This window comes from Mauremys reevesii, linkage group 23, assembly GCF_016161935.1.
Source record: "Mauremys reevesii isolate NIE-2019 linkage group 23, ASM1616193v1, whole genome shotgun sequence".
In the NCBI taxonomy this organism is placed as follows: Eukaryota; Metazoa; Chordata; order Testudines; family Geoemydidae; genus Mauremys; species Mauremys reevesii.
This window is the reverse complement of record NC_052645.1, coordinates 3,968,662-4,039,040: the sequence shown is the minus strand read 5'-3', so window position 1 is coordinate 4,039,040 and position 70,379 is coordinate 3,968,662. Positions and strand designations below refer to the sequence as shown.

General features: G+C 50.5%; 12 non-coding genes across 12 annotated transcripts; 4 read left to right on the top strand and 8 right to left on the bottom strand.

Annotated features, from left to right (window-relative positions):
• Positions 1-2,061: 2,061 nt before the first annotated feature.
• TRNAE-UUC lies at positions 2,062-2,133 on the top strand. Its single transcript has one exon. It is a non-coding gene; the product is annotated as a tRNA-Glu (tRNA).
• Positions 2,134-5,334: 3,201 nt separating this feature from the next.
• TRNAK-UUU lies at positions 5,335-5,408 on the bottom strand. The gene has a single exon. It is a non-coding gene; the product is annotated as a tRNA-Lys (tRNA).
• Positions 5,409-26,162: 20,754 nt separating this feature from the next.
• TRNAD-GUC lies at positions 26,163-26,234 on the bottom strand. Its single transcript has one exon. It is a non-coding gene; the product is annotated as a tRNA-Asp (tRNA).
• Positions 26,235-33,236: 7,002 nt separating this feature from the next.
• TRNAD-GUC lies at positions 33,237-33,308 on the bottom strand. The gene has a single exon. It is a non-coding gene; the product is annotated as a tRNA-Asp (tRNA).
• Positions 33,309-35,926: 2,618 nt separating this feature from the next.
• Positions 35,927-35,999, bottom strand: TRNAK-CUU. Its single transcript has one exon. It is a non-coding gene; the product is annotated as a tRNA-Lys (tRNA).
• Positions 36,000-37,205: 1,206 nt separating this feature from the next.
• TRNAQ-CUG lies at positions 37,206-37,277 on the bottom strand. The gene has a single exon. It is a non-coding gene; the product is annotated as a tRNA-Gln (tRNA).
• Positions 37,278-41,091: 3,814 nt separating this feature from the next.
• On the top strand, positions 41,092-41,173 carry TRNAS-AGA. The gene has a single exon. It is a non-coding gene; the product is annotated as a tRNA-Ser (tRNA).
• Positions 41,174-43,891: 2,718 nt separating this feature from the next.
• Positions 43,892-43,963, bottom strand: TRNAQ-UUG. Its single transcript has one exon. It is a non-coding gene; the product is annotated as a tRNA-Gln (tRNA).
• Positions 43,964-45,553: 1,590 nt separating this feature from the next.
• Positions 45,554-45,626, bottom strand: TRNAF-GAA. The gene has a single exon. It is a non-coding gene; the product is annotated as a tRNA-Phe (tRNA).
• An 845-nt stretch (positions 45,627-46,471) lies between these two features.
• TRNAR-CCU lies at positions 46,472-46,544 on the top strand. The gene has a single exon. It is a non-coding gene; the product is annotated as a tRNA-Arg (tRNA).
• A 13,726-nt stretch (positions 46,545-60,270) lies between these two features.
• On the top strand, positions 60,271-60,487 carry LOC120389515. Its single transcript, XR_005590987.1, has one exon. It is a non-coding gene; the product is annotated as a small nucleolar RNA U3 (small nucleolar RNA).
• A 7,098-nt stretch (positions 60,488-67,585) lies between these two features.
• Positions 67,586-67,667, bottom strand: TRNAS-GCU. Its single transcript has one exon. It is a non-coding gene; the product is annotated as a tRNA-Ser (tRNA).
• Positions 67,668-70,379: the final 2,712 nt, after the last annotated feature.

Genomic DNA, 70,379 nt, shown 5'->3' with positions numbered 1-70,379 from the left:
GAAGGTGGCAACAAGGAAACACGCAGCCCTCGGCTCCCTGAGAAGGGTCACAATATGTCTCTATGTTGATTCACCTGTCAAATTCACACAGGGAAAGCTCCCTATAGCATAAAACTCTGCCATATGAAATCATGGAACATGTGCTCTTCACTCTGTGAAAGCATGTAAAGAATCCAAGCGCTGGAGGACAGGGTTTGGGTCCAGAGTGACCTAGACAAATTGGAGGATTGGGCCAAAAGAAATCTGAGGAGGTTCAACAAGGAGAAGTGCAGAGTCCTGCACTTAGGAAGGAAGAATCCCCTGCACTGCTACAGCCTGGGGACCGACTGGCTAAGCAGCAGTTCTTCAGAAAAGGACCTGGGGATTACAGTGGATGAGAAACTGGATATGAGTCAACAGTCCCCTTGTTGCCAAGAAGGCTAACAGCAGATTGGGCTGCGTTAGTAGAAGCATTGCCAGCAGCTTGAGGGAAGTGTGTTCATTTCAAACCTGCAGCTTGTTCATTTCATTTGGTGACCCCTCCTAGTTCTTGTGTTATGAGAAGGAGTAAATAATACTCCCTTCCTTGGTCCTTTAGAAGATATTATGTGACCCCCTCCTCCTTGTTGTATCCATGTTGGTCCCAAGACATGAGACACAACACCGCAAACAACAAGGTTCAAAGTCAATGCACATGGGAGAAGCATCTTGTGTTTCATTCCTTATGTCCTAGTCCCATCGTGTGGCTATTTCCTTTTCTTCCTTTCTGTCAAAAGCTTTGGTGTTTTGCACAGAAACATTATTTCCCCAGGAGAGACCCAGGAGTGAGGGCTGCATTCCTGTGCCAAACAGTCACTAGAAGGGGGCAGACAAAGGCCTTTAGGACGAGGCGTCCGTCACTGTCAAAAAATCATCTCCCTCCTGTGGTTCCGTGGGCAGCAGGAGCAGCCGCAGCTCGGTGGCCCCCGGCAGCAGCACTCCTGGGGTGGCTGGAGCAGCAGCAGGCCCCCTGGGGCTCCCCCCGGGGCAGCAGCTGGAGTGGCAGCAAGTTCACAGGGTTTCTCCCCTGGTAGCTGGTGCTCATTATCCATCAAATAAATCAAAACACTTCCACCTGCAAGTGGATTTAGCCCAGGACCCTCAGAGTCAGCAGCTCATATGCCCCTCATTGAGCTCTCTGCTCAGGTGTCCTAGCGCCAGAAGCCTTATGTTTAGATCCTAAAATAGCATTTTTGCACCGGGGGGTCTGAAATTTTGGACCAGACATTGTAGCTCCACCGTTATTTTATTGAATTGCTTCAAAACAGCAAGTCAAGAAAGTCTCCTAAGGGCCAGGCTCTCTGCCATGGAAACAGCTGCCCCTGCTCTCCAGGAGTCTGTGCGTTCCACCCAACAAAGCACAAACCTCTGAACTGAAGGGGGGTCAGACAGTGACGCTAACACAAATCTTCCGACTGTTAACCCAAGTCCCTTCCTTTCTTTAACCCAGGACGTGCCAGTCAACTGTGAGCCATGGTGTTATCTTCATCTTAAAATACCTCTCAGGACATTGAACAGAGGAAGTGAAACCTCCTCCCCCAAATGGCTCCCTGTTGAGGCATGGTACCGTACCTGCCCCTGGAGACTGTCTGGTTTTATATCCTTAGAGCTTTTTCTCTTCAAACCCCTTATTCTAATCTCTGGGCCACCTCCACATTTCAGAGTTTAGAATTTACTCTCATCACCCTGGTATGGCACTTTCCATGTGAATTAGACCAAGTGAGTGGGGGAAGCTCCCTGGCTAATGAAAACCGATGCTTTGGGTGAGGCCTGAACTCATAACCCCAGCAGTGTGCCTCCCTCACTAGCCAGGTGTGCCCCTGTAGGTGCTTCATAGACAAGCTTGGGAAGTAGGGTAGTTACCTGTGTCTGTGATTAACCACTTTGGTGACCTAATTGAGATGCTGATGGTTCAAACCCAGGTGAAGATGGAGGTAGTTTTTTTTTTTAGTGAGGAGACTCCAGTACATTTTAACAGGCAGTAAAATGCCTCAATTCTGATCTAGCCTCATTGGGCAAGTGTAAGTGGTACTATTGCCAGATGCATTGGTGGTACAGTGGTGAGCATAGCTGCCTTTCAAGCAGTTGAGCTGGGTTCAATTCCCAGCCAATGCAGGGATGTGATATTTTCTCTGCTGGGAATTGGTTTAATTTCAGTCACACTGTATCAGTTTAGCAATGGAATGAGAGAATCAATGTCCTGCAGGTCATTCAACACCCAGTGGAGGAAGAAAGGGGCAGGACTATACAATGAGCAGGTGGAGTCATCCTGGTATTACAATGTTTGGTTTATTTTTTATTTTTTCCCCCTTTACTTCCCTCTCCCTTTTAGACTCAGAGCCTTTAGGGTCAGAAGGGACCAGTGTGATCACCTAGTCCGACCTGCTGCACCTTGCAGGCCAAAAGACCCACCCACCCACTCCTGTAATAGACCCGGGAGGAGAGGCAGCTCTGTGCACTGCCCCTTCCCCAGGCAGCACATGGAGGCCCTCTGCTCCCCTCCCCCAGTGGGTGTGCAGAGATGTGCCAGCAGCACTGAGGTGGCTCCCTGCCCACTCTGCCTCCATCCCTCTGTGCCGCTCCCAGAAATGGCCGGCATGTCCCAGCATCCCCTGGGGTGGAGGGAGTGTCTCCATTCACTGCCCCTGCCCCGAGTACCAACTCCGCAGCTCCCATTGGCCAGGAACTGCAGCCAATTGGAGCTCTGGGGGCAGCGCCCATTGGCAGGCAGCAGCACAGAGACCCCCTGGCCCCGCCCACCTAGGAGCTGCTGCCAGAGGGTTGTGTGTACCAGTCACTTTGGGAGCTGCAGTCCCCGGGGTAAGCGCCACCCCTCCTGCACTCCAACCCCCTCCCCCAGCACAGAGCCCGCACCCCGCACCCAAATTTCCTCCCAGAGCTTTGCTTGTCTTCCTTTCACCCAGAACTGTTTTTCTTCTGGGCTGCAAGTAGCCATCCCTGGGAAGCCAAGAGGCAGGCACAGGATTCTACCTCCCAGTAGCCAATCACACCTCCTCAGGCTTTGCAGAATGACTGGTGGGACTCTACTAACCCCACTTAGCCACACTGAGGCACTTAGCTTCTGCCCTGCCTTCCTCAGCTCGACTTTCCTCTTTTGCCCCGTTCCTACCTCACTCCCTCCTTTGGCAAGTCATGCAGAAGAGCCGGCCGCCATAGGCCAATCTCCAAGGGCAGAGGAGACCAAGCCACAAGGCTTCAAAAGGTGCCTGGCCCAGATCCTCTAGCTTTCCCCTGCTGATGCCAAGGCTTTTTCTCAGCTCATTTCACCACCCTCTGTCATGCAGGGGTTGGGGTTATGGCAGGTGTTACCCAAAATTGGGCCAGCTAGTCAGCGTAGGGAGCACTTATGACCCACCAGAGTTTGACAGAAAGCAGCACGTTTATTATATTGATAGCTAAGCTCAAAAGAATCGGGGGCGGGGTGTCACACTCACACTCCCAGGACGCACACGGCACTGGAGATGTCTGGATTCTGCAAAGTAAGTGTCCAACAGCGCCGTGATGGATGGTGTGATGAAGGTAAGTCTTCCTGAGGCACAATGAAATGCAACACTGTGAACCACTGGCCAGGCGGTCCGGGCAAAGGGCATTCACTGGAGGTACAAGCTTGTGAGTGCTCTCCTGAGCACAGGGAGCTTTCCCCTTTTAAGGGCCTGCACCTCATGGCCTGCGACTAGAGATGACTTGGCTGTATCTGGTTGGTCACACTCCACCTTGGGCAGTGTCCATGCTCTGGATGTGTGAGTGCTGCCTAATTAGCGTCCCAGACACCTTGTCTACCTGGGAGCTCTTCTGCTCTTCAACCAGCCCATTCATCCCACAAGCATTCCAGGAGGGAGCGGGAGGGGAAAAGCCACTTCACAGGCATTCAGAGAGGGAGAGGAGACAAAAATGGGAGCAGGGGAAGTATAACAGACCTTCTGAGCATAGAAATCACTGCTGCTCCTACAACAGCAGGGACAGGCCAGGAGGAGCTGGGAAAATTACACCAGCATGTTTCTGAACCAAGGACCTTTTTCATGTTAGGCAAATGTGATAACCACTACGCTACAGAAACTCTGTTGCAGGGTTTTCTCCCTCCCTTCATAAGACCATAAGAATGGCCATATTGGGTCAGACCAAAGGTCCATCCAACCTCACATCCTATCTGCCAACAGTGGCCAATGCCAGGTGCCCCAGAGGGATTAAACCTAACAGGTAATGATCAAGTGATCTCTCTCCTGCCATCCATCTCCACCCTCTGACAAACAGAGGCTAGGGACACCATTCCTTACCCATCCTGGCTAATAGCCATTCATGGACTTAACCTCCATTAATTTATCTGCAAAAAGAACAAGGAGTACTTGTGGCACCTTAGAAACTAACAAATTTATTTGAGCATAAGCTTTCCTGGGCTAAAACCAACTTCATTGGATGCATGCAGTGAAAAATACAGCAGGAAGTGTGTATGTATATATATATATATATATATATATATATACACACAAACACAGAAAGTGAAAAATTGGGTGTTGCCATACACACTATAATGAGAGTGATCAGATAAGGTGAGCTATTATCAGCAGGAGGAAAAAAACCTTTTGTAGTGGCTTTCATGGCCTTTGAGAAAGCAGGACAAAGCCTTGGAAGACCCAGCAGGGTTTATGGCACAGGAATTGTTCTCAGATTCCCCAGAGACTTCAACTCAGGTTGCAGGATTCAAAGTCCTGAGTGCTGGCCCTTACACCATGGGACCAGCAGAGCACCTGTTGATTACTGTAGACTTCCAGCAGGGAGGACTCTGTGGGCAGGGGCGGCTCTAGGCATTTTGCCACCCCAAGCACGGCAGGCAGGTTGCCTTTGGCGGCTTGCCTGCGGGACGTCCGCCAAAGTCGCAGGACCAGCGGACCCTTCTCAGGCATGCCGCCGAAGGCAGCCTGCCTGCTGCCCTCGCGGCGACCAGCAGAGCATCCCCCATGGCTTGCTGTCCCAAGCACGCGCTTGGTGTGCTGGGGCCTGGAGCCGCCCCTGTCTGTGGGGACAATTTTTTCTGGCAGGGAGGACTCAGTGGGAACATGCCTCTCTGGCCAGCCCTGCATTTGCTGAAAAAGTCAGCACCCAGCACTTTGCTGCAGGCCCAGAGACCTTTCTTCCTCCAGACTGTGAGGCCAGTGGACAGGTGAGGCAGTAGCACCTTCAGTCCCAGGCAGTAAAGGGCCCTTCCTAGAAAAGGCCATATCCTGAAAAGGAAAAACCTAAAGTCAAGGAGAGTCCTTCTGAAACTCTTTGGGGATGTCACAGGGGAAAGTGTTTCTTTGCCTGACCAGGGACTTGAACCCTGGGACTCTCAGATTAAAAGTCTGATGCTCTGCCAACTGAGCTAGCCAGGCTCACATATAAAGGTAGCCTATTTTGTGCAGCAGAGAAACTAGTCATGAAAATGAGGGCAGGAAACAATACAGAAAACCTGCTACTCTCGCTCTCTTAGTAGTCCTAGCCGCACCTGCTCCTCCACCTGGAGCCCTGAAGCCGTATTCTTTTTTTCGTTAAATATCAAATCCAGGAGAAAACACAGTTATACAAAGCAAAACGAAATCACAAACAGAAATGTCATTGGAAATACAAAAATAAAAAAGGAAAATGCAATTCCCATCACGTTATCATGTCTGGGCCATTCCTGTATCGAGAGCACCCGCGAAGGTCCCTGTGTGCTTAAGAAACCTGGAGGAACTCATAACGCAGCCTGAACATGAAACTCAACTGCTCCCAGGTACTGCAGTAAAACCCTTTCCCTGCTGTGACGTTGCACTCCATAGGGTTTTATGAAAATATGCTAATGAGTGTGAATATAAAGTGACTGGACTATGCTTCATGCAAAAGGTCTCTTGTACAGTATCATTACAAAGCTTATAATCTACTGTGTGTGTTCATCCTATTTGTATGAACTGATCATTCTTGGATCTGAAACTAGACATATGAACTATAACTCTGAGGTCCTGTTGTAATGATGCAAAGTGTGGGCCATTAATAGTGGTTTGCACTCTTGATGGCTCCCATTAACCAGGACAATTGACTGTAGATGGCTCTGTCCTGCACCATCTGTGAGTCAGGCCAGGAAGAATGAAGGCTTGGGGGTCTCACGGGACATGTGACCATGTCACCTGGTACAGGAATCCATCTTAAACCTGGGGCTTTTCCTCAGGAGAGAGACAAAAAATTCCTGCCTTGTACCAAAGCTGTATAAGGGGGTGGAACAGAACAAAGGTGGCTGCAGTCATGAGACATCCCCAGCTACCACCTGAGCTTGAACAAGGACTACACCAGGAGAAAAGATTGGGCCCAGACTAGAAATAAGTCTAGTCTTTGCCTCTCAGTCTGTGCAGATGGGACCTTTCCCCCCAGTGCTGGAGGATTCGCCCTTCTCAGTTACCCTTGTCCCAAGCAGCACAGTGGGTGGGAATCTTAAATGTACAGAGGAGACTTAGGAGCAGAACCCCCCCCCCCAGACCTTCCATGCAATTGGCACTTGCCCCTCACTGAGCAGGATTGAAATTCCTGCAGGGAGACTGGTGGGCCACATCCCCTCTGGGCATGAGCAAAGCAGAAGGGTGAAAAGAACCTGGAGATGCAACCCAGGACCTCATACATGCAAAGCATGTGCTCTACCACTGAGCTACATCCCCAGATGGGCTATGTGTGCTATAGGTTACACTCAGAGCCCTCCTGTTTCCAGAGCACCTAGTGGCCTAAAAGCAGCATGGGGGGCACATTCCCTGCTCTGAGGCCAAATCTGCTGTCCTGGAGGTTGCTGGTTCTTAGGGGTCACTTTGCAGCAGCAGGGCCAGATTCTATGTGTGGGGCAGAGCGAGTGGGTGCCGTGGACTCTGGGTGCAGAGATACACTCAGCCCTCTCCCCTGCATTGGGTGGGGGGTGCTGCCACCCCCGCTGGAAGGTCATGTTTCGGGGGGGGGGGCACTGTGAGTCGCTCAACACCTGACCCTGGTGGCAGCAGTGATGTGGGAAGCTCCAGGTGTTTCTAGGATCTGCTCTTTCCACCTGCCTGTGAAGTCCAGCTTTCCCCAGCACATTCACTGCGGTGCAATTGGGTCACTGTTTCCATGGCTGAACAGCAAAGAATCCCTCCCAGTTTCCCTTCTATCTGCAGCAGGATTAGCCTGTGTCAGTGATTAATGAGGTGGATCTAGTTGTAGATTGTTATTCATTCCCCACCTTGACAATTCACACAGTCCCTTTCCCATGCAGATTCCCAGCACCTCAGTGATCCTGGTAGCAGGGGTTGGGGCCTGACACTTTCACGGTTCTTCCCCCTCCACCTGGAGTGAACTCAGCTTTTCCCCCATCCCAGACCATCCATGAAATAACAACAGGGGCATAAAGAAAGAGGAGAGGGAACATCTCACAGCCAGGGCTGGATGTGCCCAGGGCCCCCTGCTTGTCCATTGTTTCCCTGGAATTTGGCCCCCTGCTTTGCACAAGGGACAGAGAAAGATCTTGCTGTTCCTGTGTCTGTGCAAAAAAAATTGTGCTTCCCTAGGAAAGAGGGGTGGGAAATGGCCCCATGATGGGACAATATCCTCAGGATTGAGACCTAAGGACTCAGGCTGAGAACTGATTTAACCCCAATCACCTGGGATTTAACAAATTCTCTTCCATGGAGACACTGGGAACTTGTGACATTGATCCAGACTCTGGGGGTTCGGGCTGCTTTAACTCTTGGCAAAAACATGAACTCGATTCCAAGAAGGGAGAGAGGAGAAGCCTGAAGCTGACTTTAGTCCCAGGCTGGGGTTTCCTGAATGGTGGGAAACATCCTTGGCTGCTACCCAGGGACAGCAGCTACTGGTGACATACCAGGGCTGGGATGAGAGGGGACTGTTACATGAACTTTATCATACAGGGCTCATCCTGTTTCTCAGAGCCCACAGGTGAGAATCTAGAGAAGGGTGAGTCATTTCTCAGCTGCATTCTCAGGAGTAGCCAGTAGCCGTCCTTGACCAGACACCCAGGAGAGCAACCGCAGCAGTTCTGCAGGGAGCTCTGGCTGTCAGGGGATCCAGCTAGGAGAGGGAGTGCTGGGGGCTCTGCAGTTTTTGCAGTGGGGCTGTCTCAGGAGTCACAGGTGGCTTTGTTGGTGGGGTGGGGAAGTAGGGACTACAGGATATGAGGCTGGATAAAATGAAACTGCACAAAAAACCCTCCCGCTTCGCTCCAGCTAAAGACCCTACTTTGGCCACTCCCCTTTCATAAAAATCTCCATATCTGCCCTGGCTCTCAGAAACCCCCTTTCTCCCATGGGTATTTTCACAGTTTCTTCCTTTTTTCATGGTCTCGTACAAATATTTTTGCCATGGAAATGATCAAGTACATTTAACATGAGAAAAACAATCAAAAGACACATCTATATCTCCTGCCCCAAGCATGGTGTGTCTCAATTTATCTCCTGAAAAGTCTAGGCAGGCAGTCACCCTTACACTATTTAGGGGAGGGATAGCTCAGTGATTTGCTCATTAACTTACTAAATACAGGGTTGTGAGTTTAATTATTGAGGGGGGCACTTAGGAATCTGGGGCAAAATCAGTACTCAGTCCTGCTAGTGAAGGCAGGGGGCTGGACTCAATGGTCTGTTCTAGGGGATAGGGTACCTCCATTATCTTTTTTTTCTTACTTCACATCAGACCCAGGACTTGCACCCAGCAGTTCTTGGGGCCGTGGGACAGAACTGAGCTTCACTGGCAGCAGCGAGGGAGGACGGTTGGGACTGAGCTGTCTGGGGAATATTTTAATCCTTATCTAATTTTCAGAGGATTAAATCAATGCAGCTTCCACTTCTCCGTCTCTCCCAAGGAAATGATGTTTCTGTGCAAAGTACCCAAACCTTTTAACAATAAGAAGTGAAATGAAATGGCCACATGATGGCAACAGAACCTACGAAACGTGTTAGTCTCTAAGGTGCCACACATACTTCTGTTCTTTTTGAGGATACAGACTAACATGGCTGCTCCTCTGAAACCGAAGAGATGAGAAGCCATGTTCTTGTTCAATGAGCATTGAAGCTGAAAAGGGAGATGTTTCCTCTTTGATGTCTAGGCCCCCAACTCTAATCCACTAGACACCCCTTTCCTCCCACAGCCAGGACTAGAACCCCACAGTCATGAGTACTAGCCCCCAACCCTGCTCCCTGTGACAAAGGAGAAGCTCTGAGACCCTTGTGCTGGCCCCTCACCTCCCTGCTTGTGCTGCACTTGAAACTCAGTGAAGTTTCCTTGGGCAGTTTTGACACTCCCAGGAAGGGTATCAGAGGGGTAGCCGTGTTAGTCTGGTTCTGTAAAAGCAGCAAAGAATCCTGTGGCACCTTATAGACTAACAGACGTTTTGCAGCATGAGCTTTCGTGGGTGAATACCCACTTCGTCGGATGCAAGAGTGGAAATTTCCAGGGGCAGGTATATATAAGCAAGCAAGAAGCAAGCTAGAGATAACGAGGTTAGATCAATCAGGGAGGATGAGGCCCTGTTCTAGCAGTTGGGGGGTGTAATTTTAGGAGCAGGTTCCAAATAGTGCGATTAACAAGCCAGAAGGGGCAGCAGATGTCAGTGTAGGAGCCATTTAAATAACTCTGCACTTAATTAGGGTATGTCTACACTACAAGACTATTTCGAATCAACTTAAGTCGAATTTGTGGAATCGACCTTATGAAGTCGAATTTGTGTATCCACACTAAATACACTAATTCGACTGTGTGAGTCCACAGTAACGGGGCAAACGTCGACTTTGGAAGCGGTGCACTGTGGGAAGCTATCCCACAGTTCCCGCACTCCCCGCTGCCCATTGGAATTCTGGGATTTCCCCCCAATGCATGCTGGGGGGGGAAACTGTGTCGAGGGTGGTCCTTGGTAACTGTCAGCATTCAGCTGTCACTCCCGCCGGCGGGAAATCAGTTCGCGCACTTTTCCTGTTATAAGTGACAGCGCGGACACCACAGCACTCCACTGCGAGCATGGAGCCCGCTGCGATCATCGCTGCACTTATGGCCGTTGTCAACTCCTTGCACCTTATCGTACACCTCTTCAACAGTCAGATGCTGAGAAATCGGGCGAGGAGGCAACGGCAGCGCGGTGAGGACATGAAGTCTCAGACTGGCACAGACCTGTCAGAAAGCACGGTACGCCGCGCCGTGGAGATCATGGTGGCACTGGGTCATGTTCATGCTATGGGACGGCGATTCTGGGCCCGGGAAACAAGCATGGACTGGTGGGACCGCATAGTGCTGCAGGTCTGGGATGAATCACAGTGGCTGCTAAACTTCAGGATGCGTAAGGGCACTTTCCTTGAACTGTGTGACTTGCTGTCCCCTGCCCTGAAGCGCAAGGACACCAGGATGCGAGCAGCCCTGACAGTGCAGAAGCGAGTGGCCATAGCCCTCTGGAAACTTGCCACGCCAGACAGCTACCGGTCAGTAGCGAACCACTTTGGCGTGGGCAAATCTACTGTGGGGGTTGCTGTGATGCAAGTAGCCAACGCAATCGTTGAACTCCTGCTCTCGAAGGTAGTGACCCTGGGAAACGTCCAGGTCGTCAGAGATGGCTTCGCCGCGATGGGATTCCCAAACTGCGGTGGGGCTATAGATGGGACTCACATCCCTATCCTGGCACCAGCCCACCAGGCCAGCGAGTACATTAACCAAAAGGGCTACTTTTCAATGGTGCTGCAAGCACTGGTGGACCATAGGGAACGCTTTACCAACATCAACGTCGGGTGGCCGGGCAAGGTTCATGACGTGCGTGTGTTCAGGAACTCTGGTCTGTTTAAATGCCTTCAGGCAGGTAGTTTCTTCCCGGACCACAAAATAACTCTTGGGGATGTGCAGATGCCTACAGTGATCCTCGGGGACCCGGCCTACCCGCTAATGCCCTGGCTCATGAAGCCCTATACAGGTGCCTTGGACAGTGAGAAGGAACTCCAACTACCGGCTGAGCAAGTGCAGAATGGTGATGGAGTGTGCTTTCGGACGTCTCAAGGGGAGATGGCGGAGCTTACTGACTCGCTCGGATCTCAGCGAAAACAATATCCCCATTGTTATTGCAGCTTGCTGTGTGCTCCACAATCTCTGTGAGAGCAAGGGGGAGACCTTTATGGCAGGATGGGAGGTTGAGGCAAATCGCCTGGCTGCAGATTACGCTCAGCCAGACACCCGTGCCATTAGAAGATCCCAGCGGGAAGCGCTGTGCATCCGGGAGGCTTTGAAAGCTAGGTTCCTCAGAGAGCAGGGTAACCTGTGACTGTCCAGTTGCTTTACAGAGAAGCTGAACCTGCCCCTGTTTCTTTATCCATTTACTGTTGACTCTCCTCTGCAGTCTCATACCCCGTTCACCCCGTTTGCCCCCTTCCAACACATGTGTAAAAATAAAGGTAATGGAGCATTGTTATTTAAAAACCTTTTCTTTAATAATGATTTCGCGGCAAAGGGTTGAAACAGGGACACGGACTGTGGTGGGTAGGGTGTGCAGTGATGTAGAGACCGCTTCTAGACTCTAGGAATGATAGCCTACTGCTCCTACAGTGGTCTCTGGGGGGAGGACGGTTACAGGTGGGTGTGCAGGAAGGGGTGAGGGGTGTAGGCTTTGGGACGGAGTTTGGGTGCAGCCTCAGGGCTGGGGGTGGGGGCGTAGGAAGGGGTGAGGGGTGTGTGGGAAGGGGGAGGAGGCGTAGGGGGTTGCGGGCTGGGGCTGGGGCTGAGGGTTTGGGGCATTGTGGAGGCTCAGGGCAACGGTAGAAGGGCAGGGTGAGGGCAACCTGCCTTGCCATTTGTGGATGGCAGGCGCTAGGACCCTGGGGCAGCAGACAGCATTTCTGCGGGTAGCCGCTCTACTGTCAGGTAGGGACGCAGCGCAGGGGCTGGGGGGAGACGACACGCTGGGGGAGGGGTGGCAGGTGGGCGCTAGGACCTGCTCCAGGCAGGGAATTGATGGGGTGGGGGGAGACCCGCGTGGGCCAGGGCCCGATCCAGGCTGGGCCGGGGAAGAGACCCACCTCCAAGTATACCTGGAGCAGGGCACCTGCCGCCTATGAACAGAACATTAAAAACACCTCACAGACTGACCAGGGTGCCTAGTGACTGCACTCAGTGAGTAACCTGCTGTTGATCCTGCCCCCATGTCTGTACCCTGTTCATGATGACTGTCCTATGCAATTACCAAACCCCTCTCCCCCCTTCACAGAAAGTCTTCAGCAAACAAACATGACAGAAACAGTAATTAACAGCAAACTACTTTTAATACTCGACAACACAGTAAAGGTGAGAACTTTTCAAAATTTAGGGAATGAGAACTTTTGGGTAATTTAGCAGTCCGCTGTGGTGCAGTGACAGTTTTCACGGCCCTTGGTGCCCCTCCTTCTTGTTATTCTGGGTGAGGTGGGTATTGGAGTGTGTGGTGGGGGAGGGCGGTTGCAGACACAGTGCAGGGGGGCTCTGTCCTCCTGCCTGCGGTCCTGCAGGACATCGACAAGGCGCCTGAGCGTGTCCGTTTGCTCCCTCAGTAGTCCAAGCAGCGTTTGAGTCGCCTCCTGGTCCTCCTGACGCCATCTGTCCTCCCGTTCGCTGTGTGAGCGCTGCTGCTGTGTGAGGTTCTCCCTCCACTGGCTCTGCTGGGCCGCCTCTGCTCTGGAGCAGCCCATAAGTTCAACAAACATCTCGTCCCGTGTCCTTTTCTTACGACGCCTAATCTGCGCCAGCCTCTGTGAGGGGCATGGTGGAGCAGGTCGGGATACTGTTGCAGCTGTGTGAGGGGGAAAAGGGAGTGAATTGCTTACAAAGATGCATTTTCTTAAAAATGAAACATAGTCTACTCATTGCCTGTGAACCAGACCATGGACGGCACCTATCTCCTGAGCACTCACTCAGGGAAAGTTCGATTTCTCTGCATTCACTTTCATTGCCTGGGGTATTGCACTGCAGACCAGACAAGCGGGGCAGGAAAGCTGAATCCGTGGAGCAGCCAGGCATGGTAAGCCAAAGGCTTTTGGCTGCTTAAAAGTCAATGTCCAGCTCTGTCCTCTTGCTGCAGGCAATCCTGAAAGCATAAACTCTGCCCCTGTTCCACCCCCTCGCGGTTTTCCCTTGGAAAAGATCCCTGTATGCTGCCACTCTGTAGCCTCCAGCACGTGGCTCTAAAGTGACGCTTCTTGTTGTTCTAAGGAACAGTGAAGCACTACCAATAGTAATAGTACACAAATCACTCTACTTCCATGCAGGAGTCTGCGCGCGAGATCACCCTGAGGAGGGTGTCACGGAGAGACAGGGAGCGCATGCTGAATGAAAGCCAGCACAAGCCAGGGCCCTATGCTGCGATGCTCGTCAAGGCACTGGTCCCGGAGTACCAGCTGAGAGCGTGGCACGGAAAAGTGTGCTACCTCGGAGCACCCAATAAGCCAGCTCTCCCCAGGAACCTCCTCCATAGGCTTTTCGACTACCTCCAGGAGAGCTTTGTGGAGATCTCCGCGGAAGATGCCTGTTCCATTCCCCTGCATATAGACCTTCTGTTCGCCTAGTCTATTTTCCTGTTCTTTTAAGAAATAAATGTTAACATGTTTAAAGCACTTACCGACTGATCCTTCTCCTGATTCATGGTCCGTGGTAATGGCTGCGGAGGGTTGGTAGGGGATCTCAGTGAGGGTGATGAAGAGATCCTGGCTGTCGGGGAAATCAGCGTTGTAAGCGCTGTCGACTGCCTCCCCCTCCTCATCTCCTTCCTCATCTTCCCCATCTGCGAACGTCGACGAGGAACTGGCCGTCGACACTATCCCTTCGTCAGAGTCCACGCACACTGGTGGGGCAGTGGTGGCAGACCCACCGAGAATGGCATGCAGTGCCTCGTAGAAGCGGCATGTCTGGGGCTGGGCTCCGGAGTGTCCGTTTGCCGCTTTGATTTTACGGTAGCCTTGTCTCAGCTCCTTGACTTTCACACGGCACTGCATTGCATCCCGGCTGTATCCTCTGTCTGTATCATGCTTTGGAGACCTTCTCGTAGGTCTTCGCATTCCGTTTGTTGGAGCGCAGCTCCGAAAGCACAGACTCATCGCCCCACACACCGATCAGATCCAAGACTTCCCGGTCAGTCCATGCTGGGGACCTCTTTCTATTCTGGGATTGCCTGGACTCTGCTGGAGAGCTCTGCTTCGTTGCTGGTGCTGCTGAGCTCGCCCCGATGTCCAACCAGGAGATGAGAGTCAAAGTGCCCAGACAGGAAAAGGAATTCAAATTTTCCCGGGTCGTTTCCTGTGTGGCTGGTCAGAGCATCCAAGCTCGGACTGCTGTCCAGAGCGTCAACAGAGTGGTGCACTGTGGGATAGCTCCCGGAGCTACTAAGTTCAATTTGCATCCACACCTAGCCTAATTCGACATAGCCATGTCGAATTTAGCGCTACTCCCCTCGTCGGGGAGGAGTACAGAATTCGAACTAAAAAGCCCTCTAAGTCGAATTAAATGGCTTCCTGGTGTGGACGGGTGCACGGTTAATTCGAATTAACGCTGCTAAATTTGAATTAAAGTCCTAGTGTAGACCAGGCCTTGGACACACTGGGTTCACCTGCTGCCTACAAGAGTGTGGGGGGCCGAGCTGCAAAAGCGCATCTCCAAGCAGCCATGCCAGAGCCTCAGGTTTAATCCTGAAAGCCGAGCGCAAAACCTTCAGACGGGAACATTTCGCTCCCTTCCCGCCTCCGCCCAAGGAGCAAGGGAGAAGTGGACGAGACAGGCCAGCTCAAAGATGCCTTCCTCCCTCTTCCCTGTACGCTGTACAAAGCTCTTGGCCTGCCTCATGCCTCGTCAGGAAAGCGCGGCCATGCGGCCCAAGCCTGAGTCACGTCCGCAGCCCGCCCCGCCCCGGCTGACGGCGCACAGAGCCACGCGAGTCAATGGCAGGTCGAGTCGGGAGCCTCGGCTCTTTCCCCTGACAGCCACACACACAGCGCTGCCTAGCGCCCCCAGAGCCTCCCTCGTGTTCTCCCGCAGCAGCCGCCTGCCGGGGTGGTGGGAAAAGGGGACCAGGAAGCACTGCAGCCTCATTCCAGGACAGGAGGCCCTCATCACGCCCAGGCCTGCCTCTTGCCTTCAGCCCAGGCAGCCAGAGGTGCCGGGGAGCTCCCTGGCAGGCCGCTTCGCCTCAGCCACCTCTTGCCTCATGGCCTAGGCTCTCTGCTGGTCACCAGCTCGCTGGAAGGCCCAGAGGGAAAAGAAAAAGCGCATGCGTAGCAGAGGATGGTTTCGATCCATCGACCTCTGGGTTATGGGCCCAGCACGCTCCCGCTGCGCCACTCTGCTGGTTCTTCACACCCTCCCCCTGCCACCTAGCCACCACTATCCGGATTAGTGCCTTACATGCCCTCGCTCTGGCAGGCAGATGCGCAGGCTGCTAGGCAGCTGCCCTGGTCACAGGATTTTACAGCTTCTACAGGGTAAGAGGGATCTATTTGGGGTATGGACCCCATTGGGAGCTGGGTAGCTGAGTGCCGGAGATGGGAGCACTTCTTAAACTGTTTTCAGTTAAGCTTTCAAGCTTGTGAGGGACGAGGTTCAGCCTTGGATCCGTGTCTGCAGCAGGCAAGCACCTCTGGCTCAATCGCCCCCCCCCCGGCCGTATTAGCAGACTAAAACGCGGAGCGAACGCACACGCCTTGCAAAGGAACAGGAGCCGGGATCTCGAACAAAAGTCAACATTTTATTAAGATGACTTTCAAAGAAAAAAAAGTGTACGGTACAGAGTTTTGGCATAGAAGTTTCTGGTGCTCAGGGAACAACGTACAGCTTACCCAAGGGGTGCGAAGTTTGGTTTAAGATCGGGTGGCGTAAGGAATACATAATCTGCAATAGCCCTGACTGGGGGTAAAAGGTTAACGTACAGACACTGAGTTAGGAGGGTATGTTGTCCATATGAGGGCTACGTTCGGGTGTGGAGTATAACGAGCGGATACGAAGATGAGGATGGATTGACCCGCGTTTGGTGAGTTTTAACGTTCGGTGTTTTGGAATCTTTGCCACAATCTAGTTGAAGCAGGGTCAGTAATGAAGTCTACCCTGCCATCTGTTGGTGATCTGTCGTCAAGGCCTTTTGGGGCTGATGTCATTTGCATGGTTACACCCACCCCGGATTGCATGATGGGAGTGCTTGTCCAAACGGTCATTTCAGCTGCTGCGGGATCCCCAGTCTCTTTGTTATTGGGGCAGGAGTAATCCAGTGTATTTTCCTGTTGATTTTGGATCAAGGACAGAGTAACTGTACCTGGCATTTGAGGCCTGAGAGCGTCACCCTCGTCTGAAAAGCACTCACCATTAAGGGGTATGGGTTCCTAACGGCAGCACATGGTAGGAGGTAGAAATGGATGTTTGTTGGTCTCTTGCTGGTGCTGCGATGTCCTTTTTGCTGTTCCTGGTGTGGAAAGACAGAGGCAGAGGCGGTTTTGAATCTCTTAAAATTGTTGTGAGTGCTGCTGTTGCTCACCCTAAGCTTATGCTGTTAGATCTCTTTCACGGTGTATTTTGGTCCTGAGAGGTAAAAGGTGTGTTGTTAGGGAGTGAGGTAGCAAAGGTTAGTTGCTGAGGTGCTGCGTGTACTACAGAAGTCGTGTGTTGCCCCCCTGCTCTGGTCCAAGAGTCCAGTATTTGCATAAACCCACCCACTGACCTGTGACTAACAATCTCGCTCTGCTAACTCTTCCAGCAAAAAAGGCCAAAGAAAGTGTATGCGAGCGCTGTACCACAGCCCCGTTGCTCTATTCGGTTCCTTCCCACAGAACTTTCGCTCCATAGCAGTCCAGTTCCTTGCTGTTGCTTGGCTAACTCTTCCATAAAAACATTTCTGCCAGGTTCTCATTCAGCATTATATTCCTACCAATTTCAGCTTTTAAGTACCATCAGAGACCACCTGCTTCAGTATAACTAAAATTTTTACATCTCTGTCAAAGATTTTAGGTGTGTGTTATAACCTATTATTTGTAATGAGATAATAATTTTATTCTATTTTTAAACTCAAGAGAGAAAAAACCATAAAATGTGCATTTAGAGAGTTCAAAAGAATCCCATGGTGCTAAACACAAATATTTTTTTATTTTCAATCTCTCTTAAATTGCTATTTTTTGGAACCCATGCCCCTTGTCTAACAATGTTTATGTAGGTTCTGGTGAGTCCTGAAATCATGAACTGCTAAGTACCGTTCTACTGTCCTTGATTCATATAGCCAGGATTACTACACTTTATTTTTCCTGCCCTAATAAGAAAGTGTTTGGGGATCCCACAGCAGCCAAAATCACCATTTGGACAAGCACCCCCCATCATGCAATGCGGGGTGGGTGTGACCATGCACATCAGCAACCAATGGCCTTTCCAACACATCCTCAACAGATACCAGGGTAGAGTTCATTCTGACCCTGCTTACATCCTTCCCACAGCCAAGAATTGATGGTCCTGATAAATCACACTCCCTATTATACCAGCTCATTGGTATTGAATGCTGAAGTTATGGCTAGCAAAAGTAGCCACCCGTCTCTGCCCTGTAGCATCCAGCTTAGCCCTTGTTAACACAGAAGTCAGTGGATTGTTCTCTGTCCATACCTGAAACTGAGCACCAGACAAGTAGACTCGAAATTTCTCAATGATGGCCCATTTCAAGGCCAAGAACTGCAGCTGGTGGATGGGATAGCGAATTTCCCTATCTGACAGTCCTCAGCTGGCAAAGGCCACAGATTTACATTTACCTTCCACTTCCTGGTAGGAGAGTGCTCCCAGACCCTCCAAACTGGCATCAGCATGCAGGATAGTGTTTGTTTGGTCAGCAAGGACTAGGACTGGCACATGAATCATGCAAATAATGATTTCCCGTAAAGCCTTGTCACATCTCTCATCCCGCCATGTCCCCAATGGAGAGGAGAGGAGCCCCTCCCCTGTTCCAGGCCAGGTGTACCAGGTTTGTGGGGGCAGATGTCCATGGCCTAACCCAGATGAGCTGGAGTTGCTGGGGAGAGAAGTTTTTTCCTCAGTTCAAACCCACCAGAGTTGATGTTGCAGTGTGGGAGAGATATTTCTCACCTGGTTTTTAGATGCTCTAATGAGAAGGAGCAGATGGAAGATTTTTCTTCTCCTTGCATTTCAAACTCTTCTCCCCCCCCCCAACTTTCTGTTCTAGTCTGATCTCTCTCTCATGTCTCCAGAGCTGTCCTTAACTATAGGCAGCCACCTAGGCTGCACTAGGTCTGGGGGCACTGTTCTGCTGGGAGCCTAGACAGATGGGAAGCAGTGGAGCATGTAAGAGCAGGGCTGCTGGGTCCTAGAGAGAGCCGAATGCAGCACAGTCTGAGGGAGGGGATTGGCTGCTGGGGTCTCTGGGAAGGGGAGGGGGGAGGAGTTGGGGAAGGAGCTCACCTGTGAGTGTGACTCTTTCCCCCCGGCTGAGGTGAGGTGAGGCAGGCTCTGCGGCTCTGGAACCAGTATCCTCTGTTGTCCCCCATAACATCCATTCTTCTCCCACCCTGCCCCATGGAGCACCCCCTCCTTTCTCCCTCCTCCCCAGGAGCATCCCTCTCTCTCTCCTCCCTCCCCTCCATCAGGGCTGGGTTGGGTGAGGTGCTGGGGGGTAGGTGGGGGGAGGAGGCTGGCTGCCTGCCTGCTGAGGAATGAAAGTGAAAGTAACTCACTTCCTTGGCAGTGAGCCAGGATTGGAATGTCACACGGGGCTGGGCTGGGGTTAGCCAGATGTGTGAAAACTCAGGACAGGGGTTGGGGTAGGGTGAACAGATATCCCTATTTTATAGGGCCAGGCCCAATTTTGGGGTCTTTTTCTTATATAGGCCCCTTTTACCCCCCACCTCCACCCCCGTCCTGATTTTTCACACTTGCTGTCTGGTCACTCTGGGTGGGGGTAATTGGTGGCTATATAAGACAAAGCCCCAAATAGTGGGACTGGCCCTATAAAATCAGGACATCTGGATCTGGTCACCCTAGCTGGGGAGCACGTCGCTCCCCCGGGCTTGCAGCTGCCAGCGATCCATCTCATCCGGGGGGAGCTGCAGGATGAGCTGCTGTGGCTCCATGGGTGACCTGTCCCTGAGATCAGATGTTGTGCTAACTTCACCATGGTCCGTAAGGCTGGTGGTGGTGCTCATGGGTATGTGATTGGACCTGAGGGTTTGCTGCTGCTGTTGCCACTCTGCACCCGAAGAGGTGGATTTTGGGGCCTACTGCAGCTGTTGGACCAGCAGTCTGGGGGGTGAGCCAAGCATGAAAGCAGTACTGTGTTGCCATTTAGATTGTCATTTAACAACTTTGTTTGCCAAAAATTCTTGCTAACAATCCTGAATCCAATTTCAATTTTTTTTAAATCAATATCTTAGCCAAAATCCGAAAATTAAGTTGTTGACAATTATTAATGACAGGTTTGGTTTGAGGCAGGGAGTGGGCCAGTTTTCATCAGAGAAACAAAAAATGTTGACTGACTTTCCTATAGCCTGTTACTCCAGATAAGAGCCCTCCAACAACTGTAATATGCTCATCTCCTTACTAGTGTATAGAGCAGGGGTCAGCAACCTACGGCACACGTGCCAAAGGTGGCAGGTGAGCTGATTTTTGGTGGTACGCAGCGGCAGGCTGAGCGGCTCAGCCCATCACTGCTCTGGGGTTCCGGCTGCTGCCCTATTGCCAGCTGGGATACCGGCCGTCGGCCCCACTCAGCACCTGCTGCTGGCCTGGGGATCCCCAAGGAACCCCAGGCTGGCAGCGGGCTGAGCAGGCCGGCTGAACCACTCAACCTGCTGTCAGCCTGGGGTTCCATTCACTCAGCCGGCAGCGGGCTGAGTGGGCTGGTGGGGGGTTGAGTGGCTCAGTCTGCTGCCAGTCTGGGGTGCCGGCAGCACTCAGATGACTGCTACTCCGGGGTTCCGGCTGCCGGCCCCTTGCCAGTCAGGAGCCCACCCGCCGGCCCCACTCTGCCTCCTGCCAGCCTGGGTGAGCAGAATCCCAGGCTGGTAGTGGGCTGAGGGGGGTTGGTGGCCGGGATCCTGGCTGGCAGGAGTTGGTGGTCAGAACCCCAGACCAGCAGGGGGCTGAGCAGGGCCTGGGATTCTTGTCCCGCTCAGCCCGCTGCCAGTCTGGGGTTTCATTTACTCAGCTGGCAGTGGCCTGAGCAGGACCGGTGGCCAGGACCTCAGATAATAACAATAGTTTATTTATATAATATAGACATAGAGAGAGACCTTCTACAAACGTTAAAGTGTATTACTGGCACGAGAAACCTTAAATTACAGTGAACTTGGCACACCACTTCTGAAAGGTTGCCGACCCCTGGTATAGACTGACCATATGTTGTACTAAGATTCTCCAGCTTTTTTTTTTTTATCCTGTGAGTCAGTATAGCCTTTGCCAGCCCAGAAGTTGGGCAGCCAATGTTTTACGTTTTCACAATGTTTTCTCCAACTTTCATAAAGTAAATACATAGTTAATATGAGTTAAAAAGGCCAGGGACACTTCCTTGTGAAGAATCTGTACAGCAGATCATGCTAGAGCTGTGAAAATGTCAGTTTTTGATGGAACTTTAGAGGCAGTGATTTATCATGTATTTTATAATGTGAATGTGCTGCTATTGCTAATGTCTTTCCAAACAAAAATAAGGCACAATAGGACTTCTGTAACATTTCTGTGCGACCTTAATCTAGATGAGATGATTCTGTGCTGACTTCATTTTGGTCACTTTGTGCTTTACCTAGCAGTAAAACTAGGGTTATATTTTCCCACTGTTTGGAGACCCAGCTTATTAAACTGATTTTGCAGCCAAAAAAGCCAGAAAGATTGCTTTTAATTAAAAACAAATCTTTGTTTCAATACCTCTTCATATAAATTTCCAATAAAATTTTGACAAAATTAAAAAAATTATACTATTTGCATCATTCTGTCAAATCAGAATTTTTTCTATAGTGCTACTTCTTTAGTGCTAGTGCATCAGCATTACAGTGTGCTTCATTAAGTTAAACTGGTTTTAATAACGTGAATGTGGCAAGTTTTCCAATACTGTATGCTTATATTTGTGTTGCTAAGAGCAGATCAGGCACAGGGGCACCAGTTTAATAATCTCACCTAGGGCACCATAAATCCTAAGGACGGCCCTGCATGCCTCAATTCTCTTTTTCCTGGCCTTGTTCCAGAGCCCTCACAGCCCAATTCTCTGCCCTAACGTTGAGCCCTCTACTGCACCCTGTATGGCTTTGGTTATTGATGGGATCTTTAAGAACTTTGGATTTAATACTAAAATTTGGACAGCTTTAGATTATTTAAAGTAAACCCTGTTTACTATTTTATTTTAATAAAGGTTGTATTGCTCTAACCCCTGGCCTTTAAGTGAGAAGGAGCAGAGGCATGGGCGGCATGGCCCCCGTGAAGGGTGGGGCCAGGTGATGGGGGGCACAGCCCCCCCCCAATTTTTTTTGTCTAGCCCACCTCAGTCCCCCACCAAACGAGAAGAGGCTGAGGCCACCCCTGCTGGTCACTGGGTGTCACCTTCTGTGCATTACTCTGAATGCCCACGAGGTGTCACTGCTGCTCAAAGGGAAACATGTGTTACCCTGATTGCCCACTGGGTGTCACTGCTGCACCAAGGGAGACATAAGAACGGCCAGTCTGGGTCAGACACAAAGTCCATCTAGCCCAGTATCCTCCTGTCTCCTGCCAGCGGCCAGTGCCAGGGGCCCCAGAGGGAATGAGCAGAGCAGGGAATCATCCAGTGATCCATCCCCTGCCGCCCATTCCCAGCGTCTGGCAAACAGAGGCTACAGGCACCATCCCTGCCCACCCTGGCTAATAGCCACTGATGGGCCTGTCCTCTGTTCATTTATCTAGTTCCTTTTTTTGACCCCTATTATACTCTTGACCTTCACAACACCCTCTGGCAAGGAGTTCCACAGGTTGATTATGCAACTGCCCTGAGTTCCCCCACCCCACCCCGGGTTGTATATGGAAAAGAGGATGAGGAGAGCCATGATGTGTCTGTCACTGGCTGGTGCCTCAGTTTCCTCTAGGCAGCAGTGCTGCAGGCTCCTTTGGTCAGTGTCCATGCAGCTGTGTCGGGGGAAGGGGGAGTAGAGGCTCATGCTCCCCAGCCCCACGCCCCTCCCCCAGCAGCTGGGGAATCCAGGCCAAATGTAACCCTGGTAGCTGGGCCGGGGTAGGGCTGGGGAGGAATTGCGGGGGAGACAGATGCACCCACTGTGAGGGGAGATCCTCCCATTCCCTGCCAGCCCCCCTCTCTCCTTGCAGCACGGTACCCCTTGGAACTTCTTACTCTGCTGTGGGGGTGTCTGCTGCCTGCTTCTCCCTTAGCATCATCTCTCCCCCGGGGCACTGGTGTTGCCCGTCCTGTGCAAACAGGCAGCCCCTGGTGTGCCCTGTGGCGCTGCCCTGCAATTGGGGGGACAGCTGGTGGATGGAATATGGGGGTGGGCAAGGCTGGGGACCAGGACTCCTGGGTTCTCCCCCCAACACTGGGAGGGGAGTCGGGGTTAGGGGGTAGAATGGGGGAGGGGCAGGGCTGGGATCCAGGGTTCCTGCTTTTTCTGGTTTTCTCCACCTCCTGCAGCAGCCTTGGTCCTTTCAGTGCATTTCCTGTTCCAAATTCATTTGCTGACTTGTGCAACCCACCCCAGAGGTGGCTGCATCTCAGTGTTGGGTGAGGCATCCTTGGCTGCATCACCTCCTAACCGCGTCTCTCTCCCCCTGCAGGTGCCCCTGCAGCACTCGGCAAACATCCGCAAGATCGTGGGGGGCGCTTTGAGCATTGGGCAGGCAGGGGCCAGGCGCCCAGCCCCCACCCCGCAGAGAATGGGACCCAGCCCCCCCCTACTTTTTACAGGGATTAAAGAGGGGCAAAGGGGGGCAAATCAGAGGAGGGGGGTGGCCAGGGTCTGAGCAGGGGGTGGAAATTGACTGGTCGGGGGGTCAAGCAGCTGGAGGCAGAGTTAGGAGAGGGGCTGAAGGGCAAAGTCAGGGAGTGGGGAAGGAGCCGGAATTCAGCCCAGGGGGAGGCGCTGCCAGAGGGTTAAACCCCGGCACAGGCAGGGCAGAGGGGTAACAGTTACCCCGGGGGGCTGAGACTCCAGTGTTTGCAAAAACAGGGTGCAGGGAGCAGAGGGGCTTTTCTATTTCCCCTCCCACAGGCAGCACCTCTCAGCATGGGCTTCCCAGGGCTGGGCTCTTAAAGGCACAGGCATCCCACTGCCTAGACCCTGCAGCTCCTCTCTGATGTAACCTACTGAGGTGCTGAAGTAGGAGACTCAATTCAGTGAAACCGGGCATTCCCTATACGCCCCCCAGCCAGGGGGCTGTGCATCCCCTTCCCCAAATTTCCCCAACACCCCCCCAGTGGTCAGGTAGTTACATGCAGCGCTGCCAATGTTGTCACTAGTTGCAAATCTGAATGGAAATTGAAACATTAACACACAGTTTAAAAGCAGATACAAGGTATGAAAAATACTTGTACCTGAGAAAGTAAAATAGGTTTGAAAAGTCTGGACAAAGCCGGGTTCCTCACCCAGATGTTGTGTTTGCTGACAGTGTCGGTGCATTGGCTTCGGCAATGTTGGCCAACCTCAGAATTTCAAATGATGGTTTGGATGCAAGGTGTGAATGACTCTCCCCTGACAGCTAGTGATGACCAGGGTTGGGGGAGGCTTTGGGACCAGACTGTATTTACATGAACTCACCTACTCTGCCGAGGTGTCCAGCAGACAGAGCTGTGCTGCCTCTGCTCTAGGTGCCCAGAGGAGGAGGGAAGGTGTGTGGGGCTCCAGACTGGGACTCTTCCTCCCTCCTGCCAAGCCCTGACTCTCAATCCCAGCCCTGACCCTCCTTTCTTCAAGCTCCATGTGGGCCAGAGGAAAAGTTTGGAAGAAAACACAAGGGCCAAACTTGTGGGCATCAGGTGAAGCAGCAAGAAGCCCAACCATCAGGGTACCAAGCTCTAGAGCCCCAAACCATTGTGGCCACCGCAGCCAAAGCCCTGGCTCTAGGAGATGTGAGTCACCCAGCAGGAGGGGGGAGACTGGCTCTTGCACAGCTGGAGGCAGTAAAGTTGAGCCCTGTAAGCTCCAGGGCTTCACCACAAGCCAACACAAGGTCCCACTGAGAGTTGAACTCAGATTGCAGGATTCAGAGTCCTAAATGCTGCCCATTACACCATGGGACCAGCTCATGCTGCCCTCTCTGCACATCGGTGACCCTCACGGGGCTGGCTTGTGTAAGGGGGCTCTTGGCCCTTTACTAAAACTTAGTGTGTGGGGGGGGTTTGGTTGATTAGTTCCCAGTCCCGGGGGAAGGGCCAATGGGAAATCAGGACCCTGAGACTGACAGTCCCCAGGGGCAATGGGGAGAGGCCAAAGCTCCAAGTTAGCCGCACTGACAGGCCAGGCAGTGTAATGAGGGAGTCACCAGGCCAGGGGGTCCCATCCTCCCTGGGAGCTGGAACTGCCTGGGCCAGAGTGGGGCAGAGCTAAGGAGAGAGCAGGAGCCCGAGAAGAGCCGGGGAGCAGAGCTACGCAGGTGTAGTGCCAGAAACTGCTCCCTGTAGGACTTTGCTACCTGTAGCAGTTACTGACACCTGAGGTTGTTCTTATTTGCTAACTTGTCATAACTGGCTAAAACTTGATAGTGGTTTCTCTAGCAAATATCAGTCCCTGGCCCTGTGGTCTAGACATCCTCATTCACATCAGGCTTCAAGTTGAGAATCATTTCCCATTCCCACTCTGTGGGAGGGGAGACTTTTAAACGCGCTCTCTGTGCGACCACACATGGCTAAGCAAAGAGAACAAACCCCCAATCCTCCCTGTGCTTTGGGAGCCAGGTTTGCGGTGGGAATTCTGTAGTTCAGATGACTTCACGCCTGGGCGTTGTGATTCTTTACCAGTTTCTCTGGCGTTGGGGGAGTTTTGGGTTCACAGCTGTGATGGCCAAGTGGTTAAGATGTTGGAGTTGAAATCCAATAAGGCCCACCTACGCAGGTTCAAATCTGCTCACAGCGAGGTCTTTTTTTTTTAGCCAGTCTCTCACCTGGGCAATACCTCTGTACAACCCCCTGAGACACTCTCAATTCTCTCCCCAACCCAAGTCAATCCTGTTCTGCTCCTTTCATCGAGATCCCTGGGACACCACCTCACACTGTGTCCCTGAGGGGTCAGGCAAACTCTCAGCGCTTGAAGCCTCTGCCACTCACCTAGTGCCCCATAGGTTAGCCATGTCGACGTGCTCTCCTTCACGTAAATCCGCTCAGTGCGACTCCTGGCCTGTCCCTGCAGAAAGGTGTATCCCCTCTGCAGCTGCTGTGAGCTTGGGTCAGAGGACTAGGAAGCTACCGCCCTCCCTCCACTGGTTCTGCTATGGAGAAACAAGTCCTCTAAGCCGAGCTCGCTAGGATCCCCTGAAAACCCACCACCCAGCTCCCAAACCGAAGACTGACCCCACCCTCACCACTCAGCTCCTTTTGTTTGTCTAGCTCCTGGGCAGAGGTGTCACCTCCCCTCCCCAGGCCTAGCTCATGTTACAGTCTGAATACCTGTGTCTCACCTAAAATCCTCCCTGGTTTTCCCATCCCCCACATAGACAGCCCCTACTCCACCACATCAATATACAATCACGGCCAGGCGCTGGGGGCGCAGGCAGCAGCCCAGCGGAAAATGCTCAGCTCTGCGCTCTCGGGGCGGCCACCTACCTCGCTGGCGGCCACAGGTCTTTCTCAAGTCTCCCCGTTACAGTCACACGTCAAATGCTGAGCAAAGGAAAAAAGACAGGAAGCCAATCCCATGCCTGTCCCTTTTTCTGTCTTCCTCCACCCCTGGACCAAGTCCCTCCCCGTTTGTCTGGGCCATTGTCCTCATGGCCCTGGCCAGCCTATTTCCCTTTGCCGCTCTGAAACGTGCCCCCACGTGCAGGCCCCGGGGGAGGCTTTGGCTAGGGCAAGCGTGTCCTTGCGAGGTAACTGTCTCTCTGGAGGTGAAAGTCATCAGTGCGGGGTGCGAAGGGAAGAGGCCGTCGAAGGAGAAGGCAAGGCATGTGGTGGGCAGGCCAGGGATTTCTTTGTCCCCCCTTCAAAAGGGGTCACCCTCCCCGTCGGGGAATCGAACCCCGGTCTCCCGCGTGACAGGCGGGGATACTCACCACTATACTAACGAGGAAAGGGGCACGGTGAATGGCCCCAGCTCCCACAGACCAGCTATGGTCAGCGTATATCTACACTGTCGCATGGGCCCCAGCAGGCAACAGCACCCCTGGCCCTCTTCTGCTTCCCAAAGGCTTTGGCCGCAGCAACAGCCCTGGCCCTCCTCACCTGCCCTTGCCCAGCAGGACGCCTTTTCGGGCCTACACAGCTCCTCACACAACACCCGCCTGGGACCTTGCCCTCACCTACCAGCTCAGCAGCACCTTTTTTCCTCTCAAAACCTCCTCTTGACACCCTCCCCCTTCCACACTCACCTCATCACAAACTCACCCACGGCCCCTTTGGCTTCTCAAGCGCCTCTGGAGGGACGCAGCTTCCCAGGCACGCAGATCCTTCCCTTCAACGCGCACTGGACGGACATTCGAAACACAGCCCTTTCCAGGAGGGAATGCGCTGCTTTTGGACCCTGGCGCCCAGCAAGAAGTCCTGGGACTCTTTTTCTGACGGATGGACCCCACTGACTTGCCTTTACCAAGCAGAAACTAAGGACCGGCTGATGGCTCTCTTTGCAAACGGACGCCATCAGACTGAGCCACGAGGCATGCTGCAGGATAGCCCCTCCCCACCAAAAAGCAATGCCGTGACCCGAATTCGAACCGAGGTTGCTGCGGCCACGGCGCAGAGTACTAACCACTATACGATCACGGCCAGGCATTGCGGGTGCAGGCAGCAGACCACGTGAAAATGCTCAGCTCTGCTCTCTCGGGGCGGCCACCTACCTCGCCGGCGGCCACAGGTCTTTCTCAAGTCTCCCCATTACAGTCACAGATCAAATGCTGAGCAAAGGAAAAAAGACACGAAGCCAATCCCATGCCTGTCCCTTTTTCTGTCTTCCTCCACCCCTGGACCAAGTCCCTCCCCGTTTGTCTGGGCCATTGTCCTCATGGCCCTGGCCAGCCTATTTCCCTTTGCCGCTCTGAAACATGCCCCCACGTGCAGGCCCCGGGGGAGGCTTTGGCTAGGGCGAGCATGTCCTTGCGAGGTAATTGTCTCTCTGGAGGTGAAAGTCATCAGTGCGGGGTGCGAAGGTGGTGTGTATTTGGTTGTCATGGTTTTTGTTGCTATGGCAACTGAGTTAGATTATTATGGGTTAGCTCAGCCGGTTTCAACCGGCTGAGTGAACTCTCTGTCTCTGTAAATAAAATGGAGGTTTTGGTTAGCTGTCTGCTCTCTGGCCTCAAGTGATTGCTTCCTACACCGGCTGCCCCAAGGATATAACACTGGCGACGAGGGTGAGACTCCCGTGCTGCTCCAGTAACAGAAGGAAGTAGAAGTTAAGGTAAAGAACAAACAAACAAAAAAAGCTGCTTGTTTGCACTGACTGTGAAAGTGAAACTAAAATCATGGCTACTCTGACCAGGCCTCTGGAGCCTTTTGATGAGAATACAGAGCAGTGGCATGTGTATACTGAGCGTTTTGAGCTTTTTGGTATTGCAAATGACATTACAGAAGCGAAGAAGGTGCCAATATTCTTAACTGTTGTAGGGGCTAAAACCTACTCTCTGCTACGCAGCTTACTGCACCCTGTTAAGCCTGAGACTAAATCTTACAGTGACATTGTGGAAATCCTGGGGTCTCATTTCTCCCCAAAACCACTGGTAATTGCTGAAAGATATAGGTTCCACAAAAGAGACCAAAAGGAAGATGAAACAGTTGTACAATTTGTAGCCATTCTAAAAAAGCTAGCAGAACACTGTGAATTTAAAGAGATGTTAAATGATGCCCTGCGTGACAGGTTAGTGTGTGGCCTCTGCAATGAAGCTATACGGAAGCGCCTACTGACAGAGGCTCAGCTTACCTTACAGAAAGCTGTTGATATTGCTGTCTCCATGGAACTGGCTACAAGGGAGGCACAATACATCGGTGCACCCCCTAGGGTGCAAAAAGTGTCACAAGAACCGACCCACAAAACTGTGCAGAGTCAAGAATGTTACCGCTGTGGTAAACCAGGACACCAGGCATCAGAATGCTGGTGTAAGGACCTGGTGTGTCGACACTGTGGCAAAAAGGGACACATTGAGTGTGCCTGTAAACAAAAGAAAAAGAGGCCTGTGGTCTGGCCGACAAAAAGAGGAACCTTGCATACTCTAGAGCAGACCCAGGATGATCAAGGAGACACCTCATCACAAGAGGAAGTGCCACTGCATGTTTTGTCTTTGGCAGCGGGCTCACATGACTACTGGGTAACCCCCTTATTGGAGGGCAAACCTAGACGCATGGAACTAGACACCGGTGCAGCTGTCTCGCTGGTTCCTGAGACTGTGTATAAGGAAAAGCTACAGCATCTTCCGCTTAAGGCAACAAAAACTGTTCTGAAGACGTATACAGGTGAAGCTGTGCCCATGTTGGGCACTATTGATGTTAAGGTGGAGCTCAATGGACAGGCGGCTAAATTGCCACTGTTTGTGGTGAGAGGTAACTACCCAGCCTTAATGGGTAGGTCTTGGCTTGGGAAGATTCAGCTGAACTGGGCAGAAGTGCACCGGATGACTAAAGAAGAAACCAGTCTAACCCCTATACTAAGGAAACATGCTGCTGTTTTTGGAGATGATTTGGGAAGTATGAAGGGAATCACTGTGACATTAAACATTAAACCTGACAGTCCACCAAAATATCTGAAAGCCCGAACTGTGCCATATGCCATCAGGCCAAAAGTTGAAGCAGACCTGGAGCGCCTGGTCACCAATGGAGTCCTAATACCAGTTACCCATTGCTCATGGGCCACTCCTATCGTTCCAATAGTGAAGAAAGATGGCTCTCTCCGGATTTGCGGTGATTTTAAAGTCACTGTCAACCCAGTGTTGTGTGCAGAGCAATACCCGCTTCCCCGCATCGATGACCTCTTCGCAGGCCTGGCTGGGGGACAAAAGTTCAGTAAGATTGATCTGAGTCAAGCATATTTACAGATGCACGTCAATGAAAAGTCCCAAGAGCTGTTAACTATTGTGACTCATAAGGGGCTTTATCGATACTGTTGCCTACCCTTCGGAATCACATCGGCTCCCGCCCTGTTCCAGAGGGCTATGGACCAGATCTTGTGTGGCTTGTCAGGAGTTCAGTGCTATCTGGATGATATCCTGGTCACTGGAAGAAATGAAGAGGATCACTTAAAGAATTTAGAGGCTACCCTACAAAGACTGGAAGAGTATGGCCTACGAGTTCGCAAAGACAAGTGTGAATTCTTCAAGCCCTCTGTTGAATATTTGGGACACATCATCGATTCTGCAGGTCTTCATAAGGCCCCTGCAAAAGTTAAAGCTATTGTGGAGGCTCCCCCACCTCGAAATGTAAGCCAGTTGCGCTCATTTCTAGGACTACTGAACTATTATGGAAAGTTCATCTCACAGTTAGCCACACTGCTAAAACCACTTCATGAGCTCCTTGGGCAGAACAAGGCCTGGAAGTGGACTGAAGCCTGTGATGTTGCATTTAACAAAGCTAAGGATGCATTGTTAAATTCTGAAGTTCTAACGCACTTTGATCCATCCTTACCACTGCAATTGGCCTGCGATGCCTCCCCTTATGGAGTGGGAGCAGTCGTGTCACATATTATGCCTTCAGGAGAAGAGAGACCTATTGCTTTTGCTTCACGCACTCTAAGCAAAGCAGAAACTAACTACGCCCAAATCGAACGTGAGGCATTAGGAATTGTTTTTGGAATTCGGAAGTTTCATCAGTACCTGTTTGGGCGAAAATTTACTCTTCTCACAGACCATCGACCTCTGACATCAATTTTTGGACCCTACACAGGCATTCCCCCATTAGCTGCTAGTCGTATGCAACGTTGGGCATTGTTACTTTCAGCACACACATATGAAATCAAATATCGGAAATCCACTCTACACGGCAATGCAGATGGCCTCTCAAGGTTGCCTTTGCCGGTCAAACACCAAGATAGTGCCCAAAAGGAAATCTTCTACTTTGAACAGAGAGAGAATACACCCATCACTGCTACTCAGATAAAGAAGGCAACTCGCGTTGATCCAGTATTGTCCCACGTTATGGACCTGGTGATGCATGGAAAATCTCGACAAACCTCTCCGGTCTCATCCGACCTTGTTCCCTACATGTCCAAGCGGACGGAGTTATCGGTCCAATCTGGTTGTTTGTTGTGGGGGAGACGTGTCATTATTCCACCACCACTGAGATCACAGATGTTAGAACAGCTACATTCCGGTCACTGTGGAATAGTGCGCATGAAGGAAATTGCACAAAGCTATTTTTGGTGGCCTGGACTGGACAGCACTATTGAAGAGAAGGCAAAAGCTTGTATGTCATGTCAGGGTGTGCGGAATGCACCCCAGTGGGCACCCCTACACCCATGGGACTGGCCTGAAAACCCGTGGCAACGTATTCACGTTGACTTTGCTGGAGCCCTTGAAGGAAGCATGTTCTTGGTGGCAATAGATGCCCATTCTAAATGGCCAGAAGTCTCTATAATGCAGTCCACTTCTGCAGAGAGTACTATCCAAAAACTACGAGGACTCTTTAGTCGTTTTGGTCTGCCAGAACAACTTGTGAGCGACAACGGACCGCAGTTCGTTTCTCAGGAGTTTCAAAATTTTATGAAGGCAAATGGGATACACCACATCACGTCAGCACCATATCATCCGTCCACCAACGGATTAGCTGAAAGATTTGTGCAGACAATGAAAAACGCTTTGAAATCAGCAAGGGGACAACACTCCATTCAAAAGCGTCTGGATACCTTTTTACTTTCCTACAGAAACACACCTCATGCTACGACCCACGCATCTCCGGCCTTTCTAATGATGGGACGACAGCTGCGCACTTGCTTTGATCTGCTGAAACCTTCTGAACCCCGACAAATTGTGCAACATCAGCAGCAATATCAAGTCATCAGACGGGCACCCAGAGCAAAAGACCGAACCTTTAGCCCGGGACAGCCAGTTTTGGCTCGGAATTATACTTCCAGAGCTAAATGGGTTCCGGCCACAGTCATCACTCAAACAGGACCTGTTTCCTACACAGTCCGGACTGCAGAGAATCTTACCTGGCGGCGACATGTAGATCAGCTGTTGCCAGGTCATGCCAGTCCTCAGGACCCATCTGCAGTTGAGGGGTCTGACTTCACCTCTTCTGGTGAGGGACTGAATCACGAGTCACCTGTTTCTGACTGTTCTCCTCCATTACTGCCGGCAGCTGAGATACCCCTTTGCCCAGCACGAGCTGATACCACCTCCTCACCTGTTCGTGCTGCAGACCCTGAGCCCCTAGTGCTTTCGGGTGCAATAACACCAGAAGTTAGCCGTAATCCACCTAGAGACAGAAGGCCTCCTCATCGGCTGGATCTTTAGCTAGGGCGAACCCACGGTTATGGGGCAAAATAATCCCCAGGGTTTAGCCGGGAATGGAGGCAGTCTACCCTCCTTCTCTATTTTAGTGTGTGTTTTATTTAGGGGATGTTCTTATTAGGGGGGGAGGAATATGTTGTGTATTTGGTTGTCATGGTTTTTGTTGCTATGGCAACTGAGTTAGATTATTATGGGTTAGCTCAGCCGGTTTCAACCGGCTGAGTGAACTCTCTGTCTCTGTAAATAAAATGGAGGTTTTGGTTAGCTGTCTGCTCTCTGGCCTCAAGTGATTGCTTCCTACACCGGCTGCCCCAAGGATATAACAGAAGGGAAGTGGCCGTCGAAGGAGAAGGCAAGGCATGTGGTGGGCAGGCCAGGGATTTCTTTGTCCCCCCTTCAAAAGGGGTCACCCTCCCCGTCGGGGAATCGAACCCCGGTCTCCCATGTGACAGGCGGGGATACTCACCACTATACTAACCAGGAAAGGGGCACAGTGAGTGGCCCCAGCTCCCACAGACCAGCTATGGTCAGCGTACACCTACACCGTCGCATGGGCCTCAGCAGGCAACAGCACCCCTGGCCCTCTTCTGCTTCCCAAAGGCTTTGGCCGCAGCAACAGCCCTGGGAAAAGCCCTGGCCCTCCTCACCTGCCCTTGCCCAGCACGACGCCTTTCCGGGCCCACACAGCTCCTCACACAACACCCGCCTGGGACCTTGCCCTCCCCTACCAGCTCAGCAGCACCTTTTTTCCTCTCAAAACCTCCTCTTGCCGCCCTCCTCCTTCCACACTTCACACTCACCTCATCACAAACTCACCCACGGCCCCTTTGGCTTCTCAAGCGCCTCTGGAGGGACGCAGCTTCCCTGGCACGCAGATCCTTCCCTTCAATGCGCACTGGACGGACATTCGAAAGACAGCCCTTTCCAGGAGGGAATGCGCTGCTTTTGGACCCTGGCGCCCAGCAAGAAGTCCTGGGACTCTTTTTCTGACCGATGGACCCCACTGACTTGCCTTTACCAAGCAGAAACTGAGGACCGGCTGATGGCTCTCTTTGCAAACGGACGCCATCAGACTGAGCCACGAGGCGCGCTGCAGGATAGCCCCTCCCCACCAAAAAGCAATGCCGTGACCCGGATTTGAACCGAGGTTGCTGCGGCCACGGCGCAGAGTACTAACCACTATACGATCACGGCCAGGCGCTGGGTGAGCAGGCAGCAACCCAGCGGAAAATGCTCAGCTCTGCGCTCTCGGGGCAGCCACCTACCTCGCCGGCGGCCACAGGTCTTTCTCAAGTCTCCCCGTTACAGTCACACGTCAAATGCTGAGCAAAGGAAAAAATAGAGGAAGCCAATCCCATGCCTGTCCCTTTTTCTGTCTTCCTCCACCCCTGGACCAAGTCCCTCCCTGTTTCTCTGGGCCATTGTCCTCATGCCCCTGGCCAGCCTATTTCCCTTTGCCGCTCTGAAACGTGCCCCCACGGGAGGCTTTGGCTTGGGCGAGCGTGTCCTTGCGAGGTAATTGTCTCTCTGGAGGTGAAAGTCATCAGTGCGGGGTGCGAAGGGAAGAGGCCGTCGAAGGAGAAGGCAAGGCATGTGGCGGGCAGGCCAGGGATTTCTTTGTCCCCCCTTCAAAAGGGGTCACCCTCCCCGTCGGGGAATCGAACCCCGGTCTCCCGCGTGACAGGCGGGGATACTCACCACTATACTAACGAGGAAAGGGGCACGGTGAATGGCCCCAGCTCCCACAGACCAGCTACGGTCAGCGTACACCTACACCGTCGCATGGGCCCCAGCAGGCAACAGCACCCCTGGCCCTCTTCTGCTTCCCAAAGGCTTTGGCCGCAGCAACAGTCCTGGGAAAAGCCCTGGCCCTCCTCACCTGCCCTTGCCCAGCACGACGCCTTTTCGGGCCTACGCAGCTCCTCACACAACACCCGCCTGGGACCTTGCCCTCACCTACCAGCTCAGCAGCACCTTTTTTCCTCTCAAAACCTCCTCTTGACACCCTCCCCCTTCCACACTCACCTCATCACAAATTCACCCACGGCCCCTTTGGCTTCCCAAGCGCCTCTGGAGGGACGCAGCTTCCCAGGCACGCAGATCCTTCCCTTCAACGCACACTGGACGGACATTCGAAACACAGCCCTTTCCAGGAGGGAATGCGCCGCTTTTGGACCCTGGCACCCAGCAAGAAGTCCTGGGACTCTTTTTCTGACGGATGGACCCCACTGACTTGCCTTTACCAAGCAGAAACTAAGGACCGGCTGATGGCTCTCAATGTAAGGAAGTTCCCACCACCTGCTCTGTGTTCACAGTGCGGGAGAGAGCAGCATCCACGGCAGTGATTTGCTCCTGGCTGCCGGAGCAGAGCAGCAGGCTCAGCTGTCAGAACTTCCCAGAGCGATGAAAGGGGAGGGGCCCATGGCTCTGTAGCAGGAATGCAGGGCAGGCGAGTTCACGGTGGGCATTGTGGGATACTGGAGGAGGCCAGTTATGGTGATATAATGAACAGCAGTGTCTACTCTGTCACTTTAAGTTTGCTGCAAAAAGCTCTAGACCTCTCATCAAAGTCGTTTTATTTTGTCACCAAAACAGGGCATTTTTGTCGACAGACGTGGCATTGCACTGTGTAGACCGGCCACAAGCTGCCGACCGAGGGAGTGTTGTGTGTTTTTCACACACCTGAGCAATATAATTCTGCTGAAACAACTTTGTAGTGCAGACCTGGCCAAAGATTGACTCACACACAACTTGCAAGGAAAACCTCACCTGCTCCTCTGCTTTGCAGAATCCAAACACAAGTAAAGCTTGTCAGGCCCCTGTAAAGATGGCAGGGAGTCAGGTGTGGGCAGGGCTGGCTCTGGCTTTTTTGCCACCCCCAAGCAAAAAAAATGGGGTGGGGCCACCGGAGCAACAAAACAGGGGGGAAAAAATGGCACAGGTGGAGCGGCAAAGCGGGGGTGTGTGGGGGGATATGGCGCAGCTGAAGCGGCAAAGCGGGGGGGGACTCGACGTGGCTGGAGTGGCAACGTGGCGGGGGACAACACAAAAACAGTGGGGCTGGAGCAGCAAAGCTGGGGGGGGAGGGACACGGCACAGCTGGAGCAGCAAAGTTGGGGGTGGGGGACAACACAAAAACGGTGGGGCTGGAGCAGCAAAGCAGGGGGATGTGGGGAAAGACAACGGCGCGGCCGGCAAAGCAGGGGAAAAACAAAAAAAAAACCCCACAGGGTGGCCGGAGCCAGGGGACTCCCTGTGCTGCAGAGTGCGCGCCCGGTCTAGTGGGGGGGAAGGGGAGGGAGCGGAGGGAGAGAGAAGGGGGGCGGCCAGCGCTTCAGCGGGACACTCACCACGCGGCCCCGACCGCCGCGCCGCCTGGCACCCTCACTCCTTCTCTAGACTAACCAGTCCTAATATACTGTAACATGGTTATATTCCACCTCCTTCACTGGTTACACCCAACAAAATTAATTATACAGCAGACAGAAACAATCACAGACCCAGACAGAGACCATGCAAATAAACATACAAAACAATACAGAAGGGAGGATTTCACAACTACATCTATACAGACATAAGGGTTTTCCAGCTGTGTCTATTGATAAGTGAGCTCTTGCCAGACAGGATGCTACCAAACTAAGTTTCCCTTTCTCTGGAGGTGATGGAATATCAGGGCAGGATTGTATCCCTCACAGCCCAATCGCACCTTATTTCAATGTGACTAGTTGGGAATGTGAGGATGTGACCATACACTTCCCACCTTATGGCTGCCTTTGCTGCTTAGCCGAAGAACCAGGCCTCAGACTGTCACAGTAAGAGAAGGCCATTACACAGACAGACAGTGATTTTTTATTCTTTCTTTTATATCTTTATAACTAGCTAAGTGATAAAAATACACCTAAATTCTTAAAGTACAGGCCTTTGCAGACAGGCCTGAATATCTGTATCCTAACAGTCCTTGAGGTCAAGCAGCCTCTGGGTAAGGGGGTGGGGACTCAGATCCTTCCACAGGCCAATTCCACCAGGGTCCTGTATAAACCAGGCAAGTTCCCCACAATAGCCAGACCAGATGCCCCCTGTACACTTGTGCTCTGTCCTCATTGCTTCTCTGTCTCTCTTCCCCTCACCTCTGCTGCTCTCCCTCTGGGCTTTCTCAGCACCTGGCCCCACAGCGCTTCCTGGCAGCCAGAGACTGCGCTATCTGCACCTGCAGCCTCTCTCCTGCTTGCAAAGGAAAGGAACCTTTCCAGGAAATGGCCACAGCTTCTGGGAATCCCTGTGTGGCTGTGAACAGAGTTTGGCTCCTGGCACACAAGGCAACTTAAAAGCTGAGCACCCAGACAGGGGCTTGAATCCTGGACCCTCAGATTAAGAGCCTGACGCTCTACCAACTGAGCTACCTGGGCTTGTTAGGAAATATCTTCACCATTCACCACAAGAGTGATTATCCCAGTGTGCAGGCAAGAGTGAGCAGGCAGGCAAAAGAGAGGCAAAAAAAGTCCCAGGAACCCCTCCTCTTTTTCTGCACAGCCACTGCCTGTCAGCAGGATTCCTCCTCCTCCTCAGGGAGACTAAATCTCTGTGCCTAGACAGCCGGTCCATCTGCTGCACCTCAATCCCCAATGCCCGAGCCTCCCTGCCAAAGCCCTGCACCTGGCCCCATACAATTAAGTCTCACGTCTCGCTGGGAACTCGACTTCTTGTGCCCAGAGAGTCTCGGCCCCCTCAGCAGATGACCTGAGAAACACAGTGTCCGGCTTTTCCAAAGAAGAGCTTAGACCCCCTCATCATGTGGCCTAAAGGATGAGGCATCTCCCTGTGGATCGGATGATTCAGGAGTTGAGTCCCCTCATGGTTGTGCTCACTTTGTGCTGCAAGTCCTGCTCCCTTCAGGGCTGGAACCTCTTCTTGGCCCCTCAGGCCAATGCTCTGGCTTCAGCTAGAGCCCCGGGAAGGAGTTGGGGGTTGGGCGTCACAAAGGCTGGGGCATGAGCCCCAGGTGCTTCCAGTCTCGCCTTTGCCCTTCCTGACTTGCCAAAGAAAATGGGCGGCTCCACTGCCAAAGTGAGCACCATGAGTGGGAACGGTAAGAGGCCCCACCAGGGGGGCTGGCCCTGCTTTCCTACCCTCTTCTGATGTTGGCCACAGAGCATCAGCAGCCGCCCTGAGGGTGGCCTTCAGTGGGGGTTTGGCATTGCAGGGAGCAGCCTGGCCAGGTGTCTCTGTGGCTGTCTGCTGGCCAACACATAGGCATGGTTCTCCCCTCCTCTTGCCCTGCAGCTTTTAAGCCTTCCCTCAGAGCTGTCAGTACCAGCTGCCTCTGCTCTAGGTGCCCAGAGAAGGAGAAGTGCTGGGCTCCCACCTGCCCAGCCCTAACCCTGCTTCCTTCAAGAGCCAGGTAGGCAAGAGGAGAAGCACAGCAGCAAGTGCCAGACTTGTGGGCACCAGGTGAAGCCATGAGAATCCCAACCCTCAGGCACCAGTAACTAGCTATAGAGCCCTGACTCCCCACAGCACCTGAGTCACCCAACAGGAGGGGAAAGACTTATTCTTGTCCAACAGGAGACAGGGAAGTGGAGCAGTGTGAGCTCCAGGGCTTCACCACAAACCAAAGGTCCCACTGAGATTTGAACTCAGATTGCAGGATTCAGAGTCCTGAGTGCTGCCCATTACACCATGGGACCAGCTTGGGCTATCTTCTTTGCACAGTGGTAACCCTCACGGGGCTGGCTTGTGTAAGGGACTGTTGGCCCTTTACTAAAACTGAGTGGGGTTTTTGGTTGGCTAGTTCCCAGCACCAATAGAAGGGGGAAGGGCCAATGGGAAATCAGGACCCTGAGACTGACAGGCCCCTGGGGCAATGGTCACCAACTGGTAGGGAACAAGTGAGAATTTGTTAATGGAGAAAAATTCCTGGTGAAAATTGGCAAAGCTGTGGAGAGTTTGAAAAGTTCCAGTGAATTTACACATGAAGATACAAACAGAGAGACAAACCCACACAGAGAGAATGAGAAAATCACACACTGCACAGACCCACACAGACATAAACAAAAACCAAACCCGCACAGCACACAGAGCCATATACACAAAAAGGAAAACCTCATAAAATATAGAAAGAACAAATCCACACCAAAAAATACAGCAAAAGCCCACAACAGGAAACACAAAACCCACATACCAAAAGAATACTAAGCAAAAAACAATATTCATGCAAAAATCATACACACACCCACACACACAAAACTATGCCAGGCATCCACCAAAATCACACAGGACCCACATGCACATCAACACAACAGACAAAAACCACACCGACATACAGAAAGCCAGGCAGGGTCTGAGTCTCACAGCGAAGAGGGTGAGCACACAGGTTGTTTGGGGAGCAAAGACTGAGAGGGAGTCGGGGGCAGTGCTCTGGGCTCTGCCTGACCCCTCCTGACACAGGCGGCTGGTGGAGAGCAGAGCCTGGTAGATCTGTGGAGTCTGCCCTGCTCTCTGTAAAGCAAGGGGACCTCGGTGTCTTCTGAGCTGCAATTGTATTTTCTGCAGGGCAAAATGATTGGCAGAAGCCATTTGCTTAAAGAAAACTAGTGCTTTAGGTGAGGTTTGAACTCACAACCTCAGCATGACTCCACTCAGCACTGCTCTGTAAACACTGGGCACTAACCCACTGCACCGCTGGGCACTGCTTTCAGGAGCTTGTCTCCATGTTTCATGGATGGATTAGCGGAAGGGGGGGGTTGCATTAGCTAAAACAAATCCATATTAAAGGCTGCAGGATGGCAGCAGCAGAGGTGGGGAGCCTCCTTCCGTGTGCTAGAGCTGGTTCCCCCTTCCGTTGCTCAGGGGAAGGTTGGTGCTTTGAGCCCACCCGGTGCTGGAACGTCCCATGGGTGAGATTAACGGGACTCTTGGGAAGGGAAGGGAAGGGAAGGGAAGGGAGGAGAGGGGAAGTCTTTTCTATCCCTGCCTAGCTCCGTTGGTCTCCTGTGGCCCTTTCGGCTCTCTGCTCCCCTGCTGGGGAGATGCAGAGACAAGCCCCCATCTGGGTGAGTCACCGAGAGGCTGTGTCCCATGGCGTGTGGGGGGGGAGAGGAGGAGAGGGGAGAAGGTTCTGTGTGACAGTGTGTGGGGGAGGGGGAGGGTATGTTCCTTAGGATAGAAATAATGGAAAACACAGGGGCAGTGACAGTGGAGCCCCGTGTCTGAGTGTTATGACCCTGGGTGGTGCTGCCGTTCACCTTCCCCTCCTATGGGCTCAGCTTTCATTGAATCCAGCATTTTTTCACCTGTCCTCACCACAGAGGTGTCCCACATGCCTCAGCTACCGAGTGTCCCTCTTAGAGACGCCGAGGACTGGAACTGATTTCAGCTGCTGGACAGCTCTGCTAGGTCTTTATTCATTTGCACAGGAAAATGCTGAGTGTTTAAATTCATTTCAAGCCCCCTGCCCCCATTCAGCGAACTCCTGAACATACTGGAGATGGGTCTGGAAATCGATTTTCATTCGAAAAAGTTTGTAAAGGGAATTACTTGGATTAGATCCCATTACCCTGCAGGGAAACATTCACCCACTGATCTATACGCTCAACAAAGAGTGTCATGTATAGCTGAGAGCAGAAACAGTTTTTAACCTGGGGGTTAGTAAACTTTATCTCTGTACAAACACCACAGTTTACAAACTCCCCACCCCCGCTCTGTGTCACCAGAGCACAACAACAACTCTCCTTGGGGCACACACAGCTCCCCAGCTCCCTGCCCGTCAGTCTCTCCAGCGTTGCTCCAATCCCTTAAAGCAGGGTCTCAACCTCAATTTACCTTAGGGCCAGGGCCAGTCCTCCGAGTGGGCCAATAATGTCACTCATACTGCCCAGAACCTGCCCCCAAAACTCCACCCTCCACCTGCCTAAGGCTCTGGGAGGGAGTTTGGGTGGGGCGAGGAGGTCTAGGGTGCAGGCTCTGGGTTGGGGCTGGGGATTGGGGTGCAGGAGGGGTGCAGGCTCTGGGAGGGAGTCAGGGGTGTGGGGCTTACCTGGGGCTCCAAGGCGGGGTGGGCTGGGGAGCGTCCGCATGCTGCTGCCCCCAGGCATCACCCCCACAGCGTCCCATTGGCCACAGGGGTGATCAGGCAGGGGCAGCACGCAGAGGCACAGACCCACCCTGCCCTGCCATGGGGAGGGGCCGGCAGCCACTGGAGCGAGCAGGCAGATGCTGCTCAGCTCCGCTGCACTGCCGGGGCCCCTGGCGGGGAGCACCTGGGGGCAGCAGGTGGGGCTAAGGGAGTGACCCGGTCCCAAAACTGCTGGAGCCCCACGGGCGAGACCTGGGAACCAGGACTGCCAGCCAGACAAACACCTTTAAGAGGAGGCGTCCCTCTGCCTGTCAAAAACTGATCTTCCTCCTTCAGTTCAGTGACTGAATTGTTCCTTATCCCGGCAGAGCCAGAGGACTGAAAGCAGCAACATCAAACCCCTGTGTAGCTCGTGGGAATGGACATAAACACTCCCTGGTATCTGAGGAGATGTTCAGCTTTGCCCTTGGTCAACTACAAGGCTAAAGGGAAAGGAGGTGGTATAAAGAGTGAAACACGACACATCATAGTTATGCCCATGGTGGCTGCAAAATCTTTTGATGTACTTCTTCTTATCAGCAGTGTATTGTTTTCTCTGGAGTCTAGACCTTGACTATACCTTGGCCAAGAAATTTGTACCCTGATAAAATAATCGACTGCCCCTGGTGAAGGCAATGGACTTGACACCCACTGGGGTGTCCCAACACAGGTACAAGTACTAACAACAGTGGCTGCCTTTTAGCCATAGATTTTAATCAGGGCAATAAATTGATACAAACCCCTGTTAAATCATTTCTCAGCCTGAGTCCTTCACCCACATTCCCTAGAGCATTGGGCCACCATGTGGATGTTTCATTTACGACCTCAATTTCACACAGAGACAAAATTTCCTTTGCACAGATCCATGAACAGCAAAATCTTCCTGTGTCTCTTGTCTGAGCCAGGGCATTCGATTCCAGTGAACCCTTCTCTCCTGCAATGGCGATGGTCAGACAGAGGGGACGTGGCACCTGCATCCCTGCCAGGGAGATATTGGCTCGGCTCTTTCTTTCTGCTGCTGTTGTTAGTCCAGGAAACATCAAGGGTGAAATGCAAGGCTGAGTTCACGGACCAGCCCTCAGTGCCCCAGAGAAATCCTGCCCCCTGCTATTGGAACGATGTGCTGGAGATTTGACTAGGAAAGGGACTGTCTGAATTGTCAGAGTGGGGAATGAACAACAATCTACAGCAATGTCGTTCACACAAACACACTCCCATCCTGCTCCAGCCGGAAGGGAAATGGGCAGGAATTCTCGCTGTTCAGCCAAGGACACACTTACACTGATGCGCAGCCGTGAGTGTGCTGGGGAAGCTGGTCTGAGCAAACAATTTGAAGTGACAATTCAGTGACAACAGAATCATCATGTAGTGAAACTAGCACATATCAAGTAGTTGTGGCCAAGTGGTTAAGGCGATGGACTAGAAATCCAGTGGGGTCTCCCTGCGCAGGTTCAAATCCTGCCAACTACGCAAACACTGTGCTGTTGTTGTTATTATTGTAGTCTCAGTACCTGAGCATCCACAGCACAAACTAGAGCCAGATCTAGTTTCACTCTGTCTACACTTAAAATGCTGCTGTGGCACTGCTATAGCACTTTGGAGTAAACAGTGAGGGGAAGGGTTTTCCCATCCCTGTAATAGCTACATGGACAGAACTTTTCTTTAGCACTCTTTAACCAGGGCTTAGGTCACCTTAACTCTTTGGGTTTGGGGGTGTGGGTTTTTCACACCCTGAGAGACGTCGCTCTGTCACTTAAGTGCCCAGCGTACACCAGCCCTTAGATCCCTCTGGGTATTTCAATGCAGGCACTGACCTGTGAGAGGAAAACATCAGCTCACAAACACAGGGACTGAATTCCCCACATTTAATCTCGCTGCACTTTCCAGAAAGTCACAAAATTCAATTCATTCTTGCTAGGACAGAGAAAAAATAAGTGACATTAAGTTTTTGGCTTGGGTAAATAAAATTGTGTTTAATCAATATAGTAAAAATCTGTACTGATTCCTCTAACTAACACCACAGCGTGAAACAGGAACAGAGACAAATCTTGTCAGTGACGACTAATTTCGCAAATGATCTTCCCATTATTAATTTCCACGCTGCCCCCATTGGAGGTCTGGGCACCTCCAGTGTCATTGCTCTGCGTTCACCTTCCTCTTAGAATTGTTCTCGGACATTCGCCTTCCTCTGCAGCGTGGGGCACGGGGTAACTTGCTGGTGGATTCCCTGCACCTTGAGGTCTTTAAGCCATGATTTGAGGACTTCAATAAATCAGACATAGGTTAGGGGTTTGTTACAGGAGTGGGTGGGTGAGATTCTGTGGCCTGCATTGTGCAGGAGGTCAGACTAGATGATCATAATGGTCCTTTCTGACCTTAAGTCTATGAATCTATGAATCTATTCCCAAATTTGGAATATTGTGCACTTCAGAATGTGAATAGTGACCCCGTCTCCTTCCTGCACCTGCTCTACATTGCTCCACAGCAGCTTCTCCACCTGCAGAGTCACCCCAGCACTGCAGTGCAGCCGCCCAGGGTTCAGCAGGGGCCCCTGGCAAGGACAGTGGGTGCAGCTAACAGCCCAGTGTGCCTGGCCGTGAGGCAGCTGTAAAAAATCAACACTCCCCCCAGAAGTACAGAGACTGAATTCCCCAACTTTAACATCATGACCCCCTGTAGAAAGCCACACGTGTCAGTTGTAGTTTCACAGGGAGATGCAAAAATCAAGTGACACCAATTTTTAAGTTGAATAAATAAAGTTGAGGAGTTAGTTATTAACCTCCCAAAAATACACTAAAGATCCCTCAACATAACACCTGCAGGTGAAATATGAACAGAGACAAACCTTGTCAGCAAAGGCTCATTTCCCAAACGATCCTCAAAATGTTACTAATTCCCACCCCTCCTCCACAGGAGCTCTGTGCAGTGTAACTGTTCTGCAGGCAGCTTCCCATTCAATGCTGTTGTGGGACATTCCCAGGCCTGGAAATGTACCAACGACAGAATTTGAAGAGCAAACCTGGCTCCTCGCACCAGGCGGGATTTGAGTGTTTTGACCCTGTCATTTAGTCTTTGTCAATAGTACAGACGCCATGGGCAGGACTCCAGGCTCTGCTTGAGGGATCCTGGCACAGGGGCTGGTGGCGGGCAGAAAGGATTGTAGATTCTGACCTGAGCCCTGGAGAGGAGGTAATAAGTGAAGGGGGCATTTCTGACTCCTCCTCTCCCTGGACTGGAATTCTACATTCCACAGGCCAAATGGGGGGGTGACACCACTTGGTTAATGGAAACCAGTGCTCTAGGTGAAGCTTGAACTCACAACCTCAGCATAGCTCCTCTCAGCACTGCCCTATAAGTACTGTGCGCTAATCAATTGCGCCACTGGAGCACCTGTTAATTGTGATTCTCCGAGATCCCTAGGCTGATAAAGCCAAGGAGTGACCCCCAAAACATTCTCAGTGGAGCTGAGAGCAGGTAGCGACAAGTGTTGTACTCGGTGGGGTGGATTCTTCTTAAGGGTTCCAGGCCCCATTTGACCCTTTTGTTCTTCCCTGTGTAATAACAGAGCTGGTTAAGACTCAATGGAGAGTCTTGCTGCAGACCAACAGATCTGAAATCGCTGATAACCAGCTCTAAGCATTAGTCCTGCTTTGGGACAGTGTCTTTCATGCAAGAAACTGCCCAGTCTGCACTAGCAGTGAGGCTCCCTCACTAACAGCTGAAATCAGGGAGAGCTGTGTGAAGTGCAGGGCCCCAGGGCTGCCTGAACAGGGGGGAACAACACCCCAGGTGCCCAGAGGAGGAGAGGTGTATTGGGCTCCAGCCTGGGACTCTGCCTCCCTCCTGCCTAGCTCTGACTATGAAGCCTGGCCCTGGCCCTCCTTCCTTTAAAAGCCATGTGGGCAAGAGGAAGCGTGTGACAGCTGCAGGGACCAAAGTTGTGGACATCAGGTGAAGCAGCAAGAAACAACCATCCGGTCAACCCGCAGGAATCTCTAGCCAGACTGTTAAGTTCTAGGACCCCAACCTATAGCCGCCAGCCCATTGAACCAGCCGGACCAAAGACCTATCTCCAGTGGGCATCAGTCACCCAGCAGGAGGGAAAAAACTCACTCTAGTTGACCCTGAGAGAAAGTAGCCAAACACATTGAGCTCCAGGGCTTTGTAGCAAAGCAACGTATTGCCATGAGGTCCCACTGAGATTTGAACTCAGATTCCAGGATTCAAAGTCCTGAGTGCTGCCCATTACACCATGGGACCTGCTGCTATTTCATTTTCTAGACCCCTGTGACTCTTGGCTGGTTTGCACTCTGCACTTATTGCTTCCCACCATCAGCTTCCTCTCGCGGGACTCTCTCTCCTCCAGCGACTGTGGTCCTGCTCTACCGGATCCATGGGTCCTGCCCTGAGTCCCTGCATCCCCCTTCTTTGTCTCCATTCCCTGCAGGCTGCAAAAATGTCAGGGGAGGCTGCTCCTCCCTTCACTCGGTGCTCCTGCTCATATCGGCCAACTGCAGCCTCATCTCCTGGAACTCGGGCAGCTGTCGCTTGATCCGATCGTACAGTCACACGCTGACTGGCTCCCCTGCCTGGATGCTCTTGTGGAAATCCCACAGGTGACGCTGCAGGACTTGGCTCTGTTGGTTTCTTTAATGTTGTGGTGTTTCCCCAGCCACCGGAACAAAGCAGCCAACTCCTCCCTCACCGACTCCCACCAATCACCCTGGTTGCCACAGAACCCTCTGATGCTTTCCTGTTCTGCCAACACTGCCAGGCCTCACCCCCCTGCTCCTTTATCTTGCAAGCTCTGGATGTTCAGTTTCCAATATCCTCTGCCCTGGGTCAGGGAATTGCCCACATTGAGCACACGGTGAGAGCTGCGTGATCCGAACAGTCCATTGGCTCCACCCTGCACTGGGCTGTCGATGTGCTCTCCTTCACGTAAATCCGGTCAATGCGACTCCTGGCCTGTCCCCGCAGAAAGGTGTATCCCCTCTGCGGCTGGTGTGAGCTCGGGTCAGAGGAATAGGAGGTTACTGCCCACCCTCCACTGGTTCCACTACGGAGAAACACGTCCTCTAAGCCGACCTCACTACAGACCTGCGCCAGGCAGTGCTCATCATAGAAGAGTTTCCTCTGACAGTCGGGAAAACAGGACCAGCAGTCCTCAGGCTGGTGCAACAATTGAAAACCCCCCCCCCCCAACACCAAACACTGTGCGGTCTAGAAGAAGGGAGCCAGTTCCTTCATAGAACTTTCCTTTCATGCCTTAACTGGGGACCATACACACTAATATAGCAGTAACCAGTGCCACAGAGCACAAAGCCCACCAGTAATGCCCTCCCTGGTCGGAGCTCCACCACCTTCTGTACTCACACTGTGAATGTGAAGAACAAGACTCCAACCCCATCATTCTTCCCTGGCCTGGAGGACCAGAGAGATGGGCCCTTCCTCCAATCACCCTCTGCCCATCAAGCTACCCTAGAGTTGTTAATGTGCATTTCCTGAACACCCACCATGTCCAAGACCAGCTGCTCCAAGACACTGAACATCAAGTGCCTCCTCCTGGGCCCCCAACTCCCTTCCACATGGCCACTTTCACACCTGCCCCTTCCCTGGCACTGCCCTCCCTCAGCTGCACAGAAGAGTTTTCATCCTCTATACCTGCCTGTCACTGCCCAGCACCCCCTCTAGCACTCTCTTCCTGCCATATTGGGTCCACCAATAACTCACTTAGGAGAGATAGCTCCTGTCCCTCATTGTTAAATATCAGGCCAGCAGCCCACAATATCTTTTCCTATTGCAGAGCCCAAGCTCAGGGACCACTGTGCAAAGAGGGATGAAAGGGCCTGCCAAAGCCTGGGATTGAACCAGGGACCTTTAGATCTTCAGTCTAACGCTCTCCCAACTGAGCTACTTTGGCAGCTGTTTGGCAGTATTTTGGCCTGTTGCTTCTCTGTCTGGGATGTTGTTGTCAGCAGTTGCACACAAAAAGGACAGGAAAAGGAACGGCTGCTCCACACCCCACCGGAGGAACCCGGCGCCCTTAGCTGCTCCCCTCGCTCCCCCCCAGCTGTGCTACTGAGTGGAAGCGTCCTGTGCCCATAACACAGAGGTCGATCAATCAAAACCCTCTTCTGCCAGCACCGGGCCTCCTGCTTCTTACACTGGGCCTGCAAGCAAGGGGGCAGCTGGCACAGCGCCAAGAGTCTAACCTGTGAGGCAGGAGGCGGCTGACGCCCGCAGCCTGCTGGGGAGCTCCCAGAAGTTATTAAGGGACAGAGACTCCTCAATGCCCTTAGTAACAAGGGTTTGGGGGTCACCGAGGCCAGTAAGGGGGTCACTATGTCGGCCCTATAACCCTGGGTGTCAGGTCCTGTGCAGCTTTGATCTAGAGCTCGGATCCCAAGAACTGACCAGAAGCCCACAGCCTCCCCCTGGGTCAGCCCCACCTGGTTACTCCTTACAGGCCGACCTTACCCCCCTTCCAGCCCTGGATTCGCCCCCTAATCATCCTACTGCCACTCATAGCCACAGATGTGGAGGTGCTGAAGGAGGGAGGGGTGACTCTAGGGTGGGGTTCTTCTCTAACGATGGCTGGCAGAAAGGTGGTGCTCAGCTCTGTCAGCCACCTGCCCAGGTGCCTCGCTGCCAGGGGATGCAGACGTTTCTGTAAGGCCATTAAATGGGTATTTGGCTTCTGAGTGAATGTGAGGAATGTGCAATCCTGAGAGGGAATTTCCATCCTTCTTTCTGCTGCTCTTTAGGGCCCCAGTGGCCTAATGGATAAGGCATTGGCTTCCTAAGCCAGAAATTGTGGGTTCAAGTCCCATCTGGGGTGGCAAAACTCCTTCTTTCTTGTATATTGCAACAAAGCCTTGGTGTTATTTTCCCCAAGGAAGCTGGGAGACGTTTGAACCCAAAGTACTGGATCTTGGGAGCAATCCCCCAGAAACAGCATCTTCCACTTCACAAATCCTTTCTAGACCCATCAGTAGCAAACACTTAATACTAGTGTTTGTCTGAGAATAGAAGGAAGGGGAGTGTTTACTCCGACACCTCAGTGAGTGAAACAGACAGAAAGAGCAAGGCCGTCCTGAAAGAGAATGGATCTGTCTGGAGACAAAGCAGAACCTGAGAATGAGCAACAGTGTGAAAAGAAGAACTTCAAATGTGTGTTAGGTGTTAGATAGGTTGGTCTGACAAATTTCAAGAAAATACCAATGCTCGTAGACTGATGCGGACACTGGCTGCTACTGATCTTTTACTGAGAATTCATTGAGAAATATTTTCCTTAACTATGTTATGGAATATTAGGTGGGCTATGAAGGCACCATTCCTACTGCTTTCGCCCTTCGAGACAACACAGCTACATGGCATGCGGCCAGTGCTCACCTTCCAGTCAACTGCTAGAGAAGACAACACAGACAGTGTTGGAAAATCATAGTGCTAATGAAGCCTTTCCGTATTAGGCCTGAGTAAACCAAAGTTATGTTATGCTTGTCCAAACTGTGTTGGAAAGCTTACAGAACTCATTAGACTGAAGGCCGTGTATCTACCTAAGTCAGGTATTTCGCTTATCAGTTTTGTTTGGCTCCCCAAGTATATGTTGGCTCCCCAAGTGTATGCAGCTGCGTTCACATGTATGCATCCAAAGTATCTAGTACAAAGGGTCAACGGATGTATCTTGTGTCCCCTTCAGAATGACAAATGTATCCTCAACAGCTGTATGTCTCTTGTAGCCCCCACAAAATGATATATGTATCCTGCGTACCCAATTATCCACAGGGTCTATAGGTCAACCAAATGACGTAGACAAATGTAGGCTAAGTTGTTTGTTACCGGCTATAAAGGTAGGCCGTTTGGCCATGAAAGGTGTGTCTCTTTCTCTGGCACTAGCCGAGAGGAACACCCGCTCAGCTGACCGATCAATAAAGGGTGTGGTACTCGTCTTCCTGTCTCCGTGCCTCCTTGGTGTAATTAGGTAAGCTCCAGGGGGAAACGAGCCCTTTTGGCTAACAAATGGCGACTCCACGCCGGGACTTCTCTCCCTGTTGGGGGCGCTGACCGGCGGCCGAGGACGGCTCAGGAGAGTGGCCACCTTGAGCTATTGGTTTGCTCGAGCTCCGGGTCGCCGCAATCGGCCAGGACGGCTACGCCCCCTCCATAGAGAACTCCAAACGACACGGAGGCAAGACAGTACCAGAAGAGGGGAGTCCACCTGCCAGACGTGGCCACTCCGGGCGTGGTAAGTGCGTTACCTCCTGGGTTTGAGGATTAACGCCCCCGAAGTGCGGGTTGGACCTTGGGCCCCTAACGGTAAAGGAACCCACAAATAGGAAGGTGTGTGGGTAAAAGCTTTCTGGTTAAGGTACCTAGGTTCAGACACGGCTAATGAATAATTCCATTAACTCCACGAGTCCGTGGGCCATGCTGAACAATTACTGGGACTTAGAGCAGCCCCAGGGCTGGCTTTTCTTTTTGGTAGGGGTACTTTTGTTTCTTGTTCTATTGGTATGCTGGAAGCCAAAACTGTAATCGGGTCTAGGAGCGTGTGAACCCATCTTCTCTTCCCCCCCCTTCTTTTCCGTGTGGGTAAGGGACAGTCTAAACATTCCACCTCACCCCCTAAGGGTACCCCAGCATATTATATGTACGTACATTATGGTTCTAAAACCTGCAGGTATTTAGAGAATTGGAATCTTTATACGCGTGAAGATCCATCTAAACAATGCCCATTAAAAGGTACCTTTAATCTAGATAAGATCATATATCTCAGAGGAGCTTTTAATCACCAAAGAAAAGCCTCTGACACAGTGTGAGCAATTTGTCTAGAAATGGGTTAATTTAAAACTCAGCTTCGCCAAGAGATAAAAAGAGAAAGTTGTTTTATGCTCAAGGTCAAGCAAACCAAAGGCAGTACAAGTTACAGAACTGAGATTACATTTGCAAAGCTTAACTGTTTGGTGAGATCCAACAGTCTGACTTTGTGACGGATGCCGGTGCTGGTGTGGCTTGGTGACACTGGAGAAGCCAGAGGTAGCTGACCTGGACTAGAATCTCTGAAAGAGACACCGCAGGAGATTCCAGGGTGTAAAAGAACAGCCCTCCCAAGAGCGGAAGCATGTTGGAAATTCTGGACAAGCTGTATACAGGATAATCTCCCGTCCACCTATTCCCCTTTTCTGAATGTTATATACAGACGTGGCCAGTCTGGATATGTGTAAGTATGGGGCATTCGTATTTTTTATGAGTGATGTGGAAGCGTTCCCAACGCTCTCCATTGTTGTTTTATCATTTTAATGAAGCTTTAAAATTTGGTTATATGGTGTATTTTCTCTATCCTCCTGCAACGTCCTGCAGTGTCAGTTTGATCACCTGACATGAGGCATAAATTGGTAACAGAAATTTGTCACAGTTTGGTGAGCAATAGAGAATGGGGGAACCCTGTAGAATTTACACCATCTATTTGTTTTACCCTTGTTGTTTTATGTTTGTTTTATTTGGTTCTGTTGGTGTTATATGTTGAGGATTGCATAATTAAAGATGTGCCCATTCTCAGCTGCAGTAAGTCTGAGAACTGGAGAAGGGTTTAGCATTCCTCTCTCCACCCTGGTTGACCGGGACGGGTGGCAGGTGGATCTACCCCCAGTCATAGCAGGACTGGGCAATAGAGTAGTTGGAGAAAAGGAAAAAAATGTGTATTTGGTAATTAGAATTGAGCAATTAAGAGCATAGATCATGAACCAGGCAGCAACTCAAACCTGCGCCCAGGGCAAGTTGCAGGCCTTGAGACAGGACTTCCAGTTAGAAAAGGAAGCCCTGGCTAAGCAAGTACCAGTCCTTCAGGGACTTGTTAAAATGTAACCATTCGTGCTCAGCATATGCCGTAACAGCAGTGTGTTTGCTACAAGAGGCAATTAAATAGTTAACGCCAGTGGGCCATGCGTTTTGCCCAGGTGGCAAGCCTCACGAGGGAGGACTCGGGTCGTCTTGTGAATAAAATGTTTTGGGAAAAGACCAGAAGGGTGGGGGCAGAAGCCCATGAAAGAAACGGTTCAGCGCAAAAAAAAAAAAAAAAAAAAGGATCGGGCCCAGGCGGGCGGGCAACAGACAGAGAGCTTGGAGAACAGGTTGGAAACTTTTCAGGGTCTCGTGGAAGGAAGAAGTAAGTGAGTATAAGCATGGGGATTTCAAATACTCAGGAGGATATTTGGAATGGCGATTTGAATTGGTAAGTGGCTGTTGAAAGACAAAGCAAGTGATATAAGGAAAGAGCAAGTGATTTGAAGGAGAGTGAAGAGTTAACTCTGTAGTTGCTGGAGGGAATAGTAGTTGAACTTTGTAAAAATGCTAAAGAGAAAAGTTCTTGGTGTTTTTTTTTTAAATGTTTGTAAATAAATTCAGGCAAAGAAATTATTAGATTGCAATCATTTGGCTATGAACAATTTTGTTGAATTAGCTAAAGAATGTATACAGTGCTATGTAAATGAAAATTTATTAGGCTCTAAGGCATTATAAGTGGTGATGTTTTCTTTCAGTGTTTAAAAGCAGGAGTTAAAAGTAAAAAGCAAGCCAGAAAGTATCTGTATTAATGCAAATTATCTAACTGATAAGGTAAAAGCCACTGAAACCTGGGCTGCCTATAAAACATATACAAGAAAATATGGGGTAATTCCCCTGTTTTGCCTAAAATCAACAAGGGTATTTGTATATTTTAAGCAATAATTGACTGCCCAGAAGGGGTAGACCTTTGTTTTTGTCTTTCAGATAATCAAAGAAAACTAATGCCAGCTAAACAGCATACAACATACCATGATTTACTGGCAGAGTAAAAATTATGTTTTGTGTTCTATGTTCTGTCTTGTGGTGTCTGTCTCAAGTGGCCAGAATTGTTGTGTTTAATATTTTCATGGGATGGTCTGGTTTGAAATAAAGCAGAAGGCTTGAATTGAAATGCAGATATTTGTTTTGTTCAACTTAAAATACAAAGTGTTTGGATACATCAGAAAAATGTGATATACTAAAGTCTTATGTATTTTCTTAAGTAAAAGAAAAAACTGCATTGGCCAAATTGCATACTAACAGTCTTTGGAAGCAAGGACATAAAAAGTTAACCCACTACCCATATTGTACATGGGATCCTTCTGGCTACCTCAGATTTCTAGCCAGAGGGCTGGGGATGGTGGGAAGCTATTGAACTAGAGCTTGTATTAAATGAACTCATCAAAGTGGGTGTGCTTGTCCTGGCTTGTTGTTCCAAAGCTCTCTAATAAGGTTATTTTAGTAGAAGGGTATATGTGGCATACATTAAATAATAAGACTAATGTACTGTATAACACCAATGTGTATGTGTTCATTGTTAACAAAAGGTGTATAAGTAAAAAGTAAAAGTTTCCTTTGTAGGTTAAAAAAAAGGAAGCCAAAAAGGGGAAAAGGAAAAAGAACGAGTTAAATGAGAAAAACTTTAACTAGCAAGCTCAGTCCAAAAAAAAAAAAAAAAAAAAATACACTGACTTCGTTCAAGGACACTTGGCTAACAACCAGAAAAGGGGGGCTGTACAATCTGCAAAGACACTAATGCAATGTGTTAGGTTTCCTTTTTACACAGGTAAAGACGCACTACCCGAAGACCCTAGCAGCCCTGCCACTCCATGGAACCTGGAGACCGGATCAATGTACAGGTCCACCAACAAAAGACTGCTTTGGCTCCACGCTGGAAAGGCCCTTATTGAGTCCTGCTGATTACCAACACCGCTGTGAAGTGCCAAAGACTGACTGCTTGGACCCATGATTCTCACTGCAAAAAGACCCGTCCACATCAGGAGAACTCTCCTATATGATTAGCCTATTCCTTCTTCTAGCTCCACTGTGCCTTCTGGACAGCAGGGAAAAAGGACAAGGTGACGTGCTAGCTAACCTCTCCCTTGTCCGCTGACAGACCTACTGTGCCTTTGAACTTTTCTAGAAGAATCAAAAACCATTACAGGCTGGTGTATTCCTAATCCCTCCCCTGTAGAATGCTGAACTACAACTGTTTGGGGAAAGAAGAAAAAAAAACACTCACTCCACTGACATTGCCAAAGTCCAGGAATTCCTGACTAAAAGGACATTGAGAACTGACCCTGGTGAAGAAACCCGAGGAATTATACACTGGCAGAAAAAAAACTTGTGGGACCCATGTTTGGGAATGTGGAATTAATTGGATTTTGGGGTTTATTCTACAGGCTGCGCCCTGTGTTTTGGATAAATCCTTTAGTATGTATTGCCCTTCCTAATTGGATTTTAAATGACATTGTCTTTATCCAGTTTTCAGATCACTTTTACATACCCAGATTGCTCACAAGGGGCTGCCATTAGCTTAGCACAACAAAGAGCCTGGGTTATTTCCTCTGGAGAAAGGGGAATTGACCAGATCCCTGTGGGCTGGGGCCAATAGTGTTGCAGTCATCTGAATTATTTTTCAAAGCCAAGAATATGCTAAGAAATTGGGCCAACTAGAAAGGGCCACTAGCCTTATTTTTTTAAGCTCAGCTATCTTAAGTACAGGCTGGAGCTGGTGAGTTACATGTCATTTCCACCCTTAGTTCTATGACCCAGAAGTTACTGACAGAAATGGTGTTAAATATCACTAAGACTGGGAAGGCATTGCAGTGGGATCTAGTATGTTTAGAAATCCAGGATTTCCTGAATGACCAGCTGATGGCCATTTGGAGTAATCTTGAGTACCAGACTTGGCCCACTGCCCTTACAGACACATCTGAAGTACCATCTGATCTGTGGTCATGGAAACATATTTGGACACTTTCTGGATGAAAGTGTGTACATTTACAGTGCTCCTTCCAAGCATATGGACCGGTTAGGGTGGATGTGGGCTCCCACATACCGAATCCTGCCGGGTCCATGGGGAGGATGCATATGGGACTAAATTATTCACCGAGGCATCTGGGAAATTAAACCATTGAGTATGCCTACCTGAGTTATAGTCAGTGCCCCGATCCCTTAGTTGTTAAATGAACAAGGTTCCACTCTTTTGTCCATGCATTCATTCCTGGGTTGGGGGGACTAAGCTTAAAAGAGCAGTTGTAAATATTTCTGCAGAGCTTCATTGCTTTTTGGCCTCAAAGTGTGAGAAAACTCAGCCAAAAGGTTTGGTGAGTATTCTCAAAGGGGGGAGTTGTTGGAAAATTATAGTGCTAATGAAGCCTTTCCGTATTAGGCCTGAGTAAACCAAAGTTATGTTATGCTTGTCCAAACTGTGTTGGAAAGCTTACAGAACTCATTAGACTGAAGGCTGTGTATCTACCTAAGTCAGCTATTTTGCTTATCAGTTTTGTTTGGCTCCCCAAGTATATGTTGGCTCCCCAAGTGTATGCAGCTGCGTTCACATGTATGCATCCAAAGTATCTAGTACAAAGGGTCAACGGATGTATCTTGTGTCCCCTTCAGAATGACAAATGTATCCTCAACAGATGTATCTTGTAGCCCCCACAAAATGATATATGTATCCTGCGTATACAATTATCCCTAATAGATGCATGTACAGGTTCTACAGGTCAACCAAATGACGTAGACAAACGTAGGCTAAGTTGTTTGTTTCGGGGTATAAAGGTAGGCCCATCTGGCCATGTAAGGTGTGTCTCTTTCTCTGGCACTAGCCGAGAGGAACACCCGCTCAGCTGACCGATCAATAAAGGGTGTGGTACTTGTCTTCCTGTCTCCGTGCCTCCTTGGTGTAATTAGGTAAGCTCCGGGGGGAAAACGAGCCCTTTTGGCTAACACTATTATCCTCACTAGGATCTGATTTCCAAATTTTGAGGAATGACTTTTTGCCTCTAACAGCCTCCAGTACTCGGCCGTTTACCTAGAGTGGCGTTCTGCTGGTCGTCCTATTGTCGTTTCTGATTTAGGGCAAACGTTTCATCTGAGCCTCTAATTGCAGTGTTTTTCAACAGTCTGCATGCTGCTTGCAGGCACCTAACACTTGTGACAGCAGCTCCTTTTAATTCCCACCTAACCATCTGTACTTATGCCGATAGGTCGACTTTAGGTCTTTAACTTTGAGCGGTAGCTGAGAAGATGGTAAATCGGGCAGAAACCCATTCGACAAACCTCTTCATTTCCTTGTTATTTCCTGACTTCTTCATTCATCCCCTTTTCCTTATTTCCTGGCTGAGGCGGCGGCCTGCCAGGGAGCTCCCCGGCACCTCTGGCTGCCTGGGCTGAAGGCAAGAGGCAGGCCTGGGGGTGGTGAGGGCCTCTTGTCCCGTAATGAGGCCGTAGTGCTTCCTGGTCCCCTTTTCCCACCCACACCGGCAGGCGGCTGCTGCGGGAGAACACGAGGGAGGCTCTCGGGATGCTAGGCAGCGCTGTGTGGCTGTCAGGGAAAAGAGCCTTCTTCTCTAAAGATGGCTGGCAGAAAGGTGGTGCTCAGCTCTGTAAGCGACCTCCCCAGTAGCCTCGCTGCCAGGGGATGCAGACATTTCTGTAAGGTGCAGAAAGAGGTTATTTGGCTTCCAAGTTAATATGAGAAATATGCATTTAGGAGATTGAATTTCCATTTTTCCACAGGGCCCCAGTGGCCTAATGGACAAGGCAATGGCTTTCTAAGTTAGAGATTGTGGGTTCAAGTCCCATCTGGGGTGAAAAACTGCCTCTATATTGCAAGGAAACCTTAGCCTTATTTTCACCAAGAAAGCTGGGAGATGTTTGAACGCAAAATATTGGATCTTGGGAAAAATGCCCCAGAAATGGGCATCTTGACAAATGCTTTCTAAACCCCTCAGTAGCAAAACAGTTAATGCTAGTGTTTGTCTGAGACTAGAGGGAAGGGGAGTGTTTACTCCAACACCTCAGTGAGTGAAACAGACAGAAAGAGCAAGGCCGTCCTGAAAGAGAATGGATCTGTCTGGAGACAAAGCAGCCCCTGAGAATGAGCAACAGTGTGAAAAGAAGAGGTTGAAATGTGTGTTAGATGTTAGTTAGTGTTAGAGGGTTTATCCCTTCACCCTCCCATTAGCGGGTCCTTCTTGCGTACACACAGAGCAGCAATACGCAAAGTCCCAAGGTGCAAACAATTAGATGTTTATTGGGTTGAACTTCCAGCAAGCAACGATTCCAGTTTCCTTCCTCGGTGTCCCCATCCCAGCTCTGACGCCACAGAGCCTTGCCTGTGTCCCTGTTCCCATTCACCCCCTTAGCAAGACATAGGACATATGGTGACACATTTCCTGATAGGGCCAGGCATCAAGGTGGAAGGTGCTGATATTCCATTTGTCCCACTGCCCCGTGCGTAGTACAGGGCCCTGCACCTTCTCTCGTAGGAGCCTGCCACACCTGTTCCAATTAGTGTTCCAGACTTCCCACTATAGTGGGCCCGAGAAGGTTGGGTCCAGGTTGTCTAGTACAGGGGGGAGGGGCTTACTCCATTACTTCTAGGTTATTTCCATAGGCAACGTAACACAAGTATACTTAGCAATACACCAGCCACTGTAACAATCCACAGCAACACCGAGAGACCTGAGCACTGCCGCATGGTCCAACATCCGGGCCACCACCGAAACACCTCCTCTCCTCCTTCGACGGGGTCAAGCTCTTAACATGTCCAGTTGCTGGCAGCTGCAATACGCTGCCGCTGCAGGTTTTCGTGCTTTTGTCCATATCATAAGTCCATTGAATGTCCACAGAGAAATGGGTTATTGTCCAAACCAACTTAACCTCATGGTGTGGAATCAGACTGTATGCGCTGGTTCGATTATTCACAGCAGTAAGATTCACAGGTCTATCTGTGCACCAAAGCCCAGAGAGCAGTGTGTAGTGTGGAATTTGGTTAGGGGCTGGGGTAATTGTGCCCCCAGTAATATGTACATTTCCAGCAAAACACCTCATACACAGTACACCCAATTGTCCACCCCTTACCATGGGCCATTGGGTGTGCTCCTCCACGGCCATCAGGGAGGGGCACATTCAAACATCTTCCCTGGATTTACACCATTTTACACACCCCTCCATTGATTCCCAGCGAGCAAATCCCCTTCTCATTATTCCCATAGGGCTTGTGGGGCCCACCTTAGCTGCCAATTCACTTCCAGATACCACGGTAGCTATTACACAGGTGCTGGCCTCCTAGTCGAGCATTTTGAATGTCCACACACATCTTCCCCCAGGTCAGCCTTTTGAAGCCATCCCCACTCATGTCATGAGGTTTTTCTGTTCATTGAAACACAACAATGCTAACAACAAGACAAACACCACAGACAAACAATACAAAACATAGATTCATGGTATTATGGTTTAGTCTTTTGCTGGCACCAGCTTGCTCGTAGAGTGTCTGAAAAACAAAAGAAACAATTTCCACACACACACACCCCCCCCCGTGGGGACAGATTAGTGCTTAATAATAATAATACCACTTCCTTTTACAAATTTCCTTGCTAATTGCAGGAAAAACAGAAGAATTCCCTCCAGGCTGTCCTTATTTTGTTCTATAGTCAGATAGTGAATTACTCCCCTCACTGGTCATTTATGAAATTCATGAAGTGGTGTGCCTCAGTTTCCCCTCTTGTACAACAGACCAAGTTTGCAATAGTTTCTCTGCTGTACCAAGCATTAAGTTTATCCTCAGGTAACAGCTGAGAGACAGCTTTAGATTTAGCTTTAGCACTGTACATACACACACACACTCCTTAGGGTTAACTGTCCCCCTTATTTTCAGACTTGACTTGTTTTTTCATCTCCCTTTCCTGGAGGGCCACAATCTGAGTCTTCCAGTAGCTTGTTTGCTGACCAGATGTATTTATTATTTGCAGCTCCTTTGTGCTGCCACTGATGGGCAGTTCTCTCCTTCCCCCATCAGCTAGGTCATTTGCATTCACACCGGCTTTCGGGCTTGGCTTTTGGATCCAAAGCCATCAGCAGCTCAGAGACTGTCTTAAAAGGGACACAGTCAACTTCCACCCGAGTTCTGATTACTTTCCACTTTCATCTTCTGCTTCAAAACACACAGATCTGAAAAAGAAACCACAACCTATTGTGGCTCCCTTTGGAGCCCTAATGGGGTTTGAGCTAAGTACCATGTTTTGTTTGCATTTCTTTTACGCCTTCTCCAATATACACTGCACACGTCCTGGGAAAAAGCACATTCCTTCCATAGTTTAACCTTCATGACATTATATTACAAACCATAAGTCTCAGTTTAGGTTTTTAAAACCTTACACAATTACACAAAACATTTTGTTTTGTCTAACAGCCCTTGCACTGCAATAATTTTTTTTACACAACTGTACCCCGATTACACGTCCATCTTGTACAACCAGAGCCAGCCAGGGGCAGGCAAGTTAAGTGCCAATAGAAACCCCTGACATTCCTTTAGTGATTTTGCTAACATTACCCAGGAGTCAAATCATTTTGATGAGATTATCTCCCCGCCTGCTGCCTGCAGCCGTCCCCTATAGACCATTTCTGTGGGCAAAGGGCCCATTTCCCCTCAGAATGGCTGTAAAGGCTTCTCGGGACAAAACATAGTGATGGTAGCAGCCACTTTACCTGACCCTCTTGTATAATTTAATTACTAAGCTTCCATCCAACGTGAGTGCACAGAGCTGCACATACAGTTACCTTTATATAACTGGGTTTTATTATTAAACCAAAAACTGCCGTTCTTGTAACACCACAACTGTTGCCTTTTCCTATTTCCACAACTCACAAATGTTTACTTTCCTCCAAACTCTGTATTATTAATTTTTGCAAAGCCCTGGGCGGCTGCACTGCAGTGCTGGGGTGACTCTGCAGGTGGAGAAGCTGCTGTGGAGCCATGTAGAGCAGGTGCAGGAAGGAGCCGGGGTCACTGTTCACATTGTGAACTGCACAATTTTCCAAATTTGGGAATGTCCGAGAACAATTCTAAGGGGAAGGTGAATGCAGAGCAGTGACACTGGAGGTGCCCAGACCTCCAACGGGGGTGGTGTGGAAATTAATAATGGGAAGATCATTTGCAAAATTAGTCGTCACTGACAAGATTTGTCTCTTCTTATTTCCGGTTGCGGTGTTATTTAGCGGAATCAGGACATATTTTTACTATGTTAATTAAACACATACTTTTATTTAACTGAGCCAAAAACTTAGTGTCACTTATTTTTTTCTCTGTCCTAACAAGAACTAAATGAATGTTGTGACTTTCTGGAAAGTGCAGCGAGATTAAATGTGGGGAATTCAGTCTCTGTGTTTGTGAGCTGATGTTTTCCTCTCACAGGTCAGTGCCTGCATTGAAATACCAAGAGGGATCTAAGGGCTGGTGTACGCTGGGCACAGGGGTGTTTGCAGAAGGGGCGGGGCCTCAGGTGGAAGGGGGGGCAGGGCATTAGTCTCCCCCAGCTGGTGGTTCACGCCCTGCCCATGGTGTTGCAATGAAAGAGGCTGCCCAGTCTGCACTTGTAGTGAGGTTCCCCCACTACGTGGCCGCAGGAGACAGGCAGGTGACAGCAGGGGAAGTGGCGACACAGGAGCTCTCAGCAGCAGGGTGATGGACAATGCCGTGGAGCAGCAGCGACGCAGAGTGAACAGGGCAAACCGAGAGCCAGTTGAAGGAGTGGCAGCAGCAGAAGCTGAGAGTTTGCTTGATGCCTTCGCCCGCTGCTGTTTTCTGCTGGTCGCTGGGTGACAGTTCCTGCCTGTGGCAGCTGGGGGCTGCGGGGTCCCCTCGCTGCCTGTGGCGGCCAGGATCCGGGGGGGTCCCCTCGCTGCCCATGGCACCCAGGGTCCATGGGGTCCCCTCACTGCCCATGGCGGCCGGGAGCTGGGGGGTCCCCTCGCTGCCCGTGGCACCCGTGGTCCATGGGGTCCCCTTGCTGCCCATGGCACCCGGGGTCCATGGGGTCCCCTCGCTGCCCGTGGCGGCCGGGAGCTGGGGGGTCCCCTCGCTGCCCGTGGCGGCCGGGGGCCATGGGGTCCCCTCACTGCCCGTGGCAGCCAGGGTCCATGGGGTCCCCTCGCCGCCCATGGCGGCTGGGAGCTGTGGGGTCCCCTCGCTGCCTGTGGCGCCCAGGGTCCATGGGGTCCCCTCGCTGCCTGTGGTGGCCGGGGACTGTGGGGTCCCCTCACTGCCTATGGCGCCCGGGGTCCATGGGGTCCCCTCGCTTCCCGTGGTGGCTGGGGGCCATGGGGTCCCCTCGCTGCCCATGGTGGCCATGGTCCGTGGGGTCCCGATGGCAGCTGGGGGCTCTGGCATCCACCTGCAGTGGCTGGGAGCTATGGGGCCATCTGCAATGGCATTTGGCTGAGGCTTCTCCTCACCCCCCATGGTGACTGCGCACTCCAGGCTCTGCCTGCGGTGTCTGAGAGCTGGGGGCTCCCTCGCTTGCCTGTGGCAGCTGGGAGCTCCAAGGTCTTCGGTGCTGCAGGGTCTATTAGCAATGACGTGGGGCTGCAGGGTCCTCACGCCATCAATGCCTGCTGGGAAATCCTGGGTCCGCTCACAGCGGCTGGGAGCTCTGGGGTCTACTTGTAGGAGCTGGGAGCTGCAGGGTCCATATACAGTGGTGTGGGGCTGTGGGGGCTCCCCCGCCACCCATGGCTGCAGAGGTAGTATATATATTGTGTGAATGGTGCTCACATAACACAGAGAAAGTTGCCTATGCAGCTCACAATAGTAAATAGGGTCAGAGCAGAAGATCTCTTCTTTCCAAGTGGGAATTGTGCAGGGAGGAACAACAGACCTAGTGCAGCTGTGTTGCCACTGTCTACTAGCACTGAAATGGTTCAGAATGCCTTGGGTCAAGTGGCACCAGTTCTAAAAGTAAGGGTGATTTAGTGCTGTGGTTCTCAAACAGGGGTATCCAATGGTCTTCCAGGGGGTACAGCAACTCATCTAGATATTTGCCTAGTTTTACAACAGACTACATAGAAAGCACTAGCAAATTTGTAACAAATTAAAATTCATATGTTGATCTGTTTATACTGTTCTCTATATACACTGAAATGTAAGTACAATACTTATATTCAAGGGATTTATTTTTATAAATATTGCATCTGATTATGTAAGCAAGTAGTTTTTAAGTGAGGTAAAAAATGGGGGTATGCAAGAGAAATCAGACTCCTGAAAGGGGTACAGGTGTCTCTAAAGGTTGAGAGCCACTGATTTAGTGCAGGTACCACCGGTAACATAGAACCCTGCAAAAGCTTCTAGTGCAGATGAATTTGAGAGCAAGCCAGAGAGAAACCGCTGCGGAGCATGCTAGAAAGGGCTGACCCGTCCGGATTGTCTGTACCTGACAAGCTGTCATGTGCTACAGAGGAGCCTGTGAGAGGTATGGCAAAGCAAGAGGGTTTGATTAGTTGCTAGGAGCTCCACATGCTAATCAGGAGGTGTGTGTCTGTAAATAGCGACATAAACATCTTCTAATGGCCAGTGTGCTAAAGCTGTCTCAATTGTGCTTTAATGAAATGGGGACCTGGTTTTAGATTTTTGTTCTTTAATTCTCTGGGGGTGAAACCCATTGTATGAAAACATTCACCGTGGGAAGAAAGCTTGTGCATATTAGCCTGGATGTGTAGCCGAGGACAGTTTTGTTAAGACTGTACTTTCATGGATCATTTCTATAGTTTGTAACTAGAGAAGTGTGGTTGAAAGTGTATGATCTCGCTAACCACAATGAGGAGTTAAAGTGTTCTTTTCTGAGCATGAAGTGAGTGGATAGTGGTGCTTTAATGTATCTGCTGTCTGCTAGTGATGAGTGTTCTTGTTTTCCTTTTGGGAAGCTGAGAGGAAAAGAGCACAGACTGAGTGGTTAGTCCTTATAAAACAAGTTTAAAAATAAATGTTTTGGCTTTTTTTTGTATTATCTGAACTTGTTTAAAGCTTTTCTTCAGTTCTCTTTAAAAAAAGTAAAGGTAGTGTGAAAATGGTGTTTTAGAAGTTTCTAGTTCAGTACTTACTGAAAGAGTTTAAAGATTTCTTTATGCTGCTCTCTCTTTTTTTTCTTGTAATCTATTTCAGTATTTAGGTAGGGTTCTGTGTCTGCATGTTCTTTTCCTTTTCCATTTGCCTCTCCACTTCTCTCTTCTTCCTGTCCCATTTTTTGGGAAGCCCCTATTTTTACTTCTCCTGCTCTGGCAGGGGGTACGCAGTTCGCTCTTGGCCCCAAGCCCATCAGACAATCCACACAGGATCTGAGAGTAGCTGTCTCTTGGCCGTATAGTGGGTAGAGGGTTCTAAAGCTGTCTCAGGGTATGTCTACACTATGGGATTATTCTGATTTTACAGAAACCGGTTTTTGGAAACAGATTATATAAAGTCAAGTGCACGCGGCCACACTAAGCACATTAATTCGGCGGTGTGCGTCCATGTACCGAGGCTAGTATCGATTTCTGGAGCATTGCACTGTGGGTAGCTATCCCATAGTTCGCACAGTCTCCCCCACCCATTGGAATTCTGGGTTGAGATACCAGTGCATGATGGGGCAAAAACAGCATTGCAGGTGATTCTGAGTAAATGTCATCAGTCAATCCTCCCTCTGTTAAATCAATGGCAGACAATCATTTTGCGCCCTTTTCCCTGGATTGCCTGAGCAGACACCATAGCACGGCAATCATGGAACCCGTTCAGCCTTTTGTCACCGTCACTTTATGTCTACTGGATGGTGCTGACAGACGCGGTACTGTAACACTACACAGCAGCATTCCCTTGCTTTTTGCAAGTTAACAAAGATGGTTACCAGCCATACTGTACCATCTGCTGCTTTGCAAGTTTACAATGATAGTTACCAGTTATACTGTACTGTCTGCTGCTGTCCTGGATGCTCCTGGCTGGCCTAGGTGAGGTTGGCCAGGGGTATATGGACAAAAATGGGAATGACTCCCCAGGTCATTCTCTTCTTTAAGTTTTGTCTGAAGGGAGAGTCAGTCCTGCCTAGACTATCAGGCAAGCCTCCTAAAGAACCAGAGAGACAAACGGTCGTTCCAGCTCAGAGCCCCAGACATCCTGCAGAAATGATGGGCTGCATGCCATTCTAGGGGGTGCCCCTGCAACAACCCCATCCATTGCTTCCCTCCTCCCCCACCCCTCCTGGGCTACCGTGGCAGTTATCCCCCCATTTGTGTGATGAAGTAATAAAGAATGCAGGAATTTGAAACAACACTGACTTTATTGCCTCTGCAAGTAGAGTTCAAAGTGGGGAGGGGAGAGAAGCCTCCAGCTGCTATGATATTCCAGGCAGGACTGAATCTCCATTAGACAAAGCTTAAAGAAGAGAATTACCTGAGAATCATTCCCATTTTTGCCCAGGCACCCCCAACTGACCTCACCAAGACCTGCCAGGAGCACTCATGGGACAACGATGAGGGATATCAGTCCTACCATACCATCTAGAGAAGGGAAGGGGACACTGCTGTGTAGTGCTGCAGCACCACATCTGCCAGCACCATCCAGTAGACATATAGCGACATTGGAAAAAAAGGCGAGAAATGATTTTTTTCCCTTTGCTTTCATGGGGAGGGAGGGGGACAACATATACCCTGAACCACCTGCGACAATATTTTTTACCCTTTAGGCTTTGGGAACTCAGCCAATAATTCAAATTGTTTTCGGAGAGTGCGGGAACTGTGGGATAGCTACAGACGTCAGTCGCCCCTCCCTCCATGAGCGTCCATTTCATTCTTTGGCTTTCTGGTACGCTTGTCTCAGCTCTCAGCTCTTAAGTTTCAGCACTGTGTCGAGTCCCTGTTGTGGCCTCTGTCTATCATGGCCTTGGAGATTTTTTCAAATGCTTTGGCATTTTGTCTTTTGGAACGGAGTTCTGATAGAACAGATTCATCTCCCCATACAGAGATCAGCTTCAGTATCTCCCGTACGGTCCATGTTGGAGCTCTTTTTGGATTCTGGGACTGCATGGTCACCTGTGCTGATCGGCACTCCATGCTGGGCAAACAGGAAATGAAATTCAAAAGTTCACGAGGCTTTTCCTGTCAACCTGGCCAGTGCATCTGAGTTCAGATTGCTGTCCAGAGTGGTCACAATGGTGCACTGTGGGATAGCCCCCGGAGGCCAATACCATTGAATTGCGGCCACACTAACCCTAATCCGAAATAGCAATACCGATTTCAGCGCTACTCCCCTTGTCGGGGAGGAGTACAGATACCGGTATTAAGAGCCCTTTAGATCGATCTAAAGGGCTTCATTGTGTGGACGGGTGCAGGGTTAATGCGATTTAACGCTGCTAAATTTGATATAAAATCGTAGTATTGACCGGGCCAGAGAGAGCAGCAGGTTTCCCCTATTGTTTCCCGCTCTTGTTTTCTTGATTAGTTTCTCCTCTACACCAACTTGTTTGGTTTCTTTCTCAGCCTGGCTAGCTCAGTTGGTAGCGCATCAGACTTTTAATCTGAGGGTCCAGAGTTCAAGTCTCTGGTCAGGTGATAAACTACTCCCCAAGATCTTACACTGTCTTTCTCATGTCCTCTTTGTTACTTTTTCTCTTCAGGATTTTCCCTTTCCTCAGAAGGGCCTTTTTGTGTGTGGGTTTGAAGGGGCAACTTCCTGACAGCCCCTCTGTCCTTGCAGCCTGGAGGAATAAAGGTCTCTGGGCATTGAGCATGTTCCTCCCCTGCACGCACGCGCGCACACACACACACACACACACACACACACACACCTGAAAATCCCTAAGGAATTAGAATCACCTGCTGCCTTCCCCTTTCCTGTTGGATCCCCAAACAAGGATGCTCTTCAGCCTAAACCCATGTCCCCTCTTTTCCCAGTGCCCCTCAATCCCAGCCCTCAGTCCCTCCTATGCGCACTGCTCCTCACTCCCAACCGGAGCCTGCTCCTCTTCACCCTTCTCCTCTGTCCCAACCCACAGCCCCCTCCTATTCCCAGTGCCCCTCAATCCCCATCCACAGGCCCCCTCCTCCTCATGCTGCTCCTCAATCCCAACCCACGGTTCCCTCCTTCCCTCCAGCAGCAGGTGCTTCAGACCCCCTCAGGAAGATTTTCTTGCAAGGTTTCGTGTATGAGTCTGCATGTGGATTTTACAATAAATTGGAAATCTGTTGGGTTGCTTGCCGAAATGATCACTTGTGGCTGGTGTTGGATTCCCAGTCTCCATGTTACAGGGGCAGGAGAAATAAAGGGTTTTTATCCTTGTTGTGTGAATCAAGGGCAGCACAACTGTGCTTGGCAGACCCCGACTGAGGGACTCACCCTCAATTCAATAGCACTTGCTAGGCAGGGGACAGGGGTTCCAAAGCCAAGTGGGCAAAGCTCTGGGTCTCAATACTAAAATTGAGGTGTCAGACCAATGTTAGGACAGGGTGGTTGTGAAGAGATGAGGGAGTCCCTAGACAACATAGTGAGTATGGAGCCTTCTTATTTCCCCCCTTTTCCACCCAGGATGGCAGGTGAACTCTACAGAGGCACCTCTGGGCTTGCACTGACTAAGGACAACAGCTGTGAGTGGGGTGCAGAGAGGGGATGGCTCATGTTAAAGGACTTTTGGTTGCTGGACTTACGAATCGTAGGGAGAAGGACACTGTCCAGCTTATTGGGGGGGGGTGAGTCTTTCCCTCGTGGTTTACGTTTATGTGTTGGGGCTGCTGACATGACTTCTGCTAACCCTGGGCTTACATTGCAGTGTAGACATACCCTGAGAGGGCATCTAGACTGTGATAAAATCCCGCTGGCCCGGCTGGCCTGGATGAGCTGATTTGGGATCCTGGAGCTCATACTGGAGCCCAGGCTTGGAGACCCTCACCCCTCATGGGGTCTCGGAGGCTGGGCTCAAGCCCAATTCTCTACACTGTAATTTTATAACCCTGCAGCACAAGCCCCACAAGCCTGAATCAACTGACCCAGGGCTTGAGAATAGTGACGTGGGTGTGTTAATGGCAGTGTAGACATAATGCTAGGCTATGTCCACACTACAATGAAACACCCATGGCTGCCCCGTGCCAGTGCAGGCTCCCAGGCTAGGGCTGTGGGGTGGTAAATTTGCACTGTAGACATCTCAGATCAAGCTCAATACTGGGCTCTGGGACCCCACGAGGTTGGGAGGGAGTTTAGCAAGCAAAAAAGGTAAAATGGCAGGGGAGTATTACCCTGGACTCAATGGCAGTTCTCCATTGGTCTGTCTGCTTTGGGGCAGGGACAATAACACGTCCTGCTGCATTCGTTATTTCAAAGGGTGGTTTAGGATTTTCTTTCTCACACACGGTGCACGAAGCAGGACTCAATCCTTGGTGTAAACTAAATGAGCCGCTCACAGATTCTGGCAGCCACAATGAGCATTTGCTGTGAAAGCCCAGACCTGCCCCTGTCCCAGAGGGAGGGGGGATCATCTGTGAGAAGCTGGAACACTGACCTATCAGCTCTTAACTCCCAAACTTTCAGTAATTCTGTTATCAGTGCCTGTGAGTATAATCTAAACAGCCATACTGGGCTGGACCAAAGGCCCATCTAGCTCTGTGTTTTGTCCTCTGACAGTAGCCAATACCAGGTGCCCCACGAGTTACACAACAAGTCACCAGTGGGAGTTGAACCCAGGATTTCCTGTTTACAAGACAGGCACTTTAGGCAGCTAAGCCATGGTGCCTGCCTGTGGCTAAACTACCGTGTCTGCCCACACCGGACTCCCTGCCATCCCCACTGGGGACTGACAAACTTAGCTTGTGTTTGGATTCTGCAAAGCAGAGGAGCAGGTCAGGTTTTCCTTGCAAGCTCTCTCTCTCTCTCTCTGTGTGTGTGTGTGTGTGTGTGTGTGTGTGTGTGTGTGTGAGAGAGAGAGAGAGAGAGAGAGAGAGAAAGAGAGAGAATCTTTGGCCAGGTCTGCACTACAAAGTTGTTTCCGCATCATTATATTGCTCAGGTGTGTGAAAAACACACAACGCTCCCTCAGTCAGCAGCTTGTGGCTGGTGCACACACTGCAATGCCACGTCTGGTGACAAAACTTCCCTCTTTTGGTGACAAAATAAAACCACCTTGACAAGAGGCCTAGAGCTTTTTGCAGCAAACTCAAAGTGACAAATTGTCAGTCTAAATGCTGCTGGTCATTATATCACCATAACTGGCCTCCACCAGTATCCCACCAGGCCTGCCGTGAAATCACCTGCCCTGCATTCCTGCTACAGAGCCATGGGCCCCTCCCCTTTCATAGCTCCAGAAAGTTCTGACAGCTGAGCCACTATCTATACCACGATTAGCTTGATAGAACTGCATTGCCAGCCTAAGTAATGTAATTACTCCAACCTAATTTTGTAGTGTAGACCTGTCCAAAGAATCACACACACACCTTGGGACCAAAACTTCACCTACTCCTCTGCTTTACAGAATCCAAACATGAGCAAAGCTTGTCAGGGCCCAGTGGGGATTGGCAGAGATTCAGGTGTGGGCAGACACAATGGCTTAAATAGCCACAGGTGTCATAGTTTAGCTGATTAAAGCACCTGTCCTGTAAACAAAAGATTCTGGGTTCAACTCCCAGTGGTACCTTGAGGAGTGGCTTTTGGGGCACCTGGTATTGGCTACTGTCAAAAGACAAGATTCAGAGCTAGATGGACCTATGGCTTAAATTACACTCACAGGCACTGATAATAGAGTTACTGAAAGTTTGGGTGTTAAGAGCTGACAGGTCAGTGGTCCAGTTCCCTCAATGTGGTTTTACCATTTCCACTCGCTAAACTCCCTCCCAACCTCTATAAAATTACAGTGCAGACATATGGGCTTGAGCCCAATCTCTGAGGCTCCATGAGGGTTTCTGAACCCAGGCTTCAGTGTGAACACAAATATCTGCACCACAGTTTTTAGCCCCTCAGCTTTAGCTCCAGGAGCCCAAGTCAGATGACCCAGGCCAGCCCTGCTGCCATCTTTATCCCAGGAGAGATGGACTCTAAGGGGACGTCTCCACTGCAATGGAAGCCCAGGTGTGGCACGCTGTGCTCAAAGCAGCACCTGCAAGCCCCATATTCACCACTCTCATATAATGATGAGATGGTTTGTACAAAGTCTGCCTGGTGAGGTGTCATTTCAAAAGTCTTGATCTGTTGAACATTAATATCGTGTTGGATTGTGTGTGCTCGCATTGGTTGGGAAGTTATGAAGTTTTGCTCTGTGTGTGTTACTGGGATATTTTATGAGGTTGGGAAATGCCCCCACCAGCCTTTCAGGTGCGACAAGGGAGGAGCCAGACTCGCTGCTGGCCCATTGACGGGATCCACACTCCCAAGGACTATCCCAGGAACCGTGTACAATGCAGACTTCTCCGAGATAGCACAGCGACAATGGACACTGCTTGACTCACATTGTAGCAAAGGAGCTTCCTAGCAAGTTGGAAGAAACTATGAAAGGGAGGAAGAGACATCATGACTTGGCCTCTCTCCCCCACAACTCAATACCTGTAAACACATCTGGAGGACAAACACTGAACTGAGATGAATCAGAAGAGAATAATAATAATAGATTCAAATCAACGTCCCCAAACAGAGTAGTATGGGTGTTTCAGCAGAAAATTTTCAGTCTGGGGAATTTTGTTTTCTCAGTCAGACCTTGCCAAGGGAAGCAGGGAGAAAATGTTTGAGTTGCCTCCTTCAGAACAGCTTGGTCTAGACACTAGCTCTGGTTCACTGCTCTGGCCTTGCTCGGGTTGAGGATATTTTAATAATTTGGGGAGGTGCCAGGGTGGTTGAGGGAGATGAGGAGGATGTTCCCTTTTGAGATAAAAACTAAGAAATACAGAACTAGAGAATTTTTTTTTTTTTAGAAATCTGGGATTTAGACATTTTATTTAAAGTAAGGGCGTTCTGAGTTTCTGTTTGCAAGAAGTACCATTGTTTGATCTGTCATTGTACCAAATGGGGAGATGGTTGTCTATAAAGGATGGGTGAAGACTAAATGCATCCAATGAGGATGGGATTCGAACCCACGCGTGCAGAGCACAATGGATTAGCAGCCCATCACCTTAACCACTCGGCCACCTCATCAGAACTGTAAAGAAAAGGACAGGAGGAGAAATCTAAGGCCGGCAGAGACAGGGGCAATAAGGCATTTTTAAATACTAAGCGGAAGCAGGGGCTGAATGAGCTCCCTCCTCACATCTAGTGAGGAGCTGGGGGAAAGACTTCAGGAACAGACGATGTTTGCATAGACAAACCTACTCTGCCTAGATATGCAGCATGATGGGGCCACTTTCCCAAAAATGACCAGTTTTGGCTGGTGGCAGGTTACAAATCACTTTAGGATTGAGTGGAATGAAATGTTATTATCCTTCCTGCATGAGTGAAGGGGAGCAGAACATACCTAGTCGGTCCTGATGGAGGGGTAGGTGGGTGAGGAATAGCTTTTATTGGACTTCATAGAAGTGATTGAGAACATCACCCTAAACCAGTGGTCCCCAAACATTTCACACTGTGCCCTCTTATCCAGTTGGGGGAGGGCAAAACCAGAGCTTGAGGGATTCAGCCCTGGGTGGTGGGGCTTAGACTTTTGGCTTCAGCCCCAGGCCCTAAGAAGTCTAATGCCAGCCCTGGTGACCCCATTAAAACAGGGTTATGACCCACTTTGGGGTCCTGACTCACAGTTTGAGAACCACTGCTCTATGCTAAAGGGAGAGAATTTTCCTGTGGGTGTAGTTAATCCACTTCCCCAAGAGATGGCAGCTATGTCAGTGGGAGAAGCTATATCGGTGGGTGTGCAAGCTGTGGTGTTTGCCACATTTAACAAGTTTAATCAAACCCCATTTTTAAAACCATCTGGAGCCTGGGAATGGCAAAGGACCTCGATGAAGGAGGGTCTGTCCTTTAAAGTCCTGGAGATCATGAGTCCATGCTTTTGCCATCATGGGAGTATAGCTGAGTGGTAAAGTGCTTGATTGCAGATCAAGTGGTCCTTGATTCAACTCCCAGTGTTTTCTTATAACCTTCTTTCTTTTTTTTAAAAAAAGGAAAACATTTTCATTTTCATTCTCCATTCTGTTCAGGAGCTCCACTGTACAGGGGTGCTTGATATGGATGTAAACACTCAACATTTCACTGTCCAAATGCATAAATACCTAGCAAAGCTGTCTATCAGCTGAAATCAGTTTCAGTCCTCAAAGTGTCAATTTATGTTTTCATCAATTAAACAAAGGTATCATATGGATGTACATTTGCAGATCCCTCTTCTCCAGGAGCTGTGCTGTGCAGAAGAACAAGAGTCACATCCAGCTGCAGTTCAGGAGTCTGATAACCAAAGAGCTGTTACCAGCTCAAAGAGCCTGAGGCGGAGCAACAGCAGGGTTCGTTGCCCGGTGTGCGTAGCACTAATTGACACACCAGGGTGGAGAAGCAAAACCAGGTTTATTTGAGCCCAAATAAGGTGCCAGGGAGAAAAAGCATTCTCAAATCCTGCACACCCGTGCACAGGCAGGGTCCCAGCATTTATACCCCACTTGTTTGTGTAAGCCTTTTGTTTGGTTTTCCCCCTCACCCCTCCCTTCCCAACAGCAGTTACTTTAAACATTACATTTCAGCATGTTAGAAAAGTTCTCATTCGCATGCTTATCTATGGCCTTCACAGCACAAACGCATACAGATTTTCCTCCCCCCTCTCCCCCTCCTCCCCGCCGCTTCTGCTGTTTTAAACTCCTGCATTTGCAAGCTGAGACAGCTGACAGTTACACATTTTGCTTGCTGTCTGTTAGCATCTTAGGCTGGTTAAAGTTCACAGCATGGAAGACCTCTGGTTCACTCAGGCCTGTAGTCACAACTTTGGTTTACTTAGGCCTAGTGACACCAACAGAGCCAATAAATGTTCTGAGGGCTGGAGAAAAATGCCTTCTAGTGAGCTATTGAACAAGCTCAACCTGTTTAGCTTATCAAAAGAAGATTGAAAGGTGACTTCATTGAAGTGTTGAGGGGCCTTAATGGAGAGAAAAGATTGGATATGAAAGGGCTCTTGAATCTAGCAGAGAAAGGCATAACAAGACCCAGTGGCTGGATGGTGAAAAAAGACAAATTCATATTACAAATAAGATGCAAATATTCAACAGCGAGGATGATTCACCACAGGAACAAGTTACCAAGGAAAGAGGTGGATTTGCCATCTCCTGATGTCATTTAATGAAGACTAGATGCCTTTCTGGAATGTGTTTGCCCCAAAGTAGTTCTTGTGTCATACAGGAGGCCTGTGATATGCAGGGGGTCAGGTTAGATGCTCTAATGGTCTCTTCTGGCCATCAAGTCGACTAATTTCTGAAAAACTGAGTGGGGTGATCCACAGGGAGTAGCTCAAACCTCCAAAGTGCCTGGCCAGGGGCAGGACATTAGCACAGCAAGGGAGGGGTGTGGCAGTGACATCACAAAGGCTTTTTGCAGGACCTCAGACTATTGGTCAAAAGTGGTGGGGAGGTGGTGACCTCACAGGGAGATGCTGACATCAGCCAGGCAGGACAGGGGCGAGGGGCCAGGGAAACCTCAGAGACCCTGTGGCTTTGCTTCAGCAAGTCTCCTTCTCCAGGTCTCTCTTTGAGGACTGAGAGCATATTCGGGTTCATGGACATGAGCGCCAGGAGGAACCTCTTTCGAGTTTTCTCCTTCCCTTTTAGTGATTTTACTAGAAAACAGACATCCCAGTTTAGAAGGTAAGAGCCTCCTCGAGGTTTGAAACCTGTTCAGTCTGATCCATCTGGTGACAGTTGAATTCTAGGCATGGAAAAC